Source organism: Drosophila bipectinata, chromosome XR (genome assembly GCF_030179905.1).
Source record: "Drosophila bipectinata strain 14024-0381.07 chromosome XR, DbipHiC1v2, whole genome shotgun sequence".
Lineage (NCBI taxonomy): Eukaryota > Metazoa > Arthropoda > Insecta > Diptera > Drosophilidae > Drosophila > Drosophila bipectinata.
The window spans coordinates 13,027,302-13,099,390 of record NC_091735.1 but is presented as its reverse complement, the minus strand read 5'-3'; the positions used below and the strand labels follow the sequence as shown (position 1 = coordinate 13,099,390).

Sequence of the window (72,089 nt, the reverse complement as noted above, 5' to 3'; positions counted from 1 at the left end):
ATATTTTTACATACATATAAGTAAAATATGTAAATAAAATATGCAGCATAATAATGAATATTTCTGAAAAAAAAACAATGACTTACTTCCACTTTTGAATTATTTTATTATCAGCGTCTAAAAATACAGGCAAATATGCATAGTACATTGTACTACTCAATATTTCATTAAGTTAAGGTCCCATTATAAAATTTAAATATTGTCCATAACTCCAGACAGATTTTAAATATAACTATTGATTGATTGATAATAAAAAAAAAAAAAACAAGAAAGGAAAGCTAACTTCGGGCGGAGCCGAAGTTTATATACCCTTGCAGGTAAAACCGGATATATATCGCAAACATCGGATATAGTTGGCCGATCCTTATGGGAATAGGAATATATAATCCAATTTATTACAATACAAAATCTAAAAAAAGTCCCAAACTTCTATCTTCAAAAATACGAAAGTTGATATTTCTACCAAATACCATTTCCGATCGTTCAGTTATATGGCAGCTATAGGATATAGTCGGCCGATCCTAATAAAATTTGGTCCTAATAATACCCTTGCAGAGGGTATTATAATTTTGGTCAAAAGTGTGCAACGCAGTGAAGGAGACATCTCCGACCCTATAAAGTATATATATTCTTGATCAGGATCACCTCCTGAGTTGATATGAGCATGTCCGTCTGTCCGTCTGTCTGTCTGTTTCTACGCAAACTAGTCTCTCAGTTTTAAAGCTTTCGACTTGAAACTTTGCACACACCCTTCTTTCCTTTGCACGCAGTATAAAAGTCGGAACGACCGGAATCGGCCGACTATATCCTATAGCTGCCATATAACTGATTGATCGGAAATGGTATAACTTCGGTGTTTTTAGAGTTAGAGAGAGTTTTTAGAGTTCAAATTTTACATGAGCGCTATTTTTGTCAAAATAATACGACATGTCAAATTCCGTAAGGATCGGCCGACTATATCCTATAGCTGCCATATAACTGAACGATCGGAAATGACCAAACTTTCGTGTTTTTGAAGATAGAAAGCTGGAACTTGGTACAGATTATATATTTGGTCAGTTGATCCGACCTACTAAATTTCATTAGGATCCGCCGACTTTATCTTATAGCTGCCATATAACTGAACTATCGGAAATGGTTTTTGGTAGAAATACCAACTTTGGTATGTTTGAAGATAGAAATTTGGGACTTTTTTTTAGATTTTGTATTTTAATAATTTGGATTATATATTCCTATTCCCATAAGGATCGGCCAACTATATCCGATGTTTGCGACCGGATATAGGTTTTAACTGCAAGGGTATATAAACTTCGGCTCCGCTCGATTACAAATTCACTATTTACAAATTCACGAATAAGCAAGTATTGGTGTTTCGTTATTCCAGTGTCCATTAGAAGCGGTAAAACCTTTTCAATATCTGCTTTGGATGACTTCAAGATCGGTGGAAAATCGGCTGAGCGCAAAACAGAAACTACACCTCGTCATTTTTTATTTGAGCACCGCTATCCGATGACGTTTCGTCCTTTTTGAGGACTCAGAAAAATTCAACTTTTGGTCGTCCACGTTCAGCACTAGAAACTATTTTTTTCAGAGGTTTGATTTCATTCTATTCTATTTTTAGAAAGTCACGTTAGAATTCCGGGCAAAATTTGGAGCTGATTTGCTTACATTTTGACTTAACATTTTTAGATGGATTTTTTTATTTTTGGCCTATGGACGCAACCGCTGTGAATTGGAGAGCTCTCGGAGGAAGCTGCATAGGCGAACAACAAAGAAATGCAGACTGAATCATACCCGCAAAATGTCACGAATACTTACAAATACAAACATATTGAATTATTTACTTTTACGGTCCGACACATACATTACTGGGGAGATAAATATTGAAAATAACAATTTTAGAATTATTTCCCTCATTTAACAGCTTTCTTGAGGAGACATCCTAAAATTGTTGTACAATTTTGAAGTTACAACCATTGTAAATTTTATTTAGTACTCATAAATGGCTCATAAATTGTTATTGCTTAATTATTTGTAAAATTTTATTGTTTGGGGTTCATTGGTTGGCGAATTTTTTCAACTACAAACACTATTTACAAAGTTTGGTAAACCTTTTAGCTCTCTAATGCCGCGCATTTTTGACCGCGCTTCCATAAAAGCGGAATAACTGTGCAATTGAAACAATTGCGTGTTCTATACTCCTTGATTAACCCTTTGGCAGTATCGAGGGCATATTTATTAAATTTGTGTGCGTTGATTTTGTGTCCCGATGCCTAATAGTTGGCCGATCCTTATGATTACATCATAATATAACCAATTAATTACAATAAAAAATCTAAAAAAAAAGTCCCAAGCTTCTTTCTTCAAAAATACGAAAGTTGATATTTCTACCAAATACCATTTCCGATCGTTCAGTTATATGGCAGTTATAGGATATAGTCGGCCGATCCTAATAAAATTTCGTAGGTTGGATCAACTGACAAAAAATAAAATCTGTACTTTCTATCTTCAAAAACAGGAAAGTTGGGTCATTTCCGATCAATCAGTTATATGGCAGCTATAGAATATAGTCGGCCGATCCCGTTCGTTCCGACTTATATACTTCGTGCAAAGAAAAGAAGGGTGTGTGCAAAGTTTCAAGTCGATAGCTTTAAAACTGAGAGACAAGTTTGCAGACGGACACACGGACATGCTCATATCAACTCAGGAGGTGATCCTGATCAAGAATATGTATATACTTTATAGAGTCGGAAATGTCTCCTTCACTGCGTTGCACACTTTTGGACAAAATTATAATACCCTCTGCAAGGGTATAAAAATTATAAAAATATATATTAGGACTATTCAGAATCCGATGTGTCGGAGTCGACCAATAAATTGTTAGGATCATCTGATTGACGGGATTTTTGGATAACTGTGATGGTTTAGATAAGGATGTTATTAATGAAATAAATAACCCATTCATAACATCTTGCATCGTATTAACTCTTTTGTCTCTCCTAGAGTGGTTCAGTCGTATTCTTCTGAAATCTTTATTCCTGGCTTCGAGTGCCTCTCCAGACATTAATCCAATAGGCAGACTTACATGGTTAAAAACGTCTGCACCATGAATTAATATTTTGTGAATGTACGCGGGCATGTAATACCATGGCTAAAATTCAATAAACATTTCGGCCGTCTCCATAGCATGGTTCTTTGAATAACCGCCTCGCAGTATTACCATTGTTTGTATTTCCACTATAAGCAATAGGTAAATCTACCAATAAACCAATTTCCTCTCTAAGTTGCACTTGAATTTCCGATTTTCGTGCCTGTACAACCAGCTTATCATTACCGCGAACTTGCCATATTTTAATTGGAAGTCGAAAAAAAATGTGTAAACACATTCAAAAAATCGTATCCAGGCATAAAGGGTTGACAGCCCATATTTAAATAAGTCGGCTTTTTTAATGGGCTCACAACTTTTTACTATAACTGTATTATTATTATTTTTTGGTGCTGCTCCACAAAGTCCACATATTTGCGAAGAGGCTTCTGCAAGGACACTAAATGTTTTTCCATCCAACATGGTCATGTAAAATTTATGGAAAATTGTATACGAATCGGTTATTGTTGGTTTAATTGCTAATATTTGACTATTTATATTTTCAGTCTCAAAAATAATTAGTTTAGTCGATTCCTCTTAGCAAATGAGCTTAATTGGCCGACAATATCGAGTTGATGAAAGTCGATCGTTCTTCCACAAAATTTTAGCTCCAAGCTGCACTTGCAAAGGAACAAGACAGACAGAAAACAGGTGCTTATCGACTATACTCATTTCACTATCATTAAACTTTTGACGATAGGTTGAGTGACCACTGCTGTCATCGCATCCCCATTTATATATGGCAGTTAAAATAGTATTGTTATCATTTAATAATTTCTGCTCTTCAAAGCCTTGCGGGTACGATTTTATAATACGGCTTACCGTATAGTCAGAACAATCCGTAAATTTAAGATTTTTTTTGGTAACATAAAATCTTTGCTGAATGCAGCTTTTGATAACTTGGGTATATATTTGCGTTCCTTTCTTTTGCAGAACATCTGGTTAGTTTGTATGTATTAGACATCTGCATGAGTGTCAAAAAACAAACATTCAAATGTACAATGCTCAAAATTTGAATGTTACTCTCTTACTCTCTTACTCTTACTCATTTGCACAACTAATAGGAAAATGGAAACGAATTGAATGAATTGAGAATGTTGAAAACAGAGACGTTTTATTCGAATGATTCGAATTGCTAATGTTTAAGTTTTAATTTAATTTTTTTCTATATTAACAATAATTTACAAGTCATTTAAATTTGAATGCAAAAACATTATTTTGTTTATGTTTTCTGAATTAGTGGCTATTTGACACCGCTTTTCTGTAATTAAATTTCTTGCGTTTGAAAATGTACGTTCTGACGCCACGCTGCTCCCTGGAATGCAAAATATTTTGCAGCTTGTTTTGTGCAATAGCGGAAAAAATTGCTTATTCATATGCCACCAAGCTAAAGCATTAAAATCAATGGTGTATGCTACATTAATATTGCAATATCCTGAAATTTCTTGATACACCTTGTCTTGTATTGTCTCAATGGGGGACATCGAAAAAATCAGCAAATTCATCGTCTACCAACTGGGTTTCATTATTGTTGATGTCAAAGTTTTCTTGTAGAAATTGACTCATAATAATTTTTCAGTCTATAATTATGGTCTCTTTCTCTGTTTGTGAAAATTGAATTAGTTTGTTCGTTGGAGGAAAAAGGAACAAGGCTAATTTATGGTATTTTGTCACATTTGGATTGATTGTTGATAAAATTTGGCTATTGAGTTGCAATTTAAGTCTTTTAATTATTTCTATGTCATTGTTCTCAATATGGCAGGTTTTCTTAAGCTTATTTAAATTTGGCAAAATTAAATGTATCGTTGGGCGTTTAGAAGCTTCAAGTTTTTTGGACACATTCTCAAAAACTTCTAGCAATCGTACAATTCCAACTAAATGATTTATATTAATGTTTTCAACTCTGCAGGTTTGGTTTTTTTCTTTTAAGGGGACCCCCCCCCATTCTCGGTTTTAAAAAATCGATTTTTTTTTTAAATTTAATTTGAACTTGTAACTATTCAAGAATGTTCCCTGAAAATTTCAAGTAAAAATTTCAAAAACTCTTAAAGATATAGCCGATTTATGGTGGAAGCCTCAGGCGACGGCGAGAGCCGTCTCAAAACTTTAAACGCGTTTTTCTCGAAACAGTGTTTTTACGACTGGCGCATGAGGTTACTCAAAAACTATTAATCCAATCGGTTCCAAATTTTAACACGTTATTCTATACATATATAGCTCTAGGATATATATATATATAGCTCTATATGGAACTAGGATAAATCAAATCGGTGAAGATGTTCTTTACTTTTCAACTCGATTTGTGCCTGAAAAAAATGGAAATTTTCAAAAAAAATTTCAAAGGTCCGCCATTTTGTTAATTTTTGAGCGAAGCTAATAATCCTATTTCATACGAGAGCCAAACATGTACTTTTTCTAATCCCGTTGGAATTATTGGATTCAGATGGTCCAGTGAGCGGAAATCACATGCGCCGCCGAAAAGAAGGGCTTTTCTTTGATCACAAAAAACAACAACAAAAACAAAACAAAAAAAAATTCTGTGAAATGATTTTCTTCCTTTTTGTGTCTTAATATATGTAAGCACAGTTACAACCCTAAAAAATAATTTATGTTCATTTGCCAGCCCATTGAAAATCGTCAAAATTTAAAATCAAGAATGGGGGGGGTCCACTTAAAATAGCTGTTAGATCTATCCAATTAATTTCAATGAACTTAAGCAAATAGTAGACGGTATTCCACCGAGTTGGACAAAAGCTCTTTAAAGACACGCTTAACGATGAATTATTTCCTGACTTTTTAAAATATTTGACTAGCTTGCTGCAACTTGTGACAATATTTTCCACCTCGGGAATAGCGTTAATAGCTTTTTCAACAGCGTTGTTAAGCAAGTGGTTTATGGAATGAGCGTTCTCCGAGTTTGAAAAGGCTTTAATCATGTTCGACCCACGATTAGTTACGATTACGGGTTTGTCTACTTCAAGGTCACATCCAAAATCCTTCAAAATGGCTTCTATTTTTGCCTTTATATTGACACCTTGATAAAGAAGAAATTATAATTCTACTTGTAACATAAAGATGGGGTTAACAAACCTGTGCTGGGCGAGCCCTTCATTGATTTCATGGCCATAAGGCGTTCGATTAAAACTCCCTCCCTTATGTAATGGACAGTGCACGACAAATATGCTGTTTTTAAGAAGTTATCCGTCCATATGTCAGTGGTAATAGCATATCCAAAGTCTTTGTACTTCTCTATTTCCGTTTTTATCGGGCCAAAGTGGGACGAATATATTGATTGAATGTTTCGGGATACGGTTGTAGGATGCGGTAAAAGCTTATTTACGTCAACATTTTCACCATATTTACCTCCAACATTAATTAAAAATGATGCAAACTGTTTAATCCCAGAGTCGTCAATAATTTTAAGAGGACGGCAGTTCTTAGGAACCCATTCGGTTATAACAGATACGCCCTCGTCTTTTGTAGCTTTGTTTACTTCAATAAGAGAAGGGTTGCGGAATTTATTGGCATTTACTATGTATTTATGTTTCACCAGGTTTGATGTGCTTCCTGTATACTTTAAAACTGTATAGCACATCTTACAGGCTACAAAGTCGACAATCAGTTCTCCATTTTGGTTTTTAATTTTAGAGAAAAATTCCCATACTTCGCTTCTGCCTCTCTTTTGAATAAAGGTGTACATGCTACTTTGCAGCTTCTCTTTGATACCCACCGCGCCTCGCACAACCTAAATGTTTCAAGCAAATTAATTTGACAAATTAAAAAATAACACAAAAAACATCTATGGAAAGGACACAAATTCACAGGTTAATACCTAGCAAAAACAGGAACAAACCAGAATAAACAAATTGTTATAAATATACATAGAATAAATTACATGTATTACATACATTTAAAGAACAATTCATATTCAAGAAAACGGGGACGGAGGAACTTGCGGAAAACACAGTCACTTTATAGCTAACCAAACAACGGCAGCCAACGAGTGACCCACCGGCGCTGGTAAACTGTCTTTTCAACCAGCTGCCATCTGTGACAGTCCCTTAAGGGGTTATATACAGTTGTGACATATGAAAAAATCGATTAGAACCGAAGCTGTAGCTATTTATAGCGCACTATCTGCATATAAAACTTGAACAAACTTGAAACTTTAAACGCGATTATCTCAAAATCTTTTTTTTGGAAAAATACCTTTGCGGTGGACACGATTACTAAAAAACTACTAATCCGATCAACATCAAATTTTGACCACTTATTTATTATGATATTAGCTAGTCCGCGAACGAGGGATTTTCTATTTTTTTGAAAACTCCTTTTTTAAAGCACAAAAAACGAAAATCTTATACGTTGAAAAAGTACATTTTTTGTTAAAAACGTCGCCATTTTTTTTTTAATCAAAATTTTTAAAAATCCCTCGTTCACGGACTAGACAATACAATATACTAACTAAACTTTTTTGAATTTTGGATTTCGGATGAACCGTTTTCGAGAAATCATGTCCACCGCAAGACACCATCGAAAAAAGACGATCCGGGAATTCGGCTATAACATTTTTGTTATGTAATATTTTTTTATGAAAAAATTTAATTAAGTACATAGAAACATGTACTAAACAACGTCGGTAAAACATTTTTCATAAATATTTTCTATGGTGTCAAAAAAAAATCGATAAAAATCCATATTTTTGCGCGGTACAACTGTATATAACCCCTTAACAACTTGTAAAGGATTCTTGCAGAGGCTGAATAAGCAAAAGCCGCCTTGCATTTAATAATAAACTAATTTACGAGGTCTACAAATACATACAGATTCGTCGGCTTCTTTTTCTATTTGGTTTTCCATAATTTCGGGTTTGTTCCGGAGTTGTCAAAAAGGGAATGTATTGAATTCCTATCCAACAACTCGAATGATTCAAGTATACAAGACATCTGTCAAATCTTTAATTTTACTTTAAAGCATAGTACTGAGTTGACGAAAATCCGCTGTCGAACGAGTGACAGCTGTCAAACTCCATATAAAAAAAACGGTGTAAAAAATGGAAGAAGAAGAAATTTTTGCCTTCTAGATTTTGCGGGTACTGAGTTGACGAAAATTTTTACTATCGATTTCAATGGTGTTGCCGGATAAAAAAAAATAAACAGCTGATCTCGGGGAGTTGAAAGAAATAATTTCATTTATTTCTATAGGTGTGACATGGAGGGTCAATTGATCAAACAAAAAAATAGTCGGCTCGAAAAATTTTCGACGCGCCAGTTTTCTTTTTCTTATTCAGCTCCTTAGCGGCGAAATACTTATGTATTTTTATGTATTTATGTTTATACAAAACACCAACATCCAATCGTTTTGAATTCATTTTTCCTTATTTGTTTTTTGTTTACAAACAACAGCTGTTCAGTATTACCATATTTCTTAATTTTTTTGGTCACACTAGCTCGGTAGCTGAATAAAGTGCGATATCGTTATCGGATTTTCAAAAGCGGATTTTCGTCAACTCAGTACTATGCTTTAGTTTCGTTCATTCTCTTTCATTTATTTTGACCTGTCAAATTATGAGAGGAACACAAACTTGTACTCATTCAATGACATTTCATTTCTAACATTTCTTTCACTTCATTCTATTCAATTCGAAAGTATTCTTTGAGACTTATGCTATGAATGTAATCATGCAGATGTTTAGTATGTAAGCTTTGTGTGACCTACATCAATATCGAATGCAAGCGCTTCTTCTGGAGTGAAAGAAACAGGTAGATTCCTGAAAACACCAAGTGACTGTTTTATGTTTCGTCCAGATTTCTCATCATTTTTTAAAGAACACACTATTTTTGAAGCAGTGCGCATTCCGGACTTGTACAAACTGCTACTTGTTGCTACCAACAACTGTTCACAAGTCGATTCCTGAACTAAGTTAGCTACTTTTTTGACTTGGGCTTTCGGGCACAGATCACTAAAATGCTTCCTTGGTCTGCCAATATCAATAGTTGACGTTACATTATGTAATATCAGTGGCATATCAAGCCATTTCTAATTTTTTTTTTCAAAAAATGCTTTGTTGTAATGGCAAGTTTTACATTTTGTTGTAAGCCGGCTAACAAAATTTGACAATTTCTTTTTAATTTCTTGTTGTTCAATTTCAGATAAACAGCTGCTATTTGAAATTTGGCCGAACACATATTCGGTAAGCACCAAAATTTTTTTTCTGCTACACTAATACTAACATTAGCATGAATACGATTGAATCACATTAGTTACAGTCCAACGAAGACAATAAATCGTTTAAAAATCATTACTTCAATAGCATGTGGCAACCCCTTTCAGTTCTCGTTATCGACAAAACTCGATAACTTACGCGAGTATCGATATTACGGGAGTACATCTCCAGGAGACACACTCTCCCCTCAATAAGTTTCCTCAATAAGGCCCGAACATCCAGAATTATGGCTATCGCAAATCGAAGCCCAATTCGTTCTGGCGGGAATAACCTCGGACGAAACGAAATTTAACACAATCCTAGCGTCAATCGAAGCACCGGTGTTAGCCCGAATTGCCGACGCCATCGTCAACCAACCACGCACAGTCAAGTACGAAAATTTGAAATCGTGCATCCTGGAACGCTTCTGCGAAAGCGAACAAAAGAAAATCCAGAAGTTAATATCGGAGACCGACCTTGGTGACAAGCGCCCCACGCAACTGCTCAACGAGTTAAACGCACTCGCGGCAAACAAAGTTCAAGAATCTTTTCTGAAAGCACTGTGGCTGCAGCGCTTACCAACACAAGTGCAAGCGATCTTGCAAGCATCGGACGCCAGCCTCGCAAACTTAGCTAAGTTGGCAGATAAAGTGATGGAAGTCGGTGATTTTCATCAGGTACGCACCATCGACGCCAAGTCGGCGCCAACCAGCAGCGCCGTTTCCGACGATCGTCTAGACCGCATCGAACAACAAATCAACGCGCTCTTCAGAAACCGTTCTGGGGAAACTGCTGGAGACATGTGTTGGTACCACAGCAAATTTGGTAACGCCGCCAAGAAATGTCGCCAACCATGCTCTTTTGCATCCGAACCTAAAACCTAAATCAATCTTCGGATTCGGCGGACAAATTCGAAGAAGACCACGAAGAGGCCGCCAATGGCACGAAAATACAAACCTATGGAGAAAAACGCATAGCATTGTCACTGGGATTGCGACGAAACTTCGTGTGGACTTTAGTGATAGCTGACGTCAACTGCGCTATTATCGGATCCGACTTTCTTCAACATTTTGACTTACTCGTCGATATGAAACGACGCAAACTCATTGATCGGGCTACGCTGCTGGAATCAAAATGTCACGCGCCCAACGTAAAATTAAATGGAAATGGTTTATGGCACCACACTACGGGTGCCAGGCGGATTTTTTGCACCGGACACACAAAAACACACTGAGTCCGAGTTCACCGAGGCTCTTCAAAAAACCATGTCTCAACTGCCAACCACTAAGCCAGTGCACCATCATACACCGCAAGAATTTGTGCACCCGGACCTAAACCATTGTACCCACGTCTTCGTTCGAGTGGATCGAGTGAAAACCCCGTTGGAAGCAAACTACGAGGGTCCTTTCGAAGTGGTAACAAAACACGAAAAATATTTTACACTCAAGGGCCACACAAAGGACAACAAGGTTTCCATCGATCGACTTAAACCAGCTTACATCTTCAAAGACGTACCGCCTCCAACACAGGAGCAGACGACAGCGCCAACTGCTCAGACACTCGAGAAAGTGTCAAGATCAGGACGACAAATCAGATTCCCAGCAAAGTATCTTTCCCAACTGGAACTCTAGGGAGGGGTACTGTGGCAACCCCTTTCAGTTCTCGTTATCGACAAAACTCGATAACTCACGCGAGTATCGATATTACGGGAGTACATCTCCAGGAGACACACTCTCCCCTCAATAAGTTTCGTCAGCTTCGTCCGCCGCCACTGCAGAGTCTTTGCCGCATTCATCTCCCGATCATCTTTTTAGTTTTAAATATAAGTATATAGTAAACAATAAACATAAGCAAAGTAAAAGCATATTAATAACAATATATTTTTAGGCTACAAATACACTGCGTTTCACTTGAATAGCACACTTTACATAGGGAATTTTAAATCTCGAAATCTTTAAAAAAAAAAAGATAACTCGTTGATGTTTTTGTTTCTATTTATAGAGTAATCAATTTTAATTATAAGAAAAGTAACAAAACTTAAATTAAATTAACAATTAATAAAGATTAACAAAAAAACTTAAAAACTTCAAACATTCCACAACAATTTTGTTTCACATGAATAGCACATTTTTTTTTTAAAGTATATTTAATGAACTTAAGTATTAGGAAATGTGTTTTTATGCAATAGTAAGTATTAATGTAAATATATATGTTAATTTAATAATGGGTCGAGCCCCCCTTATTCAATATAACCTCGTAGATCCTGTTGGGCAGCGAATCATATAGACTTTTAATGTAGTCTAAGGATATTGTAGCCCAGGCCCTCTGAATGGCGTCAATTAGTTCGTCTTTTGTTGAAAACTGTTTGCCAGACTCATAAACCTTTCTGACCAGGCATCCTCAAACATTTTCAATTATATTCAGATCCGGCGAGTATGGTGGCCAGTTCAGAGTTTCAACATTTTTATATTTTAAAAAAGATTTTACAACACGTGCAGTATGTATTGGGGCATTGTCGTGCTGGAATGTCCAAGGCAAATGATTGAAACAATTTTCCAATGGTGGAAAAGCTTTTTCGAGGACGTTTAGATACGTTTTTGCGTTCATGTTTGAGGATAAGAATTGGAGTTTACAAGTCCCATAGTAAGATATGGCTCCTCAAACCATAACTCCGCCTACTCGACTGTGTAAACGCTCCAATTGATGCGTCTCTTTCCTCAGATCATGAAAATAATAATTATAGCCATCTGGCCCCTCCAAATTGAACTTTTTTTCATCAGAAAAAACTACTCGCCTCCACTCGTTACACCATGACATATTGACGCGGCAAAAGGTCAACCGTGCTTCCTTTCGTTTGGGGTTAAGCGGTGGTTTTTTTTTAAGTTTCAAGCGTTTAAGATGTTTAGCTTTGGAAATAACTCGCCAAACAGTAGTTTTGCTCGCGTCAACACCTGCTTTTGCCCTTATCTTGCTCACAGAGTCGTGAGAATTTGAGGCTTCCCGCAGAATTGCACTCTTATCTGTGTCGCTAAGGACACTACTTTGGCAACCTTTCGTATTTTTTCCATAGTTTTGCTTTTTCTTTATAAAATTGTGCATGACTTTTCTGCTTCTTCCAATTTTTTTCGCTATATTAGCCATAGAAAGGTCACAATCAATATAGCTTTGTATTTGGATTTGTTCCTGTTGAATTGTATAAATATCATAATCTAGAGTCACATATATTTAAGCCAGTGTAAATAAGATATTCTGTATAGTATATAATATTATAATAAGCTATTGTAAATTAGATGTTATCGATAACTATTGTAATAAAGCTACACTCTTTACTTTACCAACTGAAAGCATGGTTTAACCAAATTAACTCTTCCTAAATAAAAACATTCCTCGAATCTCAACATGGTAGCAGAACAAGGTTATTAAACAAGAAAAGGAAAAGTGAATAGCATTTTGGCATAAAATAAAAATAAACAGTTTAAAGAAAAGTTGAAGTCCAAGTAAATACCTTGCCAACACATACACTTAAATCTACGGTGGAACGAACAAAAAACTTATAATCAGTGAAGGCGTGAGCAAAAACATCTGCATTAAATTGAAGCGTGTGGGAAAGCATTTAACTAAATCAATCATCATAATAAGCAAATACTTACATATATTACAAAGGAACACGTGGATGCTAACAGATTAAAATTTTAAAAAGAAAAATAAAAAAAAAAAAAACTGATCAATGCAAGGTGTTGCTATAAAAATTGAAAAAGACATTACCGAAAATAATACAGAAATTGAAAAGGCCATAACTATGGCTGCTCACGCAAGAATTGAAGACACCTTGATGCCCGTCTTTGATGGAACAAATTTCACAAGTTGGAAACTGAGATTGATGGTACTTCTGGAGTACAAAGAGTGCAAACAACAAGCAACAAGGATGAAGACCGATAAAGAAGCTGAAGCGGACTGGAGAAAGAGAGACCTAAAAGCAAGGATGATGATCATGAGTACAGTCACTGACAGACAGTTGGAGTACATAGGTGAATGCAAATCAGCCTATGAGATGATGGAAAAGTTTGATAGTATTTACACAACGAAATCAACGGCGCTCCAGATCATCCAAAGAGGCAAAATAGACGAAATAAAACTAAGCAATTATACAGAAGTGGACGACTTCTTTGTTGACTTTGAGAAGGCGATAAATGATTTTAAAGCAGCTGGTGGAGTTTTGGAAGAAGCAGAAAAAATGAGATATCTTATAAAAGCATTGCCGCCAAACTACAGCTATATTGGTGATTTTATAGATATTGTACCAGAACAGCAAAGAACAGTTGAATATGTAAAAAGCAAAATTAAAGAAAAAAATTTCAACAAAAGCGAGACGTCTAAAAGATCAAGCGTGAGTACATTTAACGCGAATACTAAAGGAGCCTGTTTCAGTTGTGGCAAATATGGACACCAGAAAAAAAATTGCTATTTAAATCAAGGAAATCAAGCAAGCCAAAATGCTATTCACACTGGACAAAACAGAGGATTTCATCACAACCTGGGCAGAGGGAAAAGAGGAAATTTCCATGGCAGATCACGAGGCTACAGCAGAGGCAGGGGATCTCACCGAGGATACGTGAACGAGGCTTCAGGCAACGAATCGAGCGCAGCATGGTCTGTCGAGTTACATCATCCTGCAGCTAATGGACCAAGTGGATGTGATTTCAAGGAATCAAGCGAAAATAGTTATCAATTAAAATGGATCTTGGACAGCGGCTGTACGGACCATATAATCAAAAGCGACAAATATTTCGTAAGTTATCAAGATTTAAAAATTCCTGTCGATGTTAAGCTGCCAGATGGCAAATCTTTAAAAGCTACCAAAATTGGTAATATCAAACTAACTTTTAAAACCTTCTATAAAAATAAAACTGTAGAGTTAAAAAATGTTTACTATGTAAATGGAATTCAGGAGAATTTATTAAGCGTAGCAAGAATAACGAAAAACAATATAATTGTTGCAAAAAACAGTAATGCAAAAATATATGATCAAAATAATGAATTAGTAGTCGTTGCTAATAAAGTAAACAACTTGTATATGATAAAAGGTATTGCAAAAGAAACTGACAGTATTAAAGAAGTCTATACAAATGTATTAAAACTCACAAATAAAGAAAAATGGCATAGGGCACTTGGCCATATAAACTTTAAATATTTAGATAAATTAGTTTCGGAAAAATTATTAGAAGGTTTGCCAGATAAGCTAGAAAAAACTGAGATGAAGTGTGCGAACTGCTTACAATCTAAAATGTCCAATAAGCCATTTGAAAATAATAGAATAAAATCTAAAGAAATTCTCGAAACAATTCATACAGACTTAAATGGACCGCATACCATTGGCTATGGCGGAGAAAAATACTTTCTAACATTCGTAGATGATTATAGTAAATGCACTAGGCTATATTGTATCAAAAATAAATCAGACACGGTAAATTGTTTCAAGGATTACATTAACTTCGTAGAAAATAAATTTAACAAATGTGTGAAAAAATTACAGTGTGATAACGGAAAGGAGTATTTAAACAATGAAATTTACACCTTCATACGGGATAAAGGAATAGAGATACTAACTTGTCCTCCATATGTACATGAACTAAATGGCGTAGCAGAAAGATATAACAGGTCAGCTATGGACATGGGCAGATGTCTTATGCGGGAAGCGAAAGTAAATAGGCAGTACTGGCCCGAAATTATGAAAGCAGTAGCCTATTTAAAGAACAGATCAATAGCCAACACACAAGAAAACAAAACACCTTTCGAAATATTTTTTAGTATTAAGCCAAATGTTAAGAATTTAAAAATCTACGGCAGCAAAGTATTTGCTAGAATACCAGAAGTTTTAAGAAAAAGCAAATGGGATGACAAAGCTAAAGTCGGAGTACTTGTAGGTTACAATGAAAACGGGTATCGAGTTCTTATGAACAATAAAGTTATTAACGTTAGACATGTTGATATAATAGAAGACAAAACGGAATTAATCTGCTTAGAAGAATGCTTAGAAGAGGAAGTATATAACAATGGTAAAGATAATGGTCTTAGTGAAACAGAATCTGAAATATGTGAAGATGAGCAAACTGAAAAAGAAGCAAAGGTAGAAAATAAAAATTTAGATCAGAGTCAATACAATTACCAAGATAATATTCAAACATTGAGAAAATCAAGTAGGAAAAAAACTACGGTAGATAGATATGGTAGTCCAACAACTCACTACATATATGTTAATCATATCGATGCGAATGTTCCAAATACATTCCAGGAGGCAATAAGCTCTAATAATAATGAAGACTGGATCAGAGCAATGGATTGTGAAGTTAAAAGTCTGAATAAGAACGAAACTTGGATAGCTGTCGATAGGCCTAAAAATAAAAAAGTCATTGATGTGAAGTGGGTTTTTAAAAGAAAAGGTGATGGCACTTTCAAGGCGAGACTAGTAGTTAGAGGTTTTCAACAACAAGAGGATATTGAAAATGTATGTTCGCCAGTAGGAAAAATGCAAACTTTAAAAACGCTATTATCATACTGCTGTGTAAATAATTTATACATAGAACAAATGGACGTAGAAACAGCTTTCCTAAATGGCAAAGTAAAAACCGAAGTCTATGTAAACATGCCGCCAGGGTATAAAACAAGTGAAGACAAAGTATATAAATTACAAAAGGCACTGTACGGTCTTAGAGAAAGCCCAAGAGCTTGGTATGATACGATGAATGAATTCTTAATAGGTCTAGGTTTTATAAGAAGTAAGTACGATTATTGTTTATATGTAGATACTGCAAAAAAGGATCCAATACACTTACTAGTTTTTGTAGATGACTTGTTAATTTGTTGCAAAGACTTGAGCAAAATCGAAGAAGTAAAAGTTAGTTTAAAGAAAAAGTTTTCTATGAAAGATTTAGGTAAAATTACAAGCTATATTGGCATAGATGTAGACTATAATAATGAAAGAAATAAAATGACATTATGTCAAACGAAATATATAGAATCTTTAGCGGAAAAATACATGTTAGAAAATTCAAGATTATACGATACACCCATGGAAACAAATTTAAAGTTAGAACAAGCTTCTAAATCAACCGAACAAATAAAATATAGAAACTTAATAGGAGAATTACTATACATAAGTACAGGCACAAGACCGGATATAACATATAGTGTGAATTATCTCAGCAGATTCCAAAACTGCTATAACGAAACTCATTTTAAATATGCTTTAAGAGTATTGAAATATTTATATAGGACAAAAGACTTAAAACTGACTTATTGTGATAATTTAAATAATGATATTTTAGATTGTATGGTAGATTCTGATTTCGCAGGAGATTGTGTTGATAGAAAGTCAACGACTGGTTTTGTTATAAGGTTCCACGGGAACCCAATCTTCTGGAAGACAAAAAAACAAAATTCTATTGTAAAATGTTCAACTTTTGCTGAATACACTGCTATGTCAGAAGCTGTAACTGAAATATTATTTACGAGAAATTTATTAATGGATTCATTTAAAGTAAGATTCAGTCAACCCATAAAAATTTACGAAGATAATACAGGAGCAATCGCTATAGCTAAATTCGGGAACTTTACTAAAAATTCGAAACACATTGAAGTTCAGTATCATTACATAAATGAGAGTTATAATAAAGGCTTAATCGATATTGTAAAAGTAGATTCAGATAAAAATTTAGCAGACATACTAACCAAGAGCCTATGTAAAATAAAATTTTTGAATAATAGACAATCGTTAAAATTATTGTAACAACTAGTAAAATATAAGTCAAACTGTAGTCAAAAGTCAAAATGAAGTAAAAAGTATTCTAGATTATAAATTTAAGGAGGCGTGTTGAATTGTATAAATATCATAATCTAGAGTCACATATATTTAAGCCAGTGTAAATAAGATATTCTGTATAGTATATAATATTATAATAAGCTATTGTAAATTAGATGTTATTGATAACTATTGTAATAAAGCTACACTCTTTACTTTACCAACTGAAAGCATGGTTTAACCAAATTAACTCTTCCTAAATAAAAACATTCCTCGAATCTCAACAGTTCCTTGTGACTTAGTGACGTTCCACGACCCATAATTGCACAAAATGATTAAACTATGTTTGAAATTCACAAATTAATCAAAAAACTTTTATGAATCAATCTTCTTGGCTGCTGAAATGACACTAAATCTAAAATGTGCTATTCAAGTGAAACAAAATTGTTGTGGAATTTTGGAAGTTTTTAAGTTTTTTTGTTAATCTTTATTAATTGTTAATTTAATTTAAGTTTTGTTACTTTTCTTATAATTAAAATTGATTACTCTATAAATAGAAACAAAAACATCAACGATTTTTCTTTTTGTTTAAAAGATTTCGAGATTTGAAATTCCCTATGTAAAGTGTGCTATTCAAGTGAAACGCAGTGTACATACATAGACGAATCACGAAAACATTACTTACATTTAGTACAGAGGTCGGCACCACAATACATTGATATGATTTTACCGCATTAGTGTTAGTAACGTATAGCAGAAAGTAGGCTTTGAGCATGACGTTTCACACATTTATACTGTGTGTGTGTGGCAGAGCTCGGGCAGAGAAATTTCCTATGCCCCCGAGATAGGGCCGTGCCGACCTCTGATTTAGTACATACCTTAGTTTAATGAAAACAAGGGTTACTTCAATAAAAAAAATCGTCAATTTGTTTTTTTTCCAAAATATTAAACGCGCCTCAAAATTAACCTTAAAATTTGCATACACACGTAGAAAACATATGATCGGAAGCTCACAATTGATCACAACAGCCATTTGAAAGCTTTAAACAAGCTTTTGTGAGCTTCATAGAGTGTTATCATGCAGTGGAGATAAGCCAAACCCGAAATATTTTGTTGATACCTTTTTGTGCAAATATTCATTCAAATCGTTCATCTCCGTTGGCTTTGCTTCGCAAATATAAAATTAAAGCGTTACAAACTTTACCATAGTTAATTGTAAGCTATGCTTAACGAATAGTTTTCTCTTTTGGACACATCCTTAAAAATACTCATCCACATCCTTCTCCTTAAAGTATTTCTCCTCTGATTGGTTGTCACTTTTTTTAAACTGGAATCGAATTGGTCTGCAATAACGAGTTGACGAAGGCCGAGGGTTTTTCCAAATTACTTTTTGATCAGTTTTTGAAAAAAGGTTAAAGAGGCACGTAAGATGTATCGAAAAACTTATGTCGTCTACATCATTATTGGAAAACGTTTTCTTGGACTCGCTATGGCCCGTACTTCCATCAAACCCCCATTTTCCAATTAATAACAGATGAGCAACAGAATCATCTGAATTAGTTTCAATAATAATTATTTCAAGCTTTGAAATTCGACTTCTGCGTAGGATTCGTCTACAGATATGTTGTCAGGAAATCAATCTTTTCTAGAGCTTAAAATGCATTGATAGCTAGGAAAAAAATCTAATAGTATTTTGCTGTTTACAAAATTCCGAATCAACAAATATTGGTGTTTAGTCATTCCGGTCTCCATTAAAAGAGAAATGAGGTTTGGTATTCGTTGCGTAATGCAGAGACAGCGATCTCATCAATTTCAACCAGCTAAGCTATACGGCCGACGCTTAATCCCCATTGAACACTCCATAATTTAGCTTTTTATGGCCGCGTGGAGCACGTAATATTAATCTTTCAGCGTGTGTGCCTTTTTTGGAGCACCATATATTAAAACATGAAAGGAAAGCCAACTAAAAGGCAGATAAAACCGGATATATTTCGCAAACATCGGATATAGTTTGCCGATCCTTATGGGAATATGAATATATAATCCAATTTATTACAATACAAAATCTAAAAAAAGTCCCAAACTTCTATCTTCCAACATACCAAAGTTGGTATTTCCACCAAAAACCATTTCCGATCGTTCAGTTATCGTTCGTTATGAAATTTGGTCGATCGTTATGCCGATCGTTATGAAATTTGGTAACTGATTAACTGACCAAAAATATAATCTGTACCAAGTTCCAGCTTTCTATCTTAAAAAACACGAAAGTTGGGTTATTTCCGATCTTTCCGTTATATGGCAGCTATAGGATAAAGTCGATCGATCCTTACAAAATTTTGCATGTATTTTGTATGTATTATTTTGCCAAAAATAGCTCTCATGTCAAATTTGAACTCTCCTACTCTAAAAACTCCAAAGTTGTACCATTTCCGATCAATCAGTTATATGGCAGCTATAAGATTTAGTCTATATATATATATAGTAAAGGAAAGAAGGGTGTGTGCAGAGTTTCAAGTCGATAGCTTTAAAACTGAGAGACTAGTTCGCGTAGAAACAGACATACGGACGGACAGACGGACAGACGGATATGCTTATGTCAACTCAGGAGGAATAGGAAGAAGGAAGAATACAGGAAGGAAGAATATATATACTTTATAGGGTCGGAGATGTCTCCTTTACTGCGTTGCACACTTTTGGACAAAATTATAATACCTTATGAAAGGGTATAAAGATGCGTTAGATTACACGGTGCGACCTAAACAAAAAGTTGGAGGAACTTTTAAAGAGACCTAGTAGGAATTGTTTATTAAGTCGAATATAGAACAAAACCGTGTTTGAAAGATTACGAATATTGAATTTATATATATTGAATTTTTAAGAGAAAAAGGTCCCGAAAAACCGTTTTTTCTAAATAAATCAAGATTTGAAGGGTGTTACAAATATTTTAAACACGGTTTTGTACTATATTAGACCTAATAAACAATTCCTACTAGGTCTTTTCAAAAATTCCAAATCACTGTCGCACTGTGTTATTGATTGTTTCACACACATCTGCAAGTTTCTGTAGTACTTAAACACTTTTATGAAGTAAAAACTCCTAATAATACAATGAACATAATATCTATGGGGGAATCGGAGGGGGGAACACAACTAAAACTTTTGGTAAACATAAAAAGACGTTCACAAAATACAAAAAAAATGTCGGTTTGGTTAATTTCACTAAAAAATTTTTTGGATTTATTTATTTCTTAATATTAACACTTAAAGTAAAAACCTTTAACTTCAAAATGAATTTTGAATAATGAAAATCGAATCATCAAACGTTTGGCCACTTTGAAGCGCAATTTTGTTTTCTAAAAATTCTTGCTAAGTACAGCTACGCTGCAAAAACGTACACATGATCACGCTTTGCATTCTATTTTTAGAAAGTTTTTAGGGACAATTTTTTTCTATTCGTTGTTATCACTTTTTTTGATTTTTGGCCTCTGGCGACAGTGTTGCCATTTTAGCTTTTTTATTGCTAGATCTAGCTATTTTGAAACTGCGAAAGCTATATATATATAAAATTTTGAAAAATGCTATTAGCTAAAAATCTAGCATTTTTTTTTAATGATTTGGCTACTTTTGGCACTTTTAAAATAGTACCGATAGATATTCTATCGATAAGGTATATTTTAAGGTTCCCTAAAAAAATTGATCGAATCGGTTTATAGATTATAGCAAACTTTGTGAAATTGTGAAACGGTGAAGTGAATTCTGTTGAAAATATTTCAAAAGCCAGTTAGATAATGCCAAAAGGTATATATAAGCAAAATTTTCGCAACGCGTGGTTGCAGAATGCGGAGTTTGGATACGCAAAGATATGACAGATGCCACAAAAGCATATTGCTGCTACTGCAAATGCAGTATTGGCGCGAAACTTCATGACATCAAGTCGCATGCACAGACAAAAAAACATTTTTCGATGAGCGGCAGCTTCCAACAAAAAAATCAAACTTGGAAAGTTTCCAACGTCTTTTTTTAAGTGGTCCCAGGCAACCGAAGCACAGTACACAGAGGTTGATTTCATAGGCCAAAAATAAAATAACAAAAGTCCGAAATTGGTCACTTTTTGTCTTTAAAATATTCCTTCACATATCAATAAAAAGAACTGTACTTTCATTTTTGTCCTTTCTCTTTCCTGCGTTGACAATGAAAACACGTGATCGTTGCATTGAACGCAGCTTGAAAATTAGCTCTAACAAAAAAATTTAATTAAAATATTAAATCGAGTCTAATCGTCATCCAATAAAATGAATTATGAAAATAAAGGCATGTACTATAAAACTGAGTAATTTTTATGTCATTATGTGGTGCGTTTTTGTTTTAAAGTTAGTGTTTCATCAGTGACCTGTCGACTGGCGAATTTTTGTGTATACATAGACTTAAAATAAAGAAAAAGTTGAGATAATAGTCTTTCTCAATGATGAAACTTTTTTACTAATACTAATTAAATAAATAAGTAAATAAAATAATTCAATAAATTCTTAAACTATGTTTTAAATTTGAGCTGCAACTTTTGGCAACTTTCCGACTTATTCCCTTTTTTGTGTTCGAGCAATTTTGGTGTTTTGTTGTTTTCGTGCATATTTTGTGTTTTGTTGTGTTCGTCCGTCAAAACCGGATATATATCGCAAACATCGGATTGAATTGGCCAATCCTTATGAGAATATCAAGAATATTATGAGAATATAACCAATTTATTAAAATAAAAAATCTAAAACAAAGTCCCAAGCTTCTATCTTTACAAATACCAAAGATGGTATTTCTACCAAAACTATTTACGATCATTCAGTTATATGGCAGCTATAAGATATAGTCGGCCGATTGTTATGAGACTTGGTAGGTCGGATCAACTAATAGAATCCAAAATTAGAATCCGCACGAAGTTCCAACTTTCTATTTTCAAAAACATGAAAGTTGGGTTATTTCCGTTTTTTCAATTATATGGCAGCTATAGGATATAGTCGGCTGATCCTTATGAAATTTGGCATGTTGTATTATTTTGCCAAAAATAGCATTCCAAATCAGAATTCTCTAGCTTTAAAAACACCGAAGTTATAGCATTTCCGATCAATCAGTTGATATAGTCGGCTGATCCTTATGAAATTTGGTAGGTCGTATTATTTTGTTAAATATAGCATTCGTACAAAAACTGAACTCTCAAACTGTAAAAACACCAAAGTTTTAGCATTTTCGATATACTTTTCGATATATATACATACTTTTTATTTTAGAATAAAAATATAAATATTTTGTGCCAAGTTTCCAGTCCCTACCTCAACTAGAAGTATTTTTGGCCGCTCTCTTCATACAAGCCGGACCACTGTGCAGTGGTTCCGTCCATAGGCCCAAAATAAAAAAAAGTCATACCAAAAAAAATTTTCTAAAAGTAAATAAATCAATAACAATCAAATAAATAAATAATTCTAAATAAATAAATAAAATGTCCAAGCTTCTTCATTGCAAACTAGATTGAATTAAAGCTGTGAACACGTGCTCATTTTCTAAGCGAAGCAGCACGCATCGAATATTTCACAACAAAAGCGAACTTCAAAGTATTCAGTCAACTAATTACGCTGACCAATTTACATTATATAAAACGGATTTTTAAGTTAAGGGATTTTTAAGGTATTATAACATAAATTCTTCACTTTGTTATATTTCTAGTTTCTTTTGTATTCGTCTTTTTTATGTTTACGTAAAATTTTAATTGTGATCCGCCGAAATTCCCCGATTCATTTTTTATTCAGTGTATTGGTTTATATTATATACATATTGAGGTATAAAAACAGGGAAAGCTAGATGCAGATATGTAAGTATTTGCGGATGTGTGTGTAATCAACAATATACTAACATCGTCTCTTTTTTCTTCAAGGTCGATGCAGCTGTTTTGCATTGTAGTTGTATGGCAAGTTATATGGCAGACGTATTTTATTGTTCTAGACAATTTAAGGAAAATTTTGTTTTCTTAATAATAAAAAAACAAAAATACAAAATTAATTATAAATATTATTAATAAAATTACAATAAAAATAATAACTGGTCTACAGCAGATGGTTTTAAAGAACAGAGCTTTAATAAAGTTAAAAATGAACATCCCCTTTTGGCTTCTTTTTTGCGCGTACTCTTTGTGAAGGTAAAACAACGATATTTGAAAGAAAAACATCGATGTTGAGATTACTGTTGAAAACATCGTATCGATGTTTTATTTATTTTCCAAAACATCGATGTATCGTCGATGTATTGATGTATCGCCAAGGCTCTACACTATGCACTGTGGTTTCGCCAGACAGTGTTGTTAGCTTGGCTAATAACACGCTGAACTTCTGCATTTGCACGACACATCCACTGCACCAGATCCGATTGATTTAGCCATGAATACGAAACTTTTGCTTGTAAATTTCTTTTGGCATCTTTCCCGCACAAATTTCACAATAAAAGTAACACAATTGTTAGCACTGTATATCGATACATACGATTTACGATTACAACAGGGTTGCATTAATTATCAAGTGCTGCTATCGATATAAAAGTAATGTACATTTGGATTACTTTTCAGCACCTTACACAAAAATAAAGCAGATAAAAAGGCCAGGCCAAAATAAAAGAAGGACAGATAAAAGGCTAGGGGATGTTTTAAATTTCTGTCCGGTCTGTCCGGAAAAAGGATAAAACGGCAACACTGCTGCCAGGAAACGGAAACTCGACGAAATGGTGATGAACATGATAGCTGTCGACATTCAACCATTCAGCTGTGTTGAGGATAAAGGTCTCATTAATGTTTTAAGAAAAATGGACCCTCGCTACAAGCTGCAGAGCAGAACCCACTTGCGTGACACAGCTCTCCCACATCAATATGACCGTATAAAATTCATACTGATTTCTATATTGGGCAAGATCGACTTCCTGGCCCTTACAACTGATCTGTGGATATCGAGAGCAAACGAGAGTGTGGGGACACTTTGTGTGGACCAGCGCCAAACTGATGTCGGCAATCTTGGCAACGAGGCAATTGATAACATCCACAAACCACACTGCACCCAACATAGCCGAAACTATTTCATTTCATAGGTGCTGACAGAGGGGCTATCACAAATAAGGTAGTTTGCGTCATCACTGATAACGACTCAACAATAAAGAAAGCGTGTGATTTACTTAAGTACAAACACTTTCCCTGCGTTGCAAATTCAATTAATTTACTAGTGCAGGATGTACTTTATTTCCTAGTTGTTGAGAGCATTCTTAGCAAATGCAAGACGATCGTTGCATATTTTAAAAGAACCACAATTGCGTACCAAAAATTCAACGATGCGCAGGGAGTCGACAAGCCGTGTGGACTGTTGCAGGAGATGCCAACGAGAACAGCGCTTATGAAATTATGAAGCGCATCATAAAAACGAATGAGCAAATTACAGTCGTGTTGGTCATATCTCGGAATGCGCCTTCACCGCTTACACCAGATGTTTGCACTCTTTGCTGCAAGGTCCAAAAATTCGTTTCCTCCAATGTTGCAATGACTTGGAATATAGTGAAGTTTCACTATAGAAAGCAGAGGCTCTCTAGCGATCTTCTGTTTGATTTCGTATACCATGTAGTTAACGTGGGAAGGCTTTCTTAGCGAAATTCTACTATTTTGGCTGTCGGTTAGTATAGCTAGTTTGTTGTAGGCCAAGCCCTTAAAAAAGTCGGTGTGTGCTGATATCTTTGGGCTTGTTTGAACATTTCCGATGATGCTTCTGTATTTTGAAAAGATTTTGGCGTAACTAAAGTTCAACTCTGTGCCTGTCGAGAGACTTTTTTTATTTTCTCTATGGCCGTTTTAGCCATTTTGCAAAAGGCTGAGAAAGCGTATTCTAGTTTACTTCTCACGAAGGCCTTGTGAAGAAGTAATCCTTTCCTGGGGTTCACTCCGTAATGACAGCCACTCAGGAGTTGTGGGAACGCATAGGTCTTGTTTATCCTTGACGTTGTTTTGTCTATGTGTGCCACAATTGAGTTATTTGCTGATATGATTCTACCTAAGTATCTTATTTGATCTACTTCATATATTAGGGTTTTGTTGTATGGGATTTTAAGTGGCCGCCTGCGGCTGCTGAAATGCATCACTTTTTTTGGATTGAAAGTTAAGTTTAATGTCCTGCATAAAACTCGAATTCGTTGATATTATTTTAATAATAAATAAGTAATACAATTAAGTATTAACCAGACAACCACATTGATTACATTGATTATCACTTCAATTCTTGACATGAGTTTGTGCTTTAACTTTTATTTATATCTTCATTTTTTTTTTTTTTTTATGTTCTTATTCTGGGTGTTCTTTAATTCTTTTTAGATCTAGCATTTGCTACTGGAGTTGGGAAAACCCAGTAAAACCCAACTAGATCAAAAATCAAATTAACATTAGTAGGGTTTTTACATAAATGAAATTAAACAGTTCATAAACTTAATTCAATTAATTAAGATAAAATTAATGACAAGTACTTCATGAGATCCATTTAGAAAAAAAATAATCAAGTATATGAATTCGATTCAATTACTTAAGGCTTAATAGGTATGAGAAATTGAAATTAATAACATAAAAAAAACGAGAAAAGATTAACGAAAAGGTTCACAAAGAAAAAAAGAAAAATTGAAAACAAAATTAAGAAAGGAAAGCTAACTTCGGGCGGAGCCGAAGTTGATATACCCTTGCAGTTAAAACCGGATATATATCGCAAACATCGGATATAGTTGGCTGATCCTTATGGTTACATCATAATAAAACCATTTAAAAAAATCGATTTTTTTTACTTAATTTAAAAGACTATATTCTTACGCGTATTTTAAGACGTCCCCGAAGACAATATCTTGATAATTATGGAAGTTATGTTTATTTGAAGTCGGCACGGCAGGAGGGCACCTAAGACACTTCTTTTTCTTCTTTTGCGTTTTTCTCGAAACCACTTTTTTCAAGACGGTGGGCATGATAACTCAAAAACTGTTCAACCGATTGACTTGAAATTTGAAACACATCTTCTTACATAGATTTTCCACAGAGTGACGTAGGATTTTTTCGATCCAATGGATAGAAATTTTTATGTAATTTTTAGTACGAAATTTTTTGCCCAAAACATTGAGTCAAGTTTTGAAGTGCTCTCATTTGCGTAATTTTTTTTTTTTTCTAAAACGGCTACGTCACTCTGTTCCAAATTTATCACTTTTAAAAAAAAAAACTTTGTTTTGTTTACTTTTTTCTGATGAAAATTGACACGTGAATCATGCCCACCATCAAGGAGCACTCCGGAAAAACCCATGATCGCCGATGTTCATATCTCCGCCATTTTGAATTGAAAACAAATTTTTTTTTAGAATTTATAAAGCTCATTAGTTGTATTAAATAGAAATAAAAGTGGAAAAATCCTATCTCAACTAGTTTAGTCACAAGAAATTCCTGAAAAACCGTCCCGTTTCCACGCGGTCAGGGTGGCGCAACCCCTTAATTAAAATGAAAAATCTAAAAAAAAGTCCCAAGCTTCTATCTTCAAAAATACGAAAGTTGATATTTCTACCAAATACCATTTCCGATCGTTCAGTTATATGGCAGCTATAAGATATAGTCGGCCGATAGGTAGGTAGGTTGGATCAAGTGACCAAAAATAGAATCTGTACTAAGTTTCAGTTTTCTATCTTCAAAAACACGAAAGTTGGGTCTTTTTCGATCGTTCAGTCATATGGCAGCTATAAGATATAGTCAACCGATCCTTATGAAAGTTGGCATAATGTTTTGCCAAAAATAGCTCTCGTGTCAAATTTAAACTCTCTAACTCTAAAAACACCAAAGTTATACCATTTCCGATCAATCAGTTATATGGCAGCTATAGGATATAGTCGACCGATCCCGGTCGTTCCGACTTATATACTGCGTGCAAAGAAAAGAAGGGTATGTGCAAAGTTTCAAGTCGATAGCTTTAAAACTGAGAGACTAGTTCGCGTAGAAACAGACAGACAGACAGACGGACAGACGGACAGACGGACATGCTCATATCAACTCAGGAGGTGATCCTGATCATGAATATATATTCCATGTAGGGTCGGAGATGTCTCCTTCACTGCGTTGCACACTTTTGGACAAAATTATAATACCCTCTGCAAGGGTATAATAAAGAGATCCATTTCACATATGGCTTCTAAAGGCGATGAATTTTCAGCAATCGTTCCCATAGTTCGTAGTTTATTTATTCTGAAAGTCCCAGCTGGCTTCTCAGGGAAATAAACCGCGCAGTTGGTAATGGCTTCGTCAGTATATCAGCTAGTTGCAAATCTGTGGGAATATACTTTACACAAATTAGTTTCTTTTCAATTTGCTCTCTTGTAAAATGATATTTAATGTCTATGTGCTTAGTTCTCTTATGGCAAGTAGGGTTATTTGCAATACTTATACAACCTTGATTATCTTCAAAAATCTCTATAGGACCATTTAATTTTAGGTTAATCTCATTAATTAGTGATTTAAGCCAAAGAGCTTCTCTTACACCTTCAAATAAGGCCATGTATTCAGCTTCAGTAGATGAAGCAGCAACTGACTTTTGCTTCATGGTACTCCAGGAAATTAAACAACTTTCAAACATTTTAAATAAATACCCTGTGGTACTTTTTCTATCAGTTTCATTCCCAGCCCAATCTGAATCTACATATCCTGTAAGAATATTATTAAAATTGGTTTCTTTCTTGAATCTAAGCTTGAGATTAACAGTTCCCTTCAGATATCTAAGAACTCTTTTAAGGTTTTGCCATAGTTCCTTTTTGTTGTTGTTTGTATATCTGCTTAGAATACTTATAGAAGTACTTAAGTCAGGCCGTGTACATAACATTATGTACATCAAACAACCAATTAAATTTCTACAAGGTGCATCACATAGTTCTTCCGATTGCAGAGCCGTATAGTCCAACTTGTTTGGGAGGGGAGTACTAACTGAATTACAATCTTCCATATTAAATTTTCTCAATACATTCTGAATATATGACGACTGACTAAGACAAATCTCACCATCGGTTCTGTCAATTTTTATGCCAATAAAGTGTCTAATTTCCCGTAAATCGGTCATTTGAAACTTATCATGAAGGTAAGATTTAAATTCTGACATTGTATCTGATTTGTTTGTTGCAATTACTATATCATCCACATATAACAGGATATATATATTTCTCGAAATATCTCCCTTATCTAGAATATAAATACACCGATCGACTCCTAAGTTTTGAAATCCAACATCCTTCAACACACTTTCAAAAACTTCGAACCAACATCCTTCTCATAAGACTGATTCAGGCCTTTTGGAACATTCATGTAGATTTCGTCTTTTAGAGTTCCATTTAAAAATTTAAAATGATTAAACATGATTATATGACATGATTAAAATTTAAAAAACAATTAAATCATGTTGATTTGAAAGGGCCAACAAAAATCTAAAACTGGATATTCGTGCAACTGGTGCAAATGTCTCATCGTAATCAGTCATATATTCTTGAGTGAATCCCCGCGCTACAAGTCTTGCTTTGTACTTTACTAAGTTCCCAACTTCATCTTGCTTAATAAAAAATACCCATTTGCAATCAACTATGTTTTTATTATCTGGCTTATGCACTAAGGTCCAAGTATTATTTTGAAAATGAGACTTAGTTCATCCTGTATAGCATTCTCCCAGAAAGTTCTGTCCTCACGAAACTTAATCTCATCAAAGGTATTGGGAATATCATTTAAGCATATTTGAGTATTCATTAGACATCTTTCTAAAAATCGATATGATAATTTGGGTTTACTTTTAATTCTTTCACGTCTGATTTCTTCTTCCTTTTTATTTTCTTTTAATTTATCACCAGTTTCAAGTGGAATTTTCATCTAGTTGTTCATTTAACTCAGAATGAACAGATTCATTGAGGACAGATCTTTCCACTAAAGAAAAATCCAACTCTTCATTTTCTTTAGTTAAAGATTCATTATTTTGTTCAACAGTATTACTTTGAACATCCGAATCTTTTCCATGTAAAACTCTTGGTTTTAGCATGTTTATTTCATCCACCACAACATCTATTGCTGTCATAAATTTCTTCGATTCCTCATTCCACAATTTATAACCATTTGGTTCATATCCAACCAGTGTAGCTTTAATTGACCTTTCTTTTTTGTACTTTATTCAAAGCATGATACATAGTAGTTTTTATTATCAATGGTGGAGGGTGTTATTGGGCCACAAACATCGGAATGGACAACATAAGACTATTTCGCTTTATTTCTAAAAATTTTCCTACGCTTATGTGACCTAATCTTTCATGCCGTAATCGATACTCAGCACTATTTGAAATTTTAGACGTAAATACTTTACTGTCCAATTGGGCACGATGGGAATTTCGATGGGCACATTTGATTCCAAATCATCATATTCGGAGAACAATGCTGTGTCATTTATTAGGTGGTCTGATGCTCCTGAGTCAAGTATAAACTCAGCCTCGTTTGTCTTTGAGTTGGAAGTTGCACTTCTCAACATAAAGGCAAAACTATGCTCTGGTTGGGTTGTTGCTGCTGTTGCCATCTGAGCCTGCCCTTCCTTTCTTTTATTTTCATTCAGATTTTGATTTGGCTGTCTTTTCAAAAAGAAACAATCTTTCTTTAAATGACCTAGCTTACCGCAATGAAAACATTTTGGTTTCGTTTTGAAACTTGGCTTGAACAATTTTTTCTTCAACTTCTGCATTGGATTATTTTTAAATTTAATATCTTTGAACTCCTTTTTACCTACTGCTTGCAAGACTTTAATACTAGTATCCTTACTAATATTCTTAAGCTTTATTTCTTGGTCAAGAAGTCGTGTTTTAACAAAGGCTAATGTCAAATTATCTTCCGATAGAGTCTCTATTGCCGTTATAACTCCATCATAACTAGGTGGAAGAGTTAGAAGTAAATGGGATATTTTATCCATGTCATCTAATTTTGCTCCTGATGCGATAAGTTCAGTAATGAGATCGTCGAAGGAATTAAAATGATTGAGAAGTGAAGTGTCACCTTTTAATTTCATGGCTAAAAGTTTCTTTCGCAGAGATAGTTGTGATGCCAAGCTTCTTCTCTCGTAAATTGCATCTAAGTTTGCAAAAATCTGTTTAGCAGTGCTCCCACTATTAGTGAAAGATAGAAACGCATCACTTAAGTATTCTATTATTAAACCTTTTGCATTTCGTTCAGCCTTTTTTATCTCATCAGTCATTTCTTCACGCGTTTCCTTTATAACCTTCAGAAGATCATGCTCTTCTAACAACGCTCTCACTCTAAACTTCCAAATTGAATATTTATCACCATCAAACGGTTTGATATTCCTTTTCCCTTTATCCATTGTGATTCTACAACCCAACAGCAAATCAAAAAATAGTATTTTAAAATACCTAGCAACACTCCTCAGCAACAGTCTCCAGCAATCTTTTATGGGAACAATTTCTAGCAACTTTTCACAGCAACAACTTACAGAAACTTTTCACAGCAACAATTTCCAGCAACTTTATCACAGCCACAATTTTTCTTAACAGCAGCACTGTCTGGTAACTCAGTCTTGCCGCCACGCGGAGATTTGCAGCAAATTCGTCGAAGCGTCTCTAGAAAGATCTCGGCGAATTGGTTAAACGCATGTGTGCTTTTTTCTGTGGAAATATATAATAAAATAAAAAAAAATTATTTAATTCCTTTAAAGATTCCCTTTATTATTTAGTGATCACTCCTTGTTGTTCATTTACATTCCGTATGTACATTTTCAGAATTGCATATTCGTATGCACACACACACTTTTAAACTTTTTTCACTTTTATACACTTTTATATTGTAACAATCAAAGCGTTACCATTTATTCATTGTAACTGTGTCTGGGCCCATAACCTATTGTGATTTAATAATAAAGAAGTAATACAATTAAGTATTAACCAGACAATCACCAATGAATAAATAATAACGCCCAATTAAATTTTTGATGTACCACAAGCTCTCGATGCCAGAAAGGAAGTGAAAGAGAATATCGATAGTCCAAGAGATCAACGAACAGGCGTGATAGATGTCAAGACAACAACGAACAAATTTTGGTGTGCATAATTAATAATGTGGCTTTTGCATATTTGAAGATGCAAATTTCAACACAATTATTCTAGCGTCTTGTGTCTCAAGTTCTACTTTGCGTCCCTTTCTGTCACTAGTGGAGCTACCCCATGAAATTGATTTAGCGTTAGGGTCACCTATGATGGATTTGGGTCAAAAGCCCAAATTTTTGACATATGGTAAATGATATTAATTTTTTTCTGGTATCTTTCATACTGAACTGATATAAAACAAGAAAGGAAAGTTAACTTCGGGCGGAGCCGAAGTTGATACACCCTTGCAGTTAAAGCCGGATATATATCTCAAACATCGGATATAGTTGGCCGATCCTTATGAGAATAATATAACCCAATTTATTAAAATACAAAATCTAAAAAAAGTCCAAAACTTCTATCTTCAATGTTGGTATTTCTACCAAATACCATTTCCGATCGTTCAGTTATATGGCAGCTACATATAAGATGTAGTCGACCGATCGTTATGAAATTTAGTAGGTCGGATAAACTGACCAAATCTAAAACCTGTACCGAGTTCCAGCTTTCTATCTTAAAAAACACAAAAGTTGGGTCACTTCCGATCAATCAGTTATATGGCAGCTATACGATTTTCCCGGCCGTTCTGACTTATATACTGCGTGCAAAGGAAAGAAGGGTGTGTGCAAAGTTTCAAGTATAACTGAGAGACTAGTTTCCGTAGAAACAGACAGACGGACAAATCAGAAGGTGATCCTGATTAAGAATATATATACTTTATAGGGTCGGAGGTGTTTCCAACCCAAAAAAAAAAGTTCAAATTTTACACGAGAGCTATTTTTGGCAAAATAATACTACATGCCAAATTTCATATGGATCGACCGACTATATCCTATAGCTGCCTTCTAACTGATTGATCGGAAATGGTATAACTTTGGTGTTTTTAGAGTTAGGGTTCAAATTTGACATGAGAGCTATTTTTGGCAAAACATTACGACATGCCAAATTTCAAAAGGATCGGCCGACAATATCCTATAGCTGACATATCTGACTGAATGATATCTGACTATCTGACTGACATAGCTGACTGAACGATCGGAAATGACCCTACTTTCGTGTTTTTGAAGATAGGAATTAAGTACAGAGTATATATTTCGTCAGTTAATCTGACCTACCAAATTTTATAACGATCGGTCGACTTTATCTTATAGCTGCCATATAACTGAACGATCGGAAATGGTATTCGGTAGAGATACCAACTTTGGTATTTTTGGAGATAGAAGCTTGGGACTTTTTATTAGATATTTTATTGTAAGTAATTGGTTTTTTAATGATATTTTCATAAGGATCCCCCAACTATATCCGATGTTTGTGATATATGTATATCCGGATTTAACTGCAAGGGTATATCAACTTCGGCTCCGCCCGAAGTTAGCTTTCCTTTTTTGTTTTCCCAATTAATTAGGTGGATTTTCCCACATTGGGATACGATTTCATCAATATTTTCATATTTGAGATGTTTCAACAACGAAATAATTAAATAACGAAATAATTGCCACCGGCAATAAAATCCATTTTTTACAACTTCAATATTATGAGGAAGCCTGAAATTACGCTGCAGATTAATACATATCATTTTATTAAAATCCAATTAAAGCTTACCTCTTCCTTAGTTGAATAATTAAAGCCTTGATGAATTTTTTACAATATTCTCTGATTTTATATTATTCGTCTTTGATTACCTCTTAAAGGCAAGACCCCATATATAAGTCGGTTACTGCACAATCTTCCAAATCATCTTTCAAAATGTCAATATTAGCATCGGGAGGAATTATGAGGTTTCATTGCGCATTGATTTCCAATATAATTTCATTAAGAAGTTTTGACGAATCGCCCTTCTCGCTTTGAAATAATTTGTTCAGAATATGCATATTTTTTAAAATTGACTTTAAATATAAAATAAAGCCTATTTTTGTCATCTTCAAATAGCATATTCAATATTTTTGCTTTGTGACAACTTTTATTTTTAGAGGCTAAGGCAAAGTGTAACTTTAATTCCTCCCACTGATCCTCGATTCGAGATACTGCACTTTCGATGGACAGCCATCTAGTGTCGCTGACCTTGAGAATTTGAAAGGGTGCCTAAATAATACAAGTGAAATTCAAAATAAATATACAGTAAAATGAAACATTTGACAATGTCTTGTATACTTGAATCATTCGAGTCGTTTCATAGGATTTCGATGCATTCTTTTTTTTGACAACTCCAGAACAAAGACGAAAATATGGAGAACCAAATAAAAAAAGAAACCGACGAATCTGTATGTATTTTTAGACCTCGTTTTTTAAGTTTTATCTTTAGGTTGTGTGTAAATTAGTTTTTTATTAAATGCAAGACGGCTTTTGCTTATTCCGCATCAGCAAGAATCAGTCCCAAGTTGTCGCAGAGGGCAGCTGGTTGAAAAGACAGTTTACTAGCGCCGGTGGGTCACTCGTTGGATGCCGTTGTTTGGTTTAGACATATACGCCGCCGCGCCACGCCGCCGCCGCCGCCGATTTTTGATTTGACGCGCCGCCGCCAAATTATGAAAATAACTGCGCGCCGCGGCGCGCCGCTGGTGCAACACCGGCGCAGAACCGGCGCGATTTTAAGATATTATTCTTCATAAAACTAAAAAAAAAAATAAATAAATCATAAAAATGGCCAAATACTCCATATAAAAAATGTATTAATCGTTGAGATTGTCTCATCCCCCATCTTCCTATGTCCCATCTCTAGAACAGATGTTTGGTGTAGTTTACATTTTAAAGCTGTGTTTTGTGTGTGCGTAAAAAAAGCAAAGTAAGTTTTAAAATACTATTACTAGTGTGAGGAACATATTAATTAAATATTCTCTCAACAAATAGATGGATCAGCCACTGAGTATATACACAATTAAACATAATTGTAACTTAAATCGAAAGAGCAAAGTTTGGGAGTTTTTTGGCGCATTACAATTGGATAATAAATGCATTGAAGTGGACAAGGTGTTCTGCCGACTATGTTTGGATGTGCAGAAAAAAGAAGACGAAAGAACAATCTTTTCATGGTAGTAATTAAGTTCCTTTTTTTAAGATTCAAGTAAGATCTTGTAAATTGTTTCAGTGCTAAAATTCAGTCGTATTCCACGAACTGTTCAACAGGAAATTTAATTCGGCACGTTAAAAACGAACACAACATTCGCGATATGGATTGTCCGAGTACTTCATTGGCTACACGTGGATCAATATCAAATTTTTTCAAAAAATCGACGCCAATTATATCTCCAAAAGATAGTAAGTGGGCGCTGGGACGAGAGCTAGCTTTGTGGATGGCTAGAGATTTGCTACCATTTCATATAATTTGTCAAAATGGACTTAAAGACTTTTTAACCAAATATAGAGTTGTGGCAACTGCTGCTGACATTCCACACTACAAAACGCTGTCAACAACTGCACTAGACGATGTGTATGAATGCATTTTACGAGCAGTTACACGGATAGTATCTGGACAAAAACATTTTGCCTTAACTTTCGACTTGTGGACAGATAACTATAGAAGAAGAAGTTATATAACGTTCACCTTCCATTTTCTGTCAACGAATTTTGAGATGAAGCATTTAACGCTGGAAACAAAATACTTGTCACACACGGCAAGTAACATTTTAACAGAGGTGGAAGAAGTTACTCAAATGTATAATTTGCAAATGGGATCTAATTATGTCGTAACCGATCAAGGCAGCAATATAAAAAAAAGCTATTAATTTGGGGTGTATAAAACACCACTTCTGCCTTGGACATGGACTACATAATTTGCTAAATGTAGATGGTTACAATTCAGAGCCGGAAATAAAAAGTTTAATTGTGAAGTGCAAAAATATTGTGAGTGCCTTACGATTTAAGACACATGTCTTGAGATGTCAAGCTGACGAACTACAAAATGAAGTTTTGTCAAATATCGACAATTTAAAAGAATTGCTGGCATCCGAAGATAATGAATGGTTGACTATGATGATGATTTTGGTCCGTTAGATGATGTTCCTTTGCAAACATACAAGAATATAAACAACCCTAATGACTTGCAAAGTAGTTTGGTGGACAAGAGAAATGTTTCTCTTAAGAACTCGGTCCCAACAAGGTGGCACAGCGTGTTATCAATGTTAGACAGTCTTGGGTGCCAAAGAGCCGCATTAAATAAGTTGCTCACAAGCAGCAATAAGACTCATTTAATGTTATTAGAAAATGAAGCGCAACTTTTATATAAATTATGCGACTTCTTAAAAAAATTTAAAGATGCAGTCACCGTTTTGTCTGGAGATTTGTATCCATCAATAAGTCTTGCGTTAGTGATAAGAACAGAAATCGTCTCAATATTGGAAGAACCTGAGAACAATGAGCCGCTTGCTTTGACTGTTATGAAAAGCAATATAAAAAATAGATTAGATTCAAGGTTCCCGATATCGGATATACTAGTCTGCGCATCCCTATTAGATCCACGATTCAGCTCACTTGATTGTGTGTTGGAGTATTGCGAGAAACAAAATTTAAAAAGAAACGATTTTTTGTTAAAAATGTTTAAAGAGCTTATTGGAGAAGTTGAACAAGATAGCGATCAGCAGCAAGAGTCTCATTCTGCAAGCAAAATCTTAAAGCTTGCTCAACGGCATTCGACAAATACCAAAAATAGCAATTTGGAAGCTGAATGCCATCTACTTTTAAGTTTGTCTTCATGCCAAGACGTATTAACATTTTGGAAGGAAAAGGCACCTGCAATGCCCTTACTTTCGAAGCTGGCACAAAAAGTATTATGTATTCCTGCAACGAGCACTCCAAGTGAGCGAGTGTTTTCTATTGCTGGTCTTACAATTACGCAGAAACGGTCGCAGCTCAGTCCTCACAACGTAAATAAAGTAATTTTCATACATGACAATTACGACACTTGCAAAGAAAGTTTAACTTAAATTTACAAATTGAAGAGATAAAAATGAACTGAATTGAAAACTAAATTTTAATTATGTATATGAAAAAGTATTAGCTTGTAAATCAAAAGCGTTTTTACGCAAACTGAATGAAACTTATTCAAGTCAAGGAAAAAGACTAATAATTTTATTTTTATTTGTTACTTAATTTTAATTTATTTTTATTTCATTTACTTATTAATTTTAATAAAGGCGTTATAGACTAAAATAATACAAAAATACTAATTTTATTTAATTTGAAAAAATTCTGTACGCCGCCGGCCGCCGACAAATTTGACGGCTCTACTCTTATTGAAGTAAAAAAAGCTACATAAGACGAGGGCGTATCTGTTGTAACCGAATGGGTTCTTAAGAACTGCCGTCCTCTTAAAATTATTGACGACTCTGGCATTAAACAGTTTGCATCATTATACCCTTGCAGAGGGTATTATAAATTTGTCCAAAAGTGTGCAACGCAGGGAAGGAGACATCTCCGACCCTATAAAGTATATATATTATCAGGATCACCTCCTGAGTTGATACACTAACCATACAGCATATAGACAACCCATTTCATACAACGAAAATGGACGCAAAAATTTCTTGCGACCAGTGTTGCCAATTTAGCTATTTCCCCACTAGATCTGGCGGTTTTCAAAAGCAAAATGCGGGATACATTGCAAACTAGCGGCTAGCGGGAATTATAGCTATTTTCTAAGAAAAATTGGCGTGATTTTAGCTATTTAATGGCATCTGACACCTTCATGTATTTTTAAACTTTGCGATGCCAAACTTTAATATTTTGCAGTATTTTTCCAATTGAATAATAAAAAACCATCGATATACCAAAGAAGCATACATTTTCATCGTTTTTTTACTATGTTAGCGAGGGTATCGAATTTTATACCATCACCAGCATGGTATTTCACAAAGTTTTAAGTGATCGAGAGTGAGAGTTGAAATGCCTAAGATATACAAACAAAAACCGCGTTTTGCCTGGATGCAAGATCCCATTTTTAAAGATTGGCTGACGTTAGATGCAGCTGACGAAGGGAAATGTTTTTGCAAATATTGCAAATCAAGCATTAATGCAAAACTTTCCGATTCACACGCTCACGCCAAAACGGCCAAGCAACGTCGTCTGCTTTTCCACAGACAAACAAAATACCGTTTGTCAAATCTGTCTGTGTGAAAACCTCCCAACAAGAGGCGGCATTGTCTTTATACATTGCCACTCATTCCTCCGTCAGCCCAATTGACCATTTGGGATTATTGTGCAGAACAAATTTTCAAGATGGTGCTGCTCTTAAGCTTCACAGGTCAAAGTGCACAAGCATTATAAAAAATATTTTGGCTCCAAACTTTAAAATTACTTTTTAAGTTACTTAGAAAGGACATCGGTGATGCCAAATACAGCTTGATGCTCGATGAGAGTACGGATATAAGCATTAGCAAGACACTTGGTAAGTTATAATGCTAATCATCTTAAAACACAATTAATCTAAATTACATTGTACACAGGTGTGGCAATAAACTATTTCAGTGCAACACGGAGTGTCATGGTATCCACTTTTTTATCCCTAGTTTCCCTCGAGGAGGGCGACTCCAAAACTATTGTAAAGAGCCTGTGCCAGGAACTAAGCGATAACCACTTAAATATTGCAAATTTGATTGGGATCAGAACGGACAACGCTAATGTAATGGTTGGTTCTAAACAAATGGAACTCAAAAAAATGGTTTCGTCCTTAATTTTAATTAAATGTGTGTGCCATTCTTTGCAATTGGCGGTCAAAACTGCCTGTAAGAATTTTTTACCCGAGGCCTTAGAGTTTCTTGTTTGTGAAACATTTAATTGGTTTTCCAAAAGCGCAAAAAGACAATCTGATTACAAAAAAGTGTATCAGCTTATTAATTCTGATGAGGTAAAACGACCTATATGTTTGTATCGTTCGACTTTAAAATAATTGTCTGTTGAGAACTAATTAACATGTGTTTATCTGTATTATGTGTAACGTGGTATTGTATTTTATGTTTATATATTTATTTTTTGTAAATCAATAACATGTATTTTTTGTTAGGATCCGCTCAAAATTCCTCGAGTTTGCGACACAAGGTGGCTATCAATTGAAGCAGCTGTTACCCGAATTCTCCAACAATGGATTGAGCTGAAACTTCACTTTAACATTGCTGCAACGAATGAAAAATGCTATAAGGCACAAACGTTGTACAAATTATTGAATGAAAACGCCAATCATTTGTATCTTCTGTTTTTGCAGCCAGTGTTAAGTCAAATGCAGCACATAAACAAAGTTTTTCAATCAAGCACGGCAGACTCCAGCAAATTGTTAAACGATATAGTATTTGCCATAAATTCACTTAAGAGCAAAATAATACCCTCTAATGTTGATGTTGACATTTTGAAAAACGATTTTGAACAATTTGTTAAGTACGATTGCTATCTAGGATATGCATTTGAGACTAAACTAAAGGAATATAAAAAAAATATCTCGGACGAAATTGAGAAACATATTCGTTCGAATTGTATTAAATTTATAATAGCACTTATTGGTGAGCTCAAGCAGAGGTATGGTTATAACGCAATTGTAATACTCTTTTCTTAAGTTTCGATTTTTTTTTAGACTGCCGGACAATTTTGAAATACTCAAACAAATTGATTTGTTTTCCGTCCAAAAGACATTATGTGCCAAAAAGGCTGAAATTGTGCATATCCTCGAGCACTTCAAGCTGGACCCGGATAATATTGAAGAAATTCTATTTCAATATAAGAACGTCCACCTTATAAAATGGACTAATGTAACGGATACCACACGCTTTTTGGCCGAAGTGTCTAATTTTGTAGATGCAGCAGGAAACAAAAGATTTTTGGCACTGGCATCATTTGCGCTAAGCCTACTGTCGTTGCCTTGGTCAAATGCAGAGGTGGAAAGGGTATTTAGCCAAATGAATAACGTCAAGACAAAACTTCGAAATAGAATGGCCATTCAAACATTGAATGCCATTCTACACATAAGGTATTTTATTTGTTCAACTAATATTTTATAATATTAATAACATTAATTATATTGATTGTAGATACGGATTACGCCGAGCAAACAAATGCTGTCACGATTATCAAGTGCCAGCAGAATGCCTTAACAAGATTGGAACGAATGAGTCGTATAAAAATTCAGCTGCAGAAGAAAAAACGATTCACGAACTTGATGAGCTTACGAAAATGCTAAATAACTAATAAAAATTTTGATTTTTAAATCTAGTGTTATTTTTAGCTATCTTAAATTTTGTTTGGTGGTTTCTAGCTATTTTCATTGGTTAGTTTAGCATTTTTATTACCTGAAGAGTTGGCAACACTGCTTGCGACAGGCCCCAGCAGGCCCCAGAGCGGATTTCTTACGCTCATCGTTCGTTCATCTTACGCTCATTCTCTCATTAAATATTTTCTGTTTCTCAGTCTCTAAACGGAGCGCGATTAAGAAGGTTGGCCTGCGCTTCGGTTGATCTTTGTATGTATGCGTGTCACACATTCACATACACGGATGTACATATGTGTGCGTGCTATTTCGTTTCGAAGCCAGCGCACAACATTTTGATTTTTCTTACTTTTCAGTCTTGGTACCCTAACAAAATTCGGGTATTCGTTATTTGATGAAATGACGAAAGAAATTATATTATTTTTTATATTATATTTTTTATTATTTCAGCATACATTTTTAATTTATTTATGAATAAGATTAAATGTTAGTAGTAAAATGTTTTCTGTATATACATATGTATATTTTTACGAATCATTAAAAATCAATATACTGAGAAAGTGTCCGAGTATATTTCAGTCGGAGTCACTTAAAACGTCGATTACTTTTAAGTTTTTGTTGTTCTGCAAGAGGCTTGTGCATGCCTACTCTAACGATGGAATGATTTTTAGGGGAGGGTGAAGACACGAAAACAGCTGTTGGACTTGTTTACCTTTTTTGCTTAAAATTTTTCAGGCATTTGTTATTTTTTTGGTTTATTGTGAGATCGAAATTATTGTCGTTAATTTAAGAATTTCCTTCAATATTTTGGTTCTTTAAAAAAGTCGCCGCTCGTTACGCTCGAGTAGGTAACGCTAGGTGTAGGAATTTTTAGTTAGGAAATTTTATGGGACCGGACAGCAATAAAAATATTAAAAAATTTTTTTTTTTTCGGACACTGCCTATGAATTTTTTTTTTATTGAATAAATGTATGATTCCATTCTACATATTTATATATTTATACCCTTGCAGAGGGTATTATAATTTTGGTCAAAAGTGTGCAACGCAGTAAAGGAGACATCTCCGACCCTATAAAGTATATGTCAAATCATGATCGTTTTTGTTGTTGTCTTCCATTGCGGCGCAACGAGTTTCAGCCTTGTACACACTTCAAGTTCTGGTACGCAACTGCCTGCATCTAATTCTCTACCTCCTGTGCATACTACCGAACCTCGATCGGCGACAGCGACACAACGCTACAACGATACTTTTTTAAGGGGAGGGTAAGGTATTAAAATTTTTTTTTATTTTTATACCCTTGCAGAGGGTATTATAATTTTGTCCAAAAGTGTGCAACGCAGTGAAGGAGACATCTCCGACCCTATAAAGTATATATATTCTTGATCAGGATCACCTCCTGAGTTGATATGAGCATGTCCGTCTGTCCGTCTGTCTGTTTCTACGCAAACTAGTCTCTCAGTTCTAAAGCTATCGTCTTGAAACTTTGCACACACCATTCTTTCCTTTGCACGCAGTATATAAGTCGGAACGGCCCGGATCGGCCGACTATATCCTGTAGTTGCCATATAACTGATTGATCGGAAATGGTATAACTTTGGTGTTTTTAGAGTTAGAGAGTTCAAATTTGACATGAGAGCTATTTTTGGCAAAATAATACGACATGCCAAATTTCATAAGGATCGGCCGACTATATCCTATAGCTGCCATATAACTCAACGATCGGAAATGACCCAACTTTCGTGTTTTTGAAGATAGAAAGCTGGAATTTAGTACAGACTCTATTTTTGGTTAGTTGATCCAACCTACCAAATTTCATTAGGATCGGCCGACTATATCCTATAGCTGCCATATAACTGAACGATCGGAAATGACCCAACTTTTGTGTTTTTGAAGATAGAAAGCTGGAACTTGGTACAGATTATATTTTAAACCATCCTACCAAATTTCATAAGGATCGGCCAACTATATCCGATGTTTGCGATATATATCCGGTTTTAGCTGCAAAGGTATATAAACTTCGGCTCCGCCCGAAGTTAGCTTTCCTTTCTTGTTTTAGATTTTTTATTGTAATTAATTGGTTTTATTATGATGTAATCATAAGGATCGGCCAACTATATCCGATGTTTGCGATATATATCCGGTTTTAACTGCAAGGGTATATAAACTTCGGCTCCGCCCGAAGTTAGCTTTCCTTTCTTGTTTTAATTGATGTTTACAACAAATTGTAGCAAAGAAAATTATTGGAATATATTGGTTACATTGATTACATTAAAGTTGACGAAAATAAGAAAATAGCTTCACATTAACAAAATTTCAATTTAAAAAAATTCATTAAAACAGACTGAAAAAAGTCAAAGTAAAGATTTGTGTCTGCTCACTCCCCTAAAAGTCATCCATCGGTAGGGTATGCAAGCACAGTTCTCATGCAGAACAACAAAAACTTAAAAGCAGTTGGCGTTTTAAGTGATGTCGACTGAAATATACCCTACTCCGATCTCAGTATATTGTTTTTAATGATTCGTAAAAATATGTACATATATACAAAACATTTTACTACTAACACCTAATCTTATTTCTAAATAAATGTATAATGTATGCTGAAATATTAAAAAATATAACACAACAATATAATATTATTTCTTTCGTTTTTTCACCAAATAACGAATACCCGCATTTTGATAGGGTAGACAGCCTGAAAAGTTAGAAAAATCGAAATTTTGTGCGCTGGCTTCGAAACGAAATCGCACGCACACATGCCCCCGTGTATGTGAATTGGTGACACGCATCCATACAAGGATCAACCGAAGCGCAGGCCAACCTTCTTCATCGAGCTCCGTACCGAGACTGAGAAACATAACAGTGTGACCGCGCCGGACAGATCGAAATATACCATATTTCCTTCAAAAATGTACTAAAATATACAATTTCATATTTCAAAATATACCACTAAAATACCATAAAAAAAGTCCATTAAAACGCCTGAATATTTGAATTTCGTATACAATTATGTTTTAAAAAAGTGGAGTATCATTTATTTAAAGTGGAGTATCATGTATTTATTTAATGCTGTAACAAATTAAGTTCTAAGTTTCATTTCACATTTCAATTCAATCAGTTCTTTGTTTCAAATTCTTAAATTTATCAATTTCCTTAAAAGTAATTTAATTATCATGTACTTATTGAATATTTTAATAAAAGATTTAACAATTCTTTGTTTCAAATTCTTAAATTTATCAATTTCCTTAAAATTAATTTGATTATCATGTACTTTTTTAATATTTTTATAAAAGATTTAACATAAAATAACAAAAAAAAGAACATTATAAGTCTTTCATTTTCTTTTCTTAAATTTGATTCTTCATCAGAGCTATTGCAATCACCGACATCTCGATTTATCATTTTTAAATCAGGCTTAAAATTATTGCATCCGTTTTCGCACAATGCTTGTTTAATGTGTAATGTATGTCTGACACATGTTCATTTTTAAACCGGTTTCGAATTTTGGTTTTTGTCAAATTTTTTTGAGAAAATATGCGTTCGCAAGACGCATTTGACACTGGCAAAATTAACATTGATTGCGCAAACTTCGATATATTTGAATATTTGAAACAATTGCTTATATCTCTAATTTGGCCCAATTCATACCAGAATGTATCGCAATGTAGACTTTTATCTACAAGATTTTTTACAATGTCGTCTGTTTTCATGGTACGATACTCATTGTCTAGCACCTGTGCATCATTAACAAACTCAGAAAAACGTTCGTACAACTTTAGCAATGAGTTTTTATACCCTTGCAGAGGGTATTATAATTTTGTCCAAAAGTGTGCAACGCAGTGAAGGAGACATCTCCGACCCTATAAAGTATATATATTCTTGATCAGGATCACCTCCTGAGTTGATATGAGCATGTCCGTCTGTCCGTCTGTCCGTCTGTCTGTCCGTCTGTCTGTCCGTCTGTCTGTCCGTCTGTCTGTCCGTCTGTCTGTTTCTACGCGAACTAGTCTCTCAGTTTTAAAGCTATCGTCTTGAAACTTTGCACACACCCTTCTTTCCTTTGCACGCAGTATATAAGTCGGAACGGCCCGGATCGGCTGACTATATCCTATAGCTGCCATATAACTGATTGATCGGAAATGGTATAACTTTTGTGTTTTTAGAGTTAGAGAGTTCAAATTTGACATGAGAGCTATTTTTGGCAAAACATTACGTCATGCCAAATTTCATAAGGATCGGCCGCCTATATCTTATAGCTGCCATATAACTGAACGATCGGAAATAACCCAACTTTCGTGTTTTTGAAGATAGAAAGCTGGAATTTGGTACAGATTATATTTTTGGTCAGTTAATCTGACCTACGAAATTTCATTAGGATCGGCCGACTATATCCTATAGCTGCCATATAACTGAACGATCGGAAATGGTATTTGGTAGAAACATCAACTTTCGTATTTTTGAAGATAGAAGTTTGGGACTTTTTTTAGATTTTTTATTGTAATTAATTGGTTTTATTATGATAAATCATAATCATAAGGATCGGCCAACTATATCCGATGTTTGCGATATATATCCGGTTTTAACTGCAAGGGTATATAAACTTCGGCTCCGTCCGAAGTTAGCTTTCCTTTCTTGTTATTATTATTATTGATATCTTTGGGATCTAAAAAACTAAGCATATTAAGAAACGTATCTTGTAACGGCAATATTTTTTTAATTTGAACGCATAATTCAATTAAAAATAATTGACTACGTTTTAAAAAATTTCATTTGTCTTCTTTGGCTAAACTATTATTTGTAAGTTCAGTCGCCACCTTTACTCCAAGATACATTTCTTTTAATTGAAGGAAATGCAGAGAGTTTTTGTTGGATCTATTGCGTTTATATCCGTATTGCTAAGATAGCACTGCTTAATATAACAAGCTAAAATATTTTTAAAAAATTCAGCCATTTTTTTATAAAAATAGTGGACAACGCTTGAAAGAATGCGACGAGGGCACTGTTCTAATATGCGTGACACACACGAATGGAAAGAAAACCAACGTAGTTCATAATGATTGAGAATGTTGTGTGCTGGAGAATTGAAAAAATGTTTGAAATTCTTTAAATTTCTGTCAACGCTTTGAACTTTTAGAAAAATAGTTATAAACTTCTTTGATAGTTTGTTCCAAGTTGCGAGGAAGTTGTTTGCAAGCATAACTAGATGCAAGAGCAGACGAATGGCAAACGCATTTGACAAAAAAATATGATTTGTTCGCAGCTCTTATTTTAGACATAACGCTATTCCGCTCACCATACATCACGTTTGTGGTATCTGCAGCAAATCCAATTATGTTGTTTATGTCGAATCCATTGGTTTGTAATCCGTCATTTAGTGCCGCAAAAACATCGTCTGCTTTTTCCCCTTTTAAATCGATTGTAAACAAAAATTTGGTTTGAGCAGCTTTGTCAAAGAACATGACAGCACACGCCAACACCTTTGTGCACGCAACATCCGTTGATTCGTCTATTATAACAGAAAACACAGGCCTTCCAGCAGCAGAAACGCACCGTCTCATGTTTTAAATCAAATTTTCCTTCATTACAGGCGCCAGAACGTTGTACGCCAACGAAGCAGTTTTTGTGCGTTTGCAGTTAAACGCTTGTGCAATGGCGCTGTCAGGAAAGGCGTTTTCACAACACGTTTCACGTTCACAACATCACTTAAGTGATCCATGGCGCGCATGGGAATGTTGTGCTCAGCGACCGCTGCAGTAAACATTAATTCTGCCTTCTTCACGGAGGCAGAAAGTGTGTTGCCTGAGCCTTTGAAAAACGCATCAATCTAAAAAAATATAATATTAGTTAATAGTGATAAATAAAAAAGCATATAAGAAGATCACCTTTGACTTTGAACAGAAGAATTTGATTTTCTCCAAGTGTTTCTGTATAGCCGCGTGTTGTTTGATAGACGCCAGTCTGCTCATTATTACACAATTTCATGCCTTACAATAGGCATTCATTTTATTGACGCTCCTGCATAGCCATTTGGTGTGTTCCGGGATGGTCTCCCACTCATCGCGATACTGTTGTTTGCTCATTTCTCTTCAAGATCATTTGCAATATGAAAAATGCAATCTTCAAAGTTGTCAAGCATTTGTAAAAGTGTGGCTAAACAGATAATACCATAAAATCGAGCAAATACTATTATATACCAATATACCAAAAATATACAAATATGCCAAATCTGAGCTGATTATTTACCGAAAAGTATATAAAATACCATATTCGGTCACGCTGAAACAGAAAGCATTTAATGAGAGTATGAGCGTGAGATGAACGAACGATGAGCGTAAGAAAGAGAGTAAAAATTCGCTCTGGGGCCTGCTGGGGCCTGTCGCAAGAAATTTTTGCGTCCATTTTCGTTGTATGAAATGGGTTGTCTATATGAGTGAGACCTATACAGTCGCACTCACTCATTCATTAATTTTCGCCTCAGCATTCTATCTCACTCAATTCATTTTCGAGGTTGTGCATTTGAATGTCGTTTTTTGGCTATTTATTTTGTTGTTGTTGTCAATTGCTGCTCTAGGTTCCCTTTATAAGGATATAGGACAATATTAGCAATATCCTTAAAGGATAAAAACGTGCTAGTCATGCTTGTTCTATGTTGATTGGAAGTGATTGATTTATTCATTTAAAAATAGCAACAATAATCATTATTTACGGTCCCTGAAAAAAATGGATACATATATGTTTAAACATTTTATATATTTGAAAAATATTGTTTTTATTAATTACCTTCCAATACGTAAGAGGATCCAGAGAGCTAGAGCTAGGCTTCTCTGTGTACTGCCTAAGTGGTAAGATTGAGTCCACCCTCTTGTTTTAGTTTGACATTTTTCTTTAACGTACCCAATTAGAGACAATCCGTCGACCTCTCTTTGTGATTGTTCTTCTGGCTTTACTTCGATTTTAGGAGAAATTGTTAGCTCATCCTCTAACGCCTTCATGGCCTCCGCGGCGTTGAAAGGACTTCTAAAGGCCTCCTTCTTAAATCTCGGATGTACCGTCCTTGTCTCGAACTGAAACAATCGAGCTACAACTCCTTTCTTTAATAATTCACAGACTTCAAGTCCTTCTTTGGTTTGCAATTCGGTTGTAATTTTTTCTAGGTTTAAGTACAATCTGCACGCCACCGGCATTATTAAAGAAATTGTCACCTTTGTATCGCCAGAGACATAATGCGTCGCATCGTCAAAAATTTTTAAAAGCTCGCAAATGTCAGTCAGCAGGTTTATTTCATCTGCATTTAACATCTGCTCCGACTTCGGAGTATTTAACAGAACTGAGCTGATTTCATTTTTCAGTTGCTAAAATCTTTTCAGCATATTGAACCGCCATTCCAGCGGGTAGGCACTTCTTGAATTAGGCTAAATGAATTATCACCTTGAGCCGTCTTTAATTTGGCATAAGCAGAGGCGCCACTATTAAAATACGTGACAATTTTTTTTTTTTTTTTTTTTCGCGGTCTTTTAGAATTTGGAAATGGCTTGTGCGTAAATAAGAGCATCAGCTAGCATTCCTGTATTCATCATAAAGCTTAGAGGCCCGGACGACCGAGGGGCGCTCCAGAAACGATTTGTTAGTACATATTAAGCTATTTGAAATTTGTTAAGCTAAGAGGAGTTAGTAAGGAAATTTAAAATTCTATATTTTAAATTAGAGGGACAGGAAAGAGATGTAATAGAGTAGAGACTATTGTAGTTCAAACATAATACCCTAAAAGGGTCATGCAGTGCATATGTCGAACTACAACGGCTAAGGAACAGAGGACTAAAGTTTCCAGCCCCTCTATTAGGAATGTTAAAATTTAAGCGTGTTAGTAAATGCTGGCTATCTACATCCCCGTTAATAAGGTTATGCACAAAAACTACACCGAGCATTGTCCTACGATTTTTTAAGCTAGGTAAGTTTATAAGTAAAAGTCTGCTACTGTAGGATGGAAGCTGAAGATTTGCATCCCAGTATAGACCTCTAAGTGCAAATGTTAAAAAGTTCTTTTGTACGGATTCTATGCGGACCTTATGTACTCCATATTGGGGACTCCAGATACATGAACCGTACTCTAGTATAGGACGGACCAAGGAAATAAATAATGTTTTGGTTATGTAGGGGTCATTAAATTCTTTTGACCACCTTTTGATAAAACCAAGGACTCCTTTAGCCTTATTAACCATTAAGAAAATATGGTCGGCAAATTTAAGTTTGATGTCTAATAGGATGCCGAGATCATTAACCTGAGTTAATTTTTCTAAGGCAATCCCATTAATAGAATAAGTAGCTTGCAGAGGGCAAGAACGATAAAAAGACATATGTTTGCATTTAGATCCATTAAGTATTAGATCATTAGCTTAACACCATTTTTGAAAGTTATCAAGGTCAGACTGAAGACTGCATTGGGCAGAGATGGATTTGTACTGAAGACAAAGCTTTACATCATCTGCATACATAAGAACTAGAGAGTTCGTTAAAGCAGGGGGCAAGTCGTTTATAAAAAGCGTAAATAATAACGGGCTAAGATGACTTCCTTGAGGGACGCCGGATGTAGCACGGACCAGACGGGACTGTATGTTTTTAAATAAGACTCTTTGTGTCCTTCCATCTAGGTAGCTGGGGATCCACGTTAAGAGGTCTTTAGGAAAACCCAGCATATTCAGTTTACTCAACAAGAGTGAGTGATTAACTGAATCAAATGCTTTGCTGAAGTCTGTGTAAATTACATCGGTTTGATATCCCTTACAAAAGCCATCTATGACAAAGAATGTCAACTCCAATAAGTTTGTGGTGGTGGAGCGACGCTTAATAAAGCCATGCTGACAGGGAGAGAGCATAGGTGTTGCAAGTGAGGGGTAATTAATTTTTCAAATAACTTTGGAATTGCCGACAACTTAGAGATGCCTCTGTAGTTGGCAGCCTCGGACTTTTTCCCTTTTTTATGTAGGGGAATTATAAATGATTCCTTCCACTTAAGGGGAAAAATCGAGGTTTTCAAAGATAAGTTGAAAAGTCTTAGAAGAGGTTTGCACAGAGCCCTGGCACAGTATTTTAGCACACAGCCTGGTACTCCGTCGGGGCCTGGCGAATAAATGGGTTTTACCCTTAAAAGACCAGATAATAAGTTGTTCTCAGAAAATAACGGACAGAAAATAAGATTTGCTGCTTGAATGTTATATGCGTAAGGCTGATCAGTCAATTTAGGAGGGGAGTAAGTTGTTTTAAAAAATTCTGCGAATAGATCGGCAATGGCCTGATCCGAAGTCGCAGAGGAATTTTCAAACGTAAGCAGGGGTGAAAAAGATACGTGTTTACGCTTAGTGTTTACAAAATTATAAAACTGCTTTGGATCCTGAGTAAATTGAATCTGGCAGCGGTCAATATAATTCATATAACATTCTGCGTTATGCACGGTAAAATTCGACCGAGCTAGTAGGTATCTTGAGAATTCAACACTACTGCAGGTTTTTTTATATTTAAGTAAAAGCCTATTTTTTTTATTTTTTAGGTTAGTGAGGCACCTTGTAAACCAAGGAGGATTTGTTGAAGCGGACGGATATTTCCAAGGCACACATGAGTCAAAAAATGTATTTAAAGTAAAACAAAATTTTTCTAAAGTGACATTAAGATCAGTGCACGCCAGAATATCAGACCAGTCAAATGTATCGATAAGGCTATTAAGTTTCTGAAAATCAACTTTACGGAAACAGCGAATCTTATTTACCACGCTCGGAGACATCTGATCAATACCAGGAGTGGTTTCGTTTGAGACCTCCAGCGTGGGGTGATATAGATCCTCTGGGGTTGAAAGGGGAAAAGCTCTGGAGAGAGCAGTACCATCAGGATCAGATACAAAACATAAGTCTAAAAGCCGACCTAGCGAATTTCTAACATGATTGATCTGACCTAGGGACATGTCAAACATGCCCGCGGTGAAGTCATGGTAAGTTATTAGTGACAAAGATGGTGAGTTATCGACGTTGGACCACTTTAATTCTGGGATATTAAAGTCGCCCACCGCTACGAGTTGGTCACGATCCGTCATAAGATTAGAGACGTATCGAATAGCGGACAAATGCTGCCAATATGTGGGCGGTTCAGACATAGGCGGTATATATGAACATGTAATGTATAAAGATTTCACGGACATAGTGATTTTAACGCAAATAAATTCAATGTCACCAAACTCTTGGGATTTCACCTCTTCAGAAGCTAAAGTAGAGTCTACGGAAATGAAGACTCTACCTCCTCTTCGCTGAGATCGATCCCGTCTAAAAGTGGTGTACTTACTTGGAAAAACTTCGGAGCTAAAGATCTCCGGACTTAACCAAGTTTCTGTAAATGCTATTATATGGGATGCAAAGAAAGAACTATCAAAATATAGCTTGGGGAGTTTGCTACGTAGCCCCCTAGTATTCTGATAGGTAAGACTTAGTGAGGAAACTAGTTTTTTGGGTTAGTGGCCAGAGAAGAGGTGGAGGGTTGGTCAGTGGTTCCGATATTGGGAAGTCTCACTCTCACCGGTTTTTTATCTTTTTTCTTTACGGAACTAGGCTGATGTTCTTGGACGAAAAGATTCTCTGGCCAAAAACTGGGAGAACAAATCGTCTTGAACATCAGCGCGGGCACACGAATCTTGAAAGAAGACGTGCGCCTTGTATAACTATATTTAAATTTAGTTATGTCCTCCACCTTTATATCGGCTTTAGTTTTGGCTTTGATGTAAGCCTTGATATCAATCTCTGAAGTATCAGGGGCAAGCCGAGAAACAAATATATGTTTCGATGGAGGAATCACCTGTAAGGGTTTTGGTGTCGCAGGTACGAGAACTGCAGCATCAGTCGGTCCCGGTGGTCCGGACTGTGGAATACCCTTTTGGGTGACTCTAACGGGGGTTTCGTTCCCTAGGACCTGTGGCATCACTTGAAGGGATGCCATGGCGGACATATCAGACAATTGCTCATTATCCCTGAGAAATTCTGACGAATTTTTCTCAGTTCTAGCCCTTGGGGTGGCCAGAGATATAAGCGGCTGCATTAATGTCGGCTGAGCAGGCTGAGGCGGATCAGAAACAGCGGATTTCTTACGCTTAGGGGACTCATTTAGCAGCTGAAGGCCACTAAATTGAGTGTCAAGCGCACAGAGCTGGTCATTGATTTTACGAAAACTAGTGATCAGCTCTTTACATCCATTTTTGGTCTGTCTTATGAACGACCTCATTTCGCCTTGCACAGCACGACAATTTTCACAACAATAATGTATCCCAGACCTACGGGAAATGGCATCCGAAACTGATGCAGTGAAACCGGCACACTTGGCGTGCACGACGTTTTCACATAACCAGCAATGGATGCTAGGCTGGGATGTGGAAATTGTCTTGTTACAAGACTTAATGGCACAGACCAGTTTAAATTCCATTTAATTTATTTTTTTTTTTTATTTAATAAAACAAAAATTAATATTTAAAAAGTTAAAAAACACAATACCTTGAACCACTGTGCCAAATAGGAAGCCTAAGCGAGAGCTTTGAATAGTGCAAAAGAGAAATGCAGAAGTAGAGATAAGCCGGGGAAGACGCAGAGCTGAGCTATGCTTGGAATAGCTATGCTCGTGAAGCGATACGGTTTAGGCTTTAAGATTGTTAAGATTCACAAGATTTAATTCACAAAGTATGTAAACACCGGTTTACCAATATTTGTCATAAACGCAGTGCGCACAAAAAAAACACGACCGTTCGCTTGAAAGAAAGAGAGGGAAGTGACTTGACATTGCACTTACCAAGTGCCGACTTGACAAGCGATAAGGACAAAACATCTTGTACAACAAGATTTAGGGTATGAGCGAAACATCCCAAATGACGCTTCTTAAGAAGTTTGCACGCATTTAACATCATAGCTGCGTTGTCCGTGACTATAGCAACCACTTTGTTAAAAATATGCCATTCATTCAACGCGAGCTCCAAAGTGTGTGCAATATTTTGCCCGGTGTGAATATGTTCATAGACAAGAGGCATGGTTGACAAAACCACCGACTTCAGCTCAAAATCACTAATGAAGTGGCAGGCTATTGTCAAATAATTAGTGTTCGCTTTTGATGTCCATCCGTCAGTCGTGATTGCACAATATTCTATCCTGCATAAGATATCTTGAAGTATTGCGATCATACTTAAATGCATGTTTTTTAGATAGATATCGCGAATCTGGTACCGACTTGGTACTTTGTATTTGGGATCAACAATTTTGAGGAGGTTGATTAAACCCTCGTTTTCAACAATTGAAATGGGCTGAACGTCCATGGCGAACATTTTTTCCACTGCCATATCGATGCTATGTTTACGTCTTGGCGCTCTCAAAGTACGCAAATAGTTTAGGTACGGGAATTTCTGAAGATTTGTGCTCCGGGTGCTTCCTCGTCAGATGGTCTTTCAAATTAGACGTATTTCCGCTGGTACGATACGACTTTGAACATATGTACATATTGCACCTAGCAGTCCCATCTGTACCACGTGTGAAGAACGTCCTCACCTCGGACTAGAGCTGGAAAATCATCGATGTTCACCTACATCGATGTTTCGATGTTTTTCAGAAAAAAACATCGATGTATCGCGATACATCGAACTTTCTTAGGGTGCACTTAAAAAAATTTTTCTCACACCATGATATGGTTAAAATTAAAATATATTATATAAATATTATATATAGATATTAAAATATATTTATTTATTAAAAATAAATTAATAGAAGGTGTAATTTATTTATAAAAACGTACGCTTTGTGTGAGATCCATAGTTTTCTTTAATAATATTTCAAAATTCAAAATGACTCTTAAATACTACTCTTATATTAAAAATGAAACTTAAAGCTAGTCTTTCATAGAACGCAAAACTTAAAATGAAAAAACAATTGAAACGGAAATAAAAAACAGCTACGAGTTCTACTCAACAAAAAAAAAGCGAAAAAAGAAAATTAAAACTAAATCCAGTCATTTTTGTTTAGAAACAAAATCATGTTAACATTCTTTTGTTTTAGCGAGCTTCGCTTCTCGCTTACGAGAAGTCCTGCTTTGCTGAACATTCTCTCACTTTCTGTGGAAGTGGCCGGTACGCAAAAGTATTTAAAAATGCACTTTTTAAATGCATTGTCTGTTGATATCTGTAGAAAGAAGAAATTGGATGTTTAAGTTAGTTACAAACTAAATTGTTAATTTTTTGTACCTTCCAGTAATCTAAAAGATTTTGAGCAGGCTCCAAATTAATAGCATTTAAGTAATGCCGCAATGCTAATATTGAATCCACGCAAGGGCTTTGGACTTTGTGCGATTTGCTTGATTGTAAAAAGCTAAATAAAGCGGTGGTTTCTGCAGCTGGTTCTGGTGTTGGCAAGCTAGAACATGTTGGAGACTTTGTTAGAGCGTTGGTGTGGGTCAGTTCCTCCTCCAAAGATTTCACCGCTTGGGAGGAGTTGAACGAATTCCAAAATCTTTCCTTCTTGAAACGAGGGTCAAAAATTGTGGTCATTCTTGATACTGATCGACTTTCAAAGGGGACCAATCTTCTATTGACCCCTTGAAGTAGATTTTCACAGGCATCTTGACCCACCTTAGTCTGGAGCTTTGATTTAAGAGCCGTTAGGTTGTGCAAAATCCCACAAACCACAGGAATCACCGACGACACAGTTACTGACGAACTTGACGATGTGTGTACTGTCGCATGCTCAAACGGTGATAGAATGGCCTTTAAATCTTCTAGAATGGATACTTCATCCGCCGTAAGCGGCATTAACCCTTTGGGCGTGTTGAGGAGCACACTTGCGATGGCAACCTTTGTTAAAAGTATCCTCTCTACCATATAGAAGACGCTGTTCTACCTTGTGGGACATTCCTGTTTTAAACTATATGGACGTTCGGACTCCTGGGCCTCTCTCAACTTGGCATACGCAATTGTACTACTTTTAAAAAAAGATACAATTCGCTTACATTTGTCCAGAATGGGTCCTGGACGGTCAAATTAATTAAATGGGCAAATCATGGAATATGTCTAATTTGCAGTATCTCACATGCTTTTAACATATTTCTGGCGTTATCTGTGACCATAGCTGTAACCTTTTCAACAACTTTCCATTCCTCGAGAACTTTGCGAATACTGTTTGAAATGTTTTCCGTTGACAAAACAGCATTTCGTAGTTCAAAATCAACTGTAATAAAATAACGTGTCACAGTGATGTAGCACTCGTTGGCCCTTGCCGTGCAACAATCCGAAGTTATTGCACTGTGCTCTACTTTTTCTAAAAAGGCAGACAACTTTGCCTTCTTTTCTTTGAATGCATTTTCCAAATGAACGTTCCTTAAGGGGTTATATACAGTTGTACCCCGAAAAAATATGGATTTTTATCGATTTTTTTTTGGAACCATAGAAAATATTTATGAAAAATGTTTTACTGACGTTGTTTAGTACATGTTTCTGGGTACTTAATTAAATTTTTTCATAAAAAAATATTACATAATAAAAATGTTATAGCCGAATTCCCGGATCATCTTTTTTCGATGCTGTCTTGCGGTGGACATGATGCACAGTGGTCCAGCCCGTAGGCCAAAAATAAAAAAACCAAAGTCCAAATTTTGACTTTAAATGTACCAATTCTTATTTATAATTGGTCTTGCTATTTGAATATATTCATCTTTTTGTTTTAATCTGTCTGTGCGCTTCAAGAATAGCATCGAAAGTGATAGCATGATATTCATTGTGTATTGCAGCGTAAGCAACGTGCAAGTGAAGCTCTCCGCAAAAAGCTTATTAAACATTTTTAAAACAAGTGTTTGTGCCAAGGAAGTTATTAATATTTTAAAGAAAGGTATTAACTTTCTTTTTACAATAAAAAGTATATGTAGTATTGGTTGTGTTTTGTGTAAATCATTGTTGTATGTAGTACATAATTGTGAACGTTCTTAGTTGTCTTTTCTGTGTTTGGTTAGAGTTTTAGTTGTGATGGCACTCATTGGCATTCACAAATCTTTATGTATAATATTCTTAAGCATTTTAAGAATATAAGAAAGTTTAGTTCAAGTGCCGTAAGGTGCCGTGCGGCTTACAAATTACAAAAAGGTAACCTAACCTCAATTTAAAAAAACCGGATATATATCGCAAGAATCAGATATAGTTCGCCGATCCTTATGAAAATATCATAATTGAACCAATCTATTACAATCCAAACCTTAAAAAAAAGTCCCAAACTTCTATCTTCAAGAACACAGAAGTTGGTATTTCTACCAAAACCATTTCCGATCATTCAGTTATATGACAGCTATAAGATATAGTCGGCCGATCCCTATGAAATTTGGTAGGTTGGATCAACTGATCAAAAATAGAATCTGTACGAAGTTTCAACTATCTTAAAAAGCACAAAAGTTGGGTCATTTCCGATCAAACATTTATATGACAGCTATAAAATATAGTCGGCTGATCCTTGTGAATTTGGTAGGTCGTATTATTTTGTTAAATATAGCACTCGTACAAAAACTGAACTTTCTAACTGTAAAAACACCAAAGTTATAGCATTTTCGATCAATCAGTTATATGACAGCTATATGATATAGTTTGCCGATCTGGCTGATTTTAACATATTATTTTAGAATAAAAATATAAATATTTTGTGCCAAGTTTCCAGTCCCTACCTCAACTAGAAGTATTTTTGGCCGCTCTCCCCATACAAGCCGGACCACTGTGTGATGTCCCGAAAACGGTTCATGTGAAATCCAAAATTCAAAAAAATTTAGTTAGTATATTGTATAGTCTAGTCCGTGAACGAAGAATTTTTAAAAATTTTGATTAACAAAAAAATGGCGACGTTTTTAACAAAAAATGTATTTTTTCAAGGTGTAAGATTTTCAATTGTTATGCTTTAAAAAAGGAGTTTTAAAAAAATCATAATAAATAAGTGGTCAAAATTTGGTGTTGATCGGATTAGTAGTTTTTTAGTAGAGATGAAACGGATAACAGTTTGGCCGGATACCGGATATTCGGCGCACCATTTGGCCGGATATCCGACCGCCGAATGTTTGCAAAACTTAGACGTTTGCGTAAGCTTCGCGCCAACGATCGGGTGGACTCGGTTTGATTTGGGTTTTTTCGTTGATGAATGAAGTTAACAGTTTTATCCATGGTACAATTATACAAAGTCGTCTCGTCGGCTGCGTCACTCCCCTACAACTCGCTCGACACTACAACGAGACAAACAATTCTGCAGCCGACGAGACTCATTTTCGTTGATTGCAGTGCAGACACGTGCGTGATCGTTTCTCGATTATATTTTGATTTGATTGTAGAAATGGCATTGGTAGCTAAAAGATAACCATTATGGGAATTCTTTGCCATAAGCAATGAAAATAATAAATTTACTGTATTTTTACTATGCAATGTAAATATTTCTCGTGGCGGCGAAGGGAAAAAAGCAGGTATGTACCTAAAATTAAATCTAATTATGATAGTTTTAAAATGAAAGTAAAATAGTGTCTTGGAAGTTTTGTAACATTTTGAATGTTTATTTCATTACGAAGTTACAGAAGAAATAGTGAGCAAGCATCAAGCAGGTATACATATAAAACTAAAACTTTGATGTGCGATTTCTCTGTATCAGAGCTCCAGAATTATGATCAACCAATATTTTCATTGCTGTCTACTCAGGAAATAGACAGAGAAAAACTAAACGGACGCGCTCACTCTCTGAACAGAACAGATATTTTTGCTGCTTTCGTGTTTTCTGTTTTATGCTGTTCGTTGAAGTGGAAGCACTAAGTGTCTTTTTTCTTGTTGTTGCGTTAGGCTTTTGTTGTTGCGTCTACATCTCATCGCAGGCAAAGCGTGAAAGAGGAAGGGAGAAAGAGATAGAGCGCTATCATGCGTATGCATTTATATACGCACAATTAAAATAACTATATACATGTGTATATTAGAATAGGAAATAATAGACAAATATATAAACTTAACAAATTTTATTTTCATATTATTATTTTCATAAATTTTCTCAATTTTTTTTATGTTGTAATAAAATAACAAAAACTTAAAAATTTTAGATAAAACTTATTTTTTCAAATTTTGAATTGAGTTTAACAATTAAGAGTGAATTAATATTTTCGGCAGTTAAAGATGTGCGCTTCTCGTTCAGAATAAAATTTAGAGCTGAGAACGATCTTTCTACCGACACCTGAGTTTCTGGTGTGGCTAAAACCACCTGTGCCAGTTCACTGATATGGTGTGACTTAAATTTTATACCTTGATAAAATTGTTTAATGTCACTATTTAATGGCAAACGTCCAAAAATCATGCTGAAATTTTCTATTTCCATGTAAATTTTAGAAATTTTGTCATCCACTTTTTCTCCAACGAATTGAGGCACTCTCTGTTTATCATCTTAATACGTTGAAAAAAGTGATTTCTCCTCGATATCATCGATACTGCTCGTTTGGGAAAAAAACTTTGTTAAGGGACATGGGCTCTGATCTGGAGTGTACTATAACATTTGGCTTGGTAAAAATAAAATTACAAACGTTATTATGGATACAATATTGGCATTTATTAGTAGTTATTACATTAATTAGTTAATAAAAAAGAACGATTTTATTAGCAAAACACAAAAACAAACATACAAACACAATCATATCTATCTAGTCGACGAGACCTCTATGTTCTTTCCACATTCTTAGTCATATTAAAGTATCTTACTTGATTTAAATTGAAAATACGGAATGCTATTTTCTTTAAATTTTGTTTAGCAACCATTTTTTGTTGCTCTCATGTTGTGTGTGGCATGAGTGCCGGCATTTTTAAGCATTCGCTCATACAAGGTGCCGTTGTTATTTTGATGTTTCACCTATTACGTTTTGAGCGACGCGTGCCGGTCGCACTCGCACTAGAGGTGGCGAAATTTCGATGTTCACGGACATCGATGTCTTCGATGTTTTTGGCGAAAAAATCGATGTTTTAAATAAAAAAATTATCAATTTCTTTTTTAATTTCAAATGCTTAAAAATTAAAATAAAAATGTTATCCATTTTATTATTAACATTTTAAATAAAGAAAAACAAGACGAAAAAGAAAACGAAAAAGAACAAATGTACATAGTACAAATTAAATAACACTTCTTTTTGGAAATTTACTATCCCTACTATATTCTTACTTTTATATCCGTACTATACTATCCTTAATTTTGTATCCGTACTATACTATCCTTAATTTTCTATCCGTTCTATACTATCCTTACTGTACTATTCCTTACTCTACTATACATACATACATATTTACATAATATTTACAGCTTGGTTTTTGTTCAGAAAAAGTAGCATATCGACAACGGTCGATGATAGCCGCTTTCGACGCTCACTAATGAGTTGCCCGGCTTTGCTAAAAACTCGTTCCGACTCACACGAAGATGCGGGCACGCAAAAGTATTTTTTTACTAGAGTTTTTAATGCGTCGCCATCTGTAGTCATCTAAAATATATTTTATAAGATAAACTAGAAAAAATATGTTATTGCATAATTTCTTACCTTCCAGTACGCACGAGGGTCGCATTTCTCGGGTTGGTTCTCTTTCTCTAAATGTTGACTTATCTGGATAATGGCATCTGTCCAGGAAGTGTGCCCCTTTGGTTTGGTTGAATTGGTTTTTACCTTGATTTTGGTTTTTTACTTTGAGAAATGAATATCGACTGGGCTCCTGTGTTGGTGGTGTTGGCGGATGTTGTGGGTTTGTAGGCAGTTTAGTGAACAGTTCGTGCTGCACAGCTTTAGCAGTTTCTTCAGCATTGAATGGAATCAAAAATCCATGCTTCTTGAAGCGGGGATCTATAATGGTGGCAATTCTGGGTATTGTGCGTGTCTCATATTTGGCGAGGCTGTTGCTAAGACCAGACTTGATGGACGTCAATATGTTTCTGCCTTTTTCGGTCTTCACTTAAATTTTACCTATTTTGTGATTCAGCTCGCAAATTACGGGAATTATTACACAGCTCCACAAAAAAAAAAAAAAAAGTTCAGAGATCAGACCATACCTCCTATATGGATTTGGGGTCGCTGAATCCGAATCCGTGGTCAGTTGGTCGCCATCACGTCAGGTTTTCGAGAAAATAACGGTTGAATAGTCGAAAAACGCCGTTTTTGGCCATTTTCGAAAAATCGTACCGCAAAATTCTGATGTGTTACAAACCTACAAAATTTACAAAATTCAAAATGGAAATGAAAGGCTGATTTGTGATCTTTAAAACGAGCTCCATGCCAAATTTTTCGCATGCACCGTTAGGACAGGGGGTGCGTTTATATGTAGGCATCTTAGCAAAAAATGTATGCCGAACACAAAAATTTCAAAATTCAGCATATTCAAATAAAACATGGTACCCGGGGGTTTTTGGGGTCGCTGAATCCGAATCTGAGGTCAGTTTGACGCCATCACGTCAAGTTTCTTCATAACCTCAAACAAATAGCGTCAACCCAGAAAACGCCTTACCTAAAATAACCAAACGCAAGTTAACCTAAATTAACCTATCTAATTCTAAGTTAACCTAACCTAAAATTATTCAACCTAACTTAATCTAAATTAATTAAAAATGGAAGCAAGATTTACTGGTCCTTGCTTCTCTTGTGATACCTCACTTGTTTGCATTCAAACGATCGGCGCAGGGAACGTCGCTTACAACCTTTCTTGTCTTTCACATCATCCCGTTTCAGACTCCAGCAATAGTCTGCCATCATATTGACACCCCATTTTCCTTGATATCGCTTTTCCATATCCCGCATGTCTTGATGACACCTTTCTCCATGTTCTTCGCTGAAGTCGCCTAGTTTTTCTGGAAAGAAATCAATATGTGAATCCAAAAAATGCATTTTAACAGTCATATTGCAACCTAGAAGATCAAATTTGTTAATCATCTCACTTACCATCTTCTTGTAATTTGGGCTCTTCTTATTCCCTAGAAAATTTTGGCAAACATCGCAAAAACTTGTCCATGCAGCTTTCTCCGTTTTCGTCATATGATCTGTAAAATTACCATCGTTAAATAGTATCCGAATTTTTGGGCCGTCAAAAATACCTGCTTCTAATTTTGCCACACTGAGCGTAGGCATTTTTTTTGCGATGTATTCAAAACATTTGCCAGTCTTATCCAAAGCCTTGACGAACTAAGTCATTAGCCCAAGTTTCAGATGTAAAGGTGGCACTAAAATTTTTGATACATCTACGAGAGGCGCTTTCAAAACATTAGGTGATCCAGGTTCCAAGGGCTTACGTTCTGGCCAATTCTTCTTTTGATAATGATTTGATCGATCTCTGCTATCGAAGAGACATAAAAAGCAGGGATATTTGATGTTACCACTTTGCATTCCCAGGATGATCCCTATAATTTTCAAATCACCACATAGAAGCCAGTTATGATCAGAGTATTTTATTTTATCAAGAACTATACTCACGTTTTCATACGATTCCTTCAGGACTGTAGAATGAGCTATAGGTATCGGAGCTAGAACGTTCGTGTTGTGGAGTAGTATAGCTTTTAGACTGCGAATTGATGAGTCTATAAAAAGACGCCACTCTGTCGGCTTATATACATTATTATTTTTTAAACTATTTATCAGTCCGCTGATATTGTCACAATATACTAAATGTAATGTTTCATCTTGGATAAAGAATTTCCTCAGTTCTCGCTCACGATTTCTATATACAGTAACGCTTGTTCCTTTATCCAAGAGATTTTTGAATTTTAGCCTTGACGCCAAAAGCTCATGTGCTTCCTTTGACAAACCCAGCTCTCTACCTAAATTGCTCAATTCAGATTGACTGAATTTTTGCGGTATTTCATTCCTTTTTTTGAATTCTTCATCAATTGATGCCACATCACTGTCTCCATCGTATTCTTCTTCGCTTGCATCAGGTGCTGGATCATCGGAGACTTTTTTACGACGACCACGTTTTTCCAAACCTGAAGCGTTAGCTGGTTTCACTTTATCTGTGTATATATACTTAATTTGATGTCTGTTTTTGGAATTAAATCCCGCTGTAATTGTCATACAGAAGAAACAATCTTCTCTTCTGTCTGGCCTGCTCCATATAACTGGTGATGTGATATTCAATTTTTTAAGGTCCTTAGAATTGTGACATATTCTCATAATGTTGAAGCAGTTGAAACAGACAATATGAGGGACCCAGTTCTCATTTTGATTTGAAATTTTAGATGAATAACAATATTCGTATGCGTCGTGGACAGTATCGTTAATTTTTTTTCGAAACTTAGAAGCAGAAAACAACCCGCAAACATAGCAGAAACGGTCCGGTTTGCTTACATCATCGTGAACGTGTCTTGTAGTGTTATACTCCGTAGAAGCCAAGGACTCCACATCTACGAAGCTGCGGTCACATGATGACGACGCCTGCGGGCCCGCTTGCTCACCCTGACCAGCCGCCGATACTGGGTATACCTGCATCGTAACTTTTTTCCGTGTGATTGCCATGACGGCTTTAATATCGTTGTCTAGGGTCTTTGCCGGATCTGCAGATGACTCCGTTGCCCGCCGTCAACCACGTGGAGGTGCCCTAGTTTGCAAACACACGAAACACACTCTTCACTTTTTTTGAGGTTATGAAGAAACTTGACGTGATGGCGTCAAACTGACCTCAGATTCGGATTCAGCGACCCCAAAAACCCCCGGGTACCATGTTTTATTTGAATATGCTGAATTTTGAAATTTTTGTGTTCGGCATACATTTTTTGCTAAGATGCCTACATATAAACGCACCCCCTGTCCTAACGGTGCATGCGAAAAATGGCATGGAGCTCGTTTTAAAGATCACAAATCAGCCTTTCATTTCCATTTTGAATTAGGCTTGTAACACATCAGAATTTTGCGGTACGATTTTTCGAAAATGGCCAAAAACGGCGTTTTTCGACTATTCAACCGTTATTTTCTCGAAAACCTGACGTGATGGCGACCAACTGACCACGGATTCGGATTCAGCGACCCCAAATCCATATAGGAGGTATGGTCTGATCTCTGAATTTTTTTTTTTTTTTTTTTTTTTGTGGAGCTGTGTTATCGAAGCTGAGACTTTTGTATTTGTTGATACAGAAAGCGTAGGTTCTTCAGAGGGGGATAATAATTCTGATATATTCTTCAAACAGTGTTGGGCAAATTTTAATTGCAAGATCAATTAAAGATTAACAATTAATTAATTGGTAAATAAAACCACAAAAACTAACAATTAATTAACTGTCATTGTGAAAATTTTAAATAAACATTTATTTAATTGTTAACTGTATTAGTAACAATTATAAAATTTATTAAAAATTAATAAATTTTTAATTGTTTTGTTAAACTTAATTAAAAAAAAACAATTATAAAATACCGAATAAAATAAAAGACCGATCCAAATAATAATCAATTCTTTTAATTGAACATGATTAGACAGACAATGACAATTTAAAATTTCTTGTAATAATTTAAATTACACTTCATTACCACTCTCTTCTCGAACATACTGTCTGATAGTTTGTGACTCTTTGGCAGATTTGTCATTGTCGCAAAAGAAAAAAGACGTTCCACTGCAGCTGACGATGGCAAAGGTGTGTTGTATTTAATAAAAGCACTTTTTATCTCAGGAGATCTATTGAGAATTTGTAAATCTTGGCTTTCCTCGGCAAAAAAATGCAACATCAAAAGTTCTGCCTTAGTCGGAGGCATCGGAGGAGCATCCGTTTTTATCTGAGTTCTTATCTTCTTTCCTTATCTGAGTTTTTATCCGAGTCTGAGTCAGAGTCAAAATTAAAAAAAAAATGTTGTCTTGGGTACTTTTTGTTGTTGCTACTGTTGCTACTGTATTTTCACTCATTTTCATGGAAATGCAGGTTTTGAAAATTTTCAGAAGTTTATAACGATCGTTGCGCTCAAAACAAGCCAACCATTTATTTTAGAATCTTGGGTAAGATAATGCCGCAATAGCCGCATTTTCCGCTTCAGGAGTAGTGACAAACATTTTTTCAAATCTCGTCCCAACACTCTTTCTGTATGCCTTGATTAACGGGTTGCAAAAGGAAAAGTTGTTTTTCTTTTCAATTTTTTGAATTTTTTTTCTCAGCGCAGATAGGCACAGCAGAGTTATCCCATAATATGTGTTAGTCTCACTTTGCATTACATCGAGTGCTTCTGCAACTGGGGTAGTACACATCAAATATTCTGTTATGTAATCAAATGCATTTTCTTTGATAGTATTTCTTATTTTTAATGATCTATGTAAAAGTAAGCTTTTTCCTTTAATGTTAAAAACTTGCTGGAGGGCATTAAACAAGCTATTCCACCTGGTCTCGACAGGGCGGCTTAACGTGTGCCCTAACACATCCTGTATTATTTCGGCACTTTTTGGTCGCTCTGCAGCTTCTCACAGAACATAACATTTTTTTATTACTGCAGCATGCATTAGCGACAGGGGCGTGTCTTGCTCGGTTGAAACTTTGCTCGCATCCGTAGTTGCGCAAAGGCTTAAAGTATGCGCACAGCATCGTAAATGAGCAGGAAGGAAAAAAAAGTGTTTAGGGTCATCTTAATTCCATGATTCACCTTCTTCGACATCGGAATCGGAAGAAGCTTCTGTTGGCTGAGAGTCGAGCATAACATCATTTTCATTGTTTATATTGGTGAATTTAACACCAAACAATTTGAAAGCTTTTACGAAATTGCTGCCATTAGCCGTCACCGATGCAAAAATTTTATTTGAATTGAGGTCGAATTCACCGTTAATTTCTTGTTTCGGATAGCCTATCATAGCTGTGGACGCCTCTGAATCTTCGACAAGCTAACGCCACTGACACTCTGCGTAGATTATTTGTGATCCAGTGCGCTGTAACTCCGATGAAACTTCTCTTTTTACAGGTACAGATATCTATGGTTGTGCACACATAGAGAACTTCTTCTAGTTCTGAGTTGATCTTAGCTACTTGCGTTTCGTAGTGTTTTTCTATACGACGTCCTAGTGTGCGTCGACTCATTAAAATTAACCCCATTTCAGATATATTTAAATCCGTGAATAATTTGGAAAAATATGGATCTTCCACTGCACGCAATGGGATCATGGAATATATAAAATATTTCAAAATATTTTCATCAAATTGGCTTTGTGTAATGTTCTTCTCATTCGACTTCTTTGTTTTACTAGTTGTGATTTTGACAAAAGTATCACATTTTTTCTGGACTTCCCTTTTCTTTTTATACCCTTGCAGAGGGTATTATAATTTTATTTATTTATTTATTTATTTCGCCAACGGACAAATCCTTACATGGCTACATAATAACAACTTACACCTAATAAATAAAACTACAAAATTAACAAAAACTTAATAAATGCCGTATTACCTTGCGTTTTAACACACCCTTATCAGAGCCCCACTCAATTCGGAGGCTAGGCGGCAAAGAATTAAAATAAGAAAGAGCCCGCTCTATCGGCTCATTTAAAAGATAATTGGCCCTATGACACTTGACCCGAAAGGGGGCAAAGGTACGAAGATCCCTTTGAGGAACATTAAAATTAACGAGTCCCAACAAAAAAGGACAATCAATGATATCAACAATTAAATTATTTAAAAAAGTTAACGCTGCCAGTTTACGCCGATCCTCCAACGTGCAAACGTTCAAAAGAAGGCAAGGGCTCTGGTATGAAGGAACAGGATCCTGAAACCTTAGAGGCAGAAGTGCAAATTTTAAAAATTTTTTCTGGAGTCGCTCAATTCGGTTGGAACGAACTTTACACTCCGGATTCCAAATGATTGAGGCGTATTTCAGCCTCGACCGAATGAATGCAGCATAGACGCTGAGGCTCGAGTATGGACTTTTGAACTGGTTCACGTGCCTCTTAACAAAGCCCAGCATAGCATACGCTTTAGGTAAAATATAGTCTAAGTGACCAGAAAATTTAAATTTGCTGTCGAATAAGACACCAAGGTCTAACACCTCTTCTTTAGCTGCCAAATTATAATTATTGATGGAATAACCCGTACAGATTTCAAGAGACCGCCTACTGTAACGGGTAAACATACACTTAGATAAGTTTAATGGAAGAAGATTGCGGGAGCACCATGAGTAAACTCTGGATATATCCTCCTGTAACAAGTAACTGTCACTAATGCAGCTAATCTCTTTATAGATTTTAAGGTCATCCGCATACATTAAAAAGTGCGAATGACGAAAGCATGACGAGATGTCATTAATGAAAATGATAAATAGAAGAGGTCCAAGAGAGCTGCCTTGTGGAAGACCAGAGGAGGTGACAAATGGTCTTGAGATAGCATCTCCAACAGTAACGTGGCAAGGTCGGTCAGCCAGATAAGACTCGAACCAACTTAATAGGCAGGAATGAATACCTAATTTATATAACTTGGCCAGAAGGGCAGCATGACACACTTTGTCGAAGGCTTTGGAGAAGTCGGTGTAAATGGCATCAACCTGAAATCGGTTTTCAAAAGCTTCAAAGCAGTGCTTAGAAAAGACAGCTAAATTAGTGGTAGTGGACCTCCCAGGCAGAAAACCATGCTGGTTGGGGGATATGAAATTGCGAGCCAGAAAAGTCAATTTTTTAGTTACTATCCGCTCCAGTATCTTAGCGACATTGCAAATTTTGGCAATAGGTCGATAATTGGTAACATCACACCTACTGCCACCTTTGTGAATAGGCGTTATAGAAGTCATCTTTCACCGGTGGGGGAATCTACCAGATGAGAGCGAAAAGGAGAACAGCAACTGAAGGGGAGTAGAAAGAGAAGCGATACTCCTCTTAAGAAAGAATGGGGAGATACCGTCCACGTCAGGTGTGAGCGACTCGGTCAAATGTCCAGTGGCTTCAACTAGGTCACCGTCCAAAATGTCCATGTTACTCACATTAAGAAAAGGCTCAATGCTAAGAAGAGTTTCATGTTCACTCCAAGGAACCTTCGGCTCCAAGTTAGAGGCAAAGTATTTTGCAAAAAGATCAGAAACGCCCTGATCAGAGTCGGCTGCTAAATTACCATAACATATGGATGAAGGTATGTCCGATTTTGACTTTTTGCTGTTAACAAACCGCCAAAAAGCTTTAGGATTGGATCGAAGGCTAGCTTCGACATCGGATATATACTGATTGTAGAGGAACTTATTAAGGAAATCAAATTCCCGCTTAAATTGCCGGTACAGCTCTCCTGCTCGAGTCTCACCTGTCATTATAAATCGTTTATAGTGCTTATCCCTTCTATTCTTTAAATTTTTTAAACCTTTTGTATACCAGGGAAGCCTATAGGATCTTCGTACCCTTACAGGGGCATAAGTATCAATAATATTAAAAAGGGCAACCAAGAACTTAGTATAACAATCATCGATTGAGCCATCCGAAAAAAGGGAAACCCAATCAAAGGCTGAAATAGAGGCGTTAATAAGTGACAAGTTAGTATCATTCAGATGATAATATGGAATTGGAGAAGCAGAAGGCAGAAAACTATAAAACTCAATATTAATTACCAACGGCTTGTGGTGCATATCACAAGGACTTAATGGTACATTGCATAATTCTACTTTACTATTAACCAAATTATTTAAAAATTTAAGATCAAGAATTTTGGATAAATCATTAAAAATATTATTTACTTGGGAGAGGCCCAGACTAAAAATATCATCTAAAACTACAATTTCATGACTCTGGTGAACGTTGCTAGGTAGCATGCAAGGAGAATCCGGGTCCCAAGACCAGACAATGGAGCTCAGGTTGAAATCGCCAGCTACCATCAAAGCGGTAGGGTCCGACGTTCTAGCACAGACACTACTGATGTTTTCCATATGCGCATGATAGATACTAAATGCGCTGTTCGGAGGGATGTATGATGCAATGATGACGAACGGGCCATGGACGCCCTGGATTGAAACCGCAAGCTGATCCAGTAAAGGGTCGGCCACCGGAAGGCGCAGTGGTGTAGCCTGAAGAGATCGGCGGATAGCGATGATCACACCTCCACCTCGCTCACACTGGGTACTGAATGCATCTCGGTCCTTACGAAATACATGGTACAAATTAGGCTCGAAGAACTCAGAGGAGCTGAATTTGTCATTGAGCCACGTTTCCACAAGGATGATTACATCAAAATCGCAGGCAGAAGAATTGAGGAAAACCATCCGGGTCTTGGTTCTCATTCCCGATATATTTTGGAATAGAACTTTTAGGCTTTTATTAGGGTCCGAGGACGACGAGTAGCTACAGTCCAAACTGGGAATTGGACGGCAAGGCGGTGATGGTGAAAGTGCACTCCTGGTACTGGTGCATGTGGAGGCATATCCAATAGGCATAGCTTGCAAAATAGCCGACAAGGACACATAGAAATTTCCATAAGACTCATCAGTAAACCTGCGAGAGTCCAGTAGCAAGGCAGATTCCGTGCCAGGTGAAAACATTGAGCGTTCATAGTCAGGCACATCCAAACGGAGCAAAGATCCACCCACAGGTCCAAAACGTAAATAAACATCTTCCATCGGCGAAAAGAAAGCACCAGCGAGTGGCCCAGCGAAAAGAGATAAGTTAAGCGATGCGCTGCCAACGTCTCGATTACCATCGTCTTGTTGTTGCTGGGCATCCACAAGTGAAGATAAGAAATAAACAACTCGCCTTGAAAAAAGTTGTTGTTGTTGAAGAATATCGATCAGCAAACGAAGCCAATTATTGGAGGAATTGAAGACAGCGTCAGCCGTTACCATGAACGCCCACGCCGATTGTTGTTGGTAGCGCAGCAGAGAGCAATCGGGGTGACGAACTGCAGCTTGAGAAGAATAAGATGTAACGGCGCCAGCGGCGCCGCTTACTGGGGGTTTTTTGAAGATTGCGAATGCGGTAAAGGTAGAATCGCCGGGAGGTCAATACCCTTAGCCGGCTCTCTATGAACAAACCGGCTGACTTTTACCGACATAGGCCAAAAATCGTCATTGAAGACTGTTGGGAAATTTTGCTCCGGAACTCCCAATTTAAAATTGACGAACTTGAGGGCGTTGATGTCAGCATCCTTTTTGATCAGCCTAGCACAGACTAAATCATTGGGCTCCACGTTCAGCTTATCTGCGACAAATTTGCACAGTGCATCCGGTTGGGTAGACGTCGCGAATTTACCCACATGAAGGTATTTCAAGGTGGGAAGCACTTGAAGTTGAGCGCAACTGGGTGCTTGTCCCATAATGCGCCTATTAGGGTTGATCCGCTTCTTCTTCGGGACAGCCCCCTTAGATGCCGTTGTGGCCTGACCCAGAGTAGCCTTTATGCTCCCAGTGCTGGTGGGCATTGCAGGGGGAGCAACAACATGCACCCCAGCCGAGGAGGCGCGTCCAGCGGGCACAGCCGCTCCATTTACCAGGGCTAGGTCAACTTTGGCATTAAGGCTTTCGAAGCGGGACTCCAGGTCTAGAACTTTATGATTTAGCTCATCAATTTTGGAATGCGAATCATTTCCAATGACGCAGCTATCACATTGCCACATTAAGTTCGGAATGTTAATAAGTAATTTTATAGCCTCCGAGGGCAAATCAACACAAGCGGTGTGATAGGCACGCCGGCAGATCGACGCGCACCGAACGGCCTCACACCCACGAAGTTGGGTAGCAGTAACTTCTGCACTGCACTCGGTGAGAGGCGACATGAGCGAAAAAGTAGACGTCCGAACTCAAAGAAAGCTAGATGAAGATGAATTTTGTCCAAAAGTGTGCAACGCAGTAAAGGAGGCATCTCCGACCCTATAAAGTATATATATTCTTGATCAGGATCACCTCCTGAGTTGATATGAACATGTCCGTCTGTCTGTTTCTACGCAAACTAGTCTCTCAGTTTTGAAGCTATCGACATGAAACTTTGCACACACCCTTCTTTCCTTTGCATGCAGTATATAAGTCGGAACGACCGGGATCGGCCGACTTTATCCTATAGCTGCCATATAACTGATTTATCGGAAATAGTATAACTTTGGTGTTTTTAGAGTTTGAGAGTTCAAATTTTACATAAGAGCTATTTTTGGCTTAATAATACGACATGCAATTTTGTAAGGATCGGCCGACTATAACCTATAGCTGCCATATAACTGAACGATCGGAAAAGACCCAACTTCGTGTTTTTTTTCGAAGATAGAAAGCTGGAATTTAGTACAGATTCTATTTTTGGTCAGATAATCCAACCTACCAAATTTCATAAGGATCGGCCGACTATATCTTATAGCTGCCATATAACTGAACGATCGGAAATGGTTTTTGGTAGATATACCAACTTTTGTATTTTTGAAGAAAGAAGTTTGGGACTTTGTTTAGATTTTGAATTATAATAAATTGGGTTATATTATCATATTCTCATAAGAATCGGCCATTTATATCCGATATATATTGCGATATATATCCGGTTTTAACTGGAAGGGTATATCAACTTCGGCTCCGCCCGAAGTTAGCTTTCCTTTCTTGTTTTTTACATAGGTTTTTTATTCTTCGATGCAATCTTGCCTATGTTTTCGCTTTAGGTGACTTAAAAAGTTCGACGTACAATTATGAAATCCTTTAACTTTAGTTAATACAACTCGTAGACATTTTATACAAAGAGTTGTGATTTATTACCCGTACACTTTTCAGGCAAGTATTTGAAAAATGCTCCATCCAGTAAGAGAAGCCGCGCTTGCGACGATGATGAACTCTCAGCGGTGTCGGTTGGTGTCACAGGCGAAACCGTTTCTAATGAATCATTTATGTCCGAATCCGAAAGAGTCACTGAAACGTTACTGTCTTCGTCCAATTCGTTTATCGATGCCATTTTATGTTACAAGTCTAGCAACAATATATTTTTAACTAAAACACGAACATTTATATATGCCAAAAACTTACACGATACAAGCAAAGAGATTAGTTTACGTGCGACTCGTGCGAGCAATGAGCACTCAACTAGTGATGCTGAAAACATCGATGCATCGAACATCGAAAAACTTTTTTCTTAGCGATGTTTTCCGAGGTTTTTCGATGTTTTTGTTGATACCGATGTTAACCTACATAAACACAAGTTTTTTTTTTTATAAAGACAGATTTAGAAAAAATAAGCTATACTAACAGTCTTTGACCACTTTTTTATACATCTAAAGTGTAGCACTAATAGCTAAATTTTCCTAAATCTTTACTAATTTAATTTTGATACATTATGAAACAACTAAAAAATTTAATTGCAATTATTTTAATTGTAAGTTGTAATTGACAAACATTAATCAAATTATTTAATTGCAAGATACAATTAAAAGTTCAATTGCGATTGATATAATTGTAATTAATTTAATTCCAATTACTTTTTTAGTAAATTAACAAAAAAATTGACAAATTAATTGATTAATGCCCAACACTGCCTTCAAAATATCCACTTCTGCGGCTGAAATCGGCGAAGAAGCATTACGAGAAGATACCAGAGCTATTGTTATGAATTCGTTGTTCTTTAGTATGCGCTTGATCATCTCGTATGCCCTGTTCCAGCGAGTTGGCATTTCTTGTAGAAGTGAATACGGATTATCCCCCTGAGCTTCCTTAAATTTGGAATAAGTGATCTGGCTTCGCTTAAGAAAAGCCACTACCGTTTTGCATTTTGTAAGAATTACATTGAAGTCCGGCAATTTTAGCAAATCTTGCACAATAAGGCTTACTGTGTGCGCAACACATGGCAAGTGCTTAAATTCCAGTAACTCACATGTTTTTAGCATCGTCGCGTCGTTGTCTGTGACAACACAAACCACCTTGTTTGTGACACCCACTTCATCAAGCACGGCCTTTAAAGTTTCCGAAATATTATTGGCGTTGTGATTGGTACAGTTAAGGAGTTGCTTCGTTACAAAAATCGCGGACTCCAGCCTAAAACTATTTGAGACAAAGTGGCACGTAACGGTAATGTACCCTTCATTTGCCTTCGACGTCCACAAGTCAGTTGTTATGGCCAGAAAATCAATATTGGTCAATATACAAAACAGTGTATTTTTAAGGCACTCATATTGAGTTGGAAGAACTACATCTTTGGGATCGTTATCCTGCATAAATTCCCACTTTCAAAACATTTCCTCTTTGGCATATGGTAACATAACGTCCTTCATTATGTTTACATAGTCTGTAGAACACCTATTGCCTTGTACCCATGTTGGCATCGATGTCATCGATGTTGGCATCGATGTTTAGGTCGTAGGTCAACTTTACTCCTGGAATTTTGCGGCAGCCCCTACACACTCTGCATTTGCCTTTGGCTTTGTCTTTGGCTCAATTATCCAACCCATAAATCCAGGCCACTTATGGCTTTCCACTTATGAATTTTATAAACAATATTTTCAAACTCTGCATTTACCTTCGGCTTTGTCTTTGGCTCTGAGGTCCGATCTCGTTTCCCCATAAACAAATCAAAATCAAAAGTAAACATCAGCTTCCCTCCAAAGCCCAATCAATTGCGCTTTTTGCGTTTCAAGTACCCACCAAATTTCATCGATCAGCTTAATCGAATTTCACAATCAGATGCGAAAGTTTCATCTTAAGCCTTTAATCTAAACACAACTCATGGCCAAGGTTCTTTGGATAAGATCTAGGATTAAGAAGTCAGTCCTATTTCGACCGAGACCGCGAACGGGTGAAGGAAAATATTTAAGAAATTCGAAATGTCTTGTAATAATTCAGTTTAATAAATAAAGGTTTAACACCAAGTTGTATAATTTAAAATAAAAATTATATTTTTTTAATTCACCATCTAACAACAAATTTAACTGGCGCCCAACTCGTGGGGCCGCGTCACACAAAGTTCCAAAAAAGCTGTTTAATAAAAAATAATAATTCAACATTGTTAGTGGAAAAATTAAAACATCCACCAACGACACTACCAAGTGACAGTGATAGTTAACAACAAAGTAAATGGAAATTAATTAATGAAATAATCCATAAAGAGTGAATTAAAACAAAGGTGGACCGAAATTTTAAACCAAACATTTACAAGAACACAAAATTAATAAATCAACGCACAAAAAAAAAAAACAAACAAGAACAACAAAAACAAATAAAACGACAACTCGCTGTTACTAGAAAAACCAAGAAAGGAAGACAGGACATTAACTATCCAATCATCCACTGTATCCAACCATCCACAGGAAAGAAGATCAACCACAAACCACACAGAAGGAAGACCCCGACGGGACAGTATCGTGAGGAATTAATTTACAATATTAAAAAATTAAAGATTATAAATTAAGATCAGGGAATTAAAAAAAAATAGTATAAGATTTATATATTGCAAAAAGTAGGTTAGGTTAGGTTGAGGCGGCGATGAGGGGCCGGGTCTGACCCCCATCCACTTGAGCCGCAAGCCATCCACTTGAGGCAAGGATCCTACAAGAGGACCTCTCCCTTCCCATTACTTATGTACCCAAGGGTGTTCTTTCCTTCCTGCGGCGGCTCGCGGTCCCATCCCGATTTACGGATGAAAGCTACGAGTCTGTGTGGAGCGACCTCCACGAGGTCTGTTAGGTC

At 35.9% G+C, this 72,089-nt stretch overlaps 2 protein-coding genes and 3 long non-coding RNA genes across 5 annotated transcripts; 3 read left to right on the top strand and 2 right to left on the bottom strand.

The window, feature by feature from the left end:
- The first annotated feature begins 8,814 nt into the window (after positions 1 to 8,814).
- LOC122321986 (uncharacterized) lies at positions 8,815 to 10,234 on the top strand. The gene is made up of 2 exons (XM_070276482.1): positions 8,815 to 8,839; positions 9,594 to 10,234. Exons 1-2 carry the CDS (start codon positions 8,815 to 8,817, stop codon positions 10,232 to 10,234), a joined length of 666 nt encoding a protein of 221 aa, XP_070132583.1.
- Positions 10,235 to 10,516: 282 nt separating this feature from the next.
- LOC122321987 (uncharacterized) lies at positions 10,517 to 10,981 on the top strand. Its single transcript, XM_043213160.1, has one exon. It carries the CDS (start codon positions 10,517 to 10,519, stop codon positions 10,979 to 10,981), a length of 465 nt encoding a protein of 154 aa, XP_043069095.1.
- An 11,561-nt stretch (positions 10,982 to 22,542) lies between these two features.
- Positions 22,543 to 23,252, top strand: LOC138925547 (uncharacterized). Its single transcript, XR_011441789.1, has 3 exons — positions 22,543 to 22,818; positions 22,941 to 23,002; positions 23,066 to 23,252. It is a non-coding gene; the product is annotated as an uncharacterized lncRNA (long non-coding RNA).
- A 10,561-nt stretch (positions 23,253 to 33,813) lies between these two features.
- LOC138925524 (uncharacterized) lies at positions 33,814 to 45,646 on the bottom strand. Its single transcript, XR_011441753.1, has 3 exons — positions 45,401 to 45,646; positions 44,812 to 45,342; positions 33,814 to 33,946 (listed from the first exon to the last, which is right to left on the bottom strand). It is a non-coding gene; the product is annotated as an uncharacterized lncRNA (long non-coding RNA).
- Positions 39,340 to 42,353, bottom strand: LOC138925515 (uncharacterized). Its single transcript, XR_011441746.1, has 3 exons — positions 42,314 to 42,353; positions 39,603 to 39,752; positions 39,340 to 39,442 (listed from the first exon to the last, which is right to left on the bottom strand). It is a non-coding gene; the product is annotated as an uncharacterized lncRNA (long non-coding RNA).
- Positions 45,647 to 72,089: the final 26,443 nt, after the last annotated feature.

Bases quoted from the DNA above. Each gene is read 5' to 3' on its own strand.
- LOC122321986 (XM_070276482.1), top strand. From the start codon at position 8,815: ATGAATGTAATCATGCAGATGTTTA. The intron at 8,840-9,593 runs GTATGTAAGCTT...CCGAACATCCAG, and splicing joins TGTAATCATGCAGATGTTTA to AATTATGGCTATCGCAAATC.
- LOC122321987 (XM_043213160.1), top strand. From the start codon at position 10,517: ATGGTTTATGGCACCACACTACGGGTGCCAGGCGGATTTTTTGCACCG.